At 35.0% G+C, this 72,089-nt stretch overlaps 1 protein-coding gene and 2 pseudogenes across 1 annotated transcript; all 3 read left to right on the top strand.

Annotated features, from left to right (window-relative positions):
• Positions 1-17,565: 17,565 nt before the first annotated feature.
• On the top strand, positions 17,566-51,937 carry LOC131147814 (glyoxylate/succinic semialdehyde reductase 1). The gene is made up of 8 exons (XM_058097406.1): positions 17,566-18,115; positions 23,070-23,180; positions 23,265-23,366; positions 34,577-34,678; positions 46,105-46,220; positions 46,523-46,601; positions 46,681-46,851; positions 51,389-51,937. The coding sequence occupies exons 1-8, from the start codon at positions 18,008-18,010 to the stop codon at positions 51,476-51,478; spliced, it is 879 nt and encodes a 292-aa protein (XP_057953389.1). The 5' UTR covers positions 17,566-18,007; the 3' UTR covers positions 51,479-51,937.
• A 923-nt stretch (positions 51,938-52,860) lies between these two features.
• On the top strand, positions 52,861-56,313 carry LOC131148369 (probable disease resistance protein At4g14610; annotated as a pseudogene).
• A 2,661-nt stretch (positions 56,314-58,974) lies between these two features.
• LOC131147813 (probable disease resistance protein At1g12290) lies at positions 58,975-63,629 on the top strand (annotated as a pseudogene).
• Positions 63,630-72,089: the final 8,460 nt, after the last annotated feature.

Here is a 72,089-nt window from a genome sequence, read left to right as displayed (position 1 = left end):
AGTACTGATTTTCTCTAAACTATCATCCCTGACTACTACTGATTCCTACCAAATAATTGTGGGTACTTCTGTCACATCTCCTCCTCTAGCTCCCACAAAGCCTCATCTACTGCGTGATTTCTTTACAAAACTGTTACTATAATTATCTTAAGGCGCAATACTTGTTCTTTCCTATCTAGGATCTGCATTGGTGTCTTTTCATATATTAGTGAATCTCTGAGCTCTATCTTTGCATAACTGATCACATGGAAAGGGTCTAGAATGTATTTCCTTAACATGGAAACAGGAAATAAGTTGTGTATTCTAGACAATGCTGGTGGTAAAACTAGCCTGTAGGTTACAGGATCCACTCTCTCTAATGTTTTGAATGGGCCAATGAACCTAAGGCTTAGCTTACCCTTCCTCTCGAACCTCATAACTCCTCTCAATGGAGCTATCTTCAAAAATACCCGGTCTCCGATGTCAAACTCCAATTCTCGGCGGCGCGTATCAGAGTAACTTTTCTGCCGACTCTGAGCTCCACTGATTCTATCTTTAATTAGTCAGACTTTATCGTACGTCTGCTGCACGAATTCTAGTCTCAAAACTCACCTCTCACCTATTTCATCCCAGTATAAAGGTGAACAACACCTCCTACCATACAACGCCTTGTAAGATGCTATGTCGATGCGGGCCTAATAGCTGTTATTATAGGCAAACTCAACCAGCAACATATATTAGGTCCAACTACCCCCAAAATCCAGCACGCATGCTCGCAGCATATCCTCAAGTATTTGGATCATTCTCTCTGTCTGCCCATCAGTCTGAGGATGATATGTCGTGCTGGATCATAATTGAGACCCCAAAGCCTCCTACAAGCTCCTCCAAAACCATGATGTAAAACATGGGTCACGGTCTAAAACGATGGATACTGACACTCCATGGGGTCGAACTATCTCCTGAATGTAGATCTTTGCCAATTTGTACATAGGGTCGCTAACTTTAATAGGTAGAAAGTGGGCTATTTTTGTCAATCGGTCAACAATCACCCTGATAGCATTCTGACCATGCAATTCCGGCGGTGACCTAGTGACGAAATCCATGGATATGTGATCCCACTTCCACTCAGGGATGTGGATTGGCTACAACTATCCTACTGGCCTTTGATGCTCAGCCTTTATGTGTTGGCACATCAAACACTGCTGCACGAATTCAGTTATCTCCCTCTTCATTTCGCTCCACCAGAAAGTCTCTCGAAGATCTCGATACATTTTAGTGCTACCAGGATGAACTGTGTACAGGGATCTGTGAGTCTCCTCCAATATAGTCCTTCTGATCTCAGCATCTGTAGGAACGCATAGTCTAGCACGAAACCTTAGGGCTCCATCCTCTAAAATATTGAACTCCTCTTCTTGCCCATCCTGCACTTTCTTTATCAACTTTGCCAACTCTGCGTCATTCTTCTGTGCAACTTTAATTTTCTCTTACAAGGTAGGTTGTACCACCAAGTTGGCAATGAATGCTTGGTGATCACCTTCTATCAGCTCCACACCTAACCTCTCCAAATCAATCTAGATAGGGCATTGAATCTCTACTGCTGACACCGCTGCTCCTGCTATTTTCCTGCTTAGTGCATCATCCACCACGTTTGCTTTTCCTGGATGGTAGCTGATAATACTGTCATAATCCTTGATGAGCTCCATCCGTATTCTTTGTCGCATATTCAATTCTTTTTGGGTGAAGAAATACTTTAAGCTTTTATGATCAATGAAGATCTCACATTTCCCACCATAAAGATAATGCCTCCAGATTTTCAGAGCATACACTACTGCTGCTAACTCTAGATCGTGCACTCAAGAGTTTACAGAACCTAGCAAACCTAGGCTCTGATACCAAACTGTAACGACCTGAAAATCTATACAAATTTTTTTTTTCAATTAAACTATACTATATACTGAAACTTAATTTGCTCTGATACCTTTAGATTATCTGCTATAACATCCCAGGACCCGAATGAGCATTGAGGTAACCCTGTTCATTTTGCATAGCTACGTAGTGGAAAACATAAAATTGTACATTCATATTTACAATACTAGAATTCTAAAATTCCCCAAAATACACATATACAAAAATACATCTCCATGAAAACACTTACCCCACTACCAAGGCAGTGCAACAATCCCTCTATCGGCGAGCCTGATCTGCTCGTCTAGTTGGATCACCTAAAAAATGTTAAATCACTAGCATAAGACAGTGCTCAGTAAGAGGAAATATGCTATTACTAGTGTGTGGCGATTAAGTTCCATAAATACTATATTGCTAAATATTTGAAACTGTAAAAGCTGGTAAAATAATATTCAATACAACTTGCATCTATTATAGTTTAAAGTAGCATATGAATGGCTTCCATCCAAGCAACATGAGCATAGGTTTCATCAAAATAAATTCCCTGATCTTGATTATAGCCCTGGGCAACTAATCTAGCCTTATTCCTAGTTACTACCCCATTCTCATCTTTCTTATTTCTATACACCCATTTGGTTCCAATAATTGTATGATCACTTGACCTAGGACTCAGGGTCTACACTTTGCTTCTTTCAAATTGATTAAGTTCTTCTTGCATAGACATCACCCAAGACTCATCCTCTATGGCTTCTTTAATATTTTTAGGTTCTTCTTGGGATAAGAAGGTGGAATGACTCACTAGGTTTTTCAAGGAAGATCTTATGGCTACACCACGGGAAGGTTCACCTATGATTTGATCTAGAGGATGGTTTCTAATAAATTTCCAATCTCTAGGCAACTCCTGAACTTCATTTTCATTGTCATTATCTTCAGATGATTTATCATTTATTTTTGAATTTTAATTTGCATTGTTTTCAATAGACAACTTCTCTAAGCATTTTCTAATATCAATGTCATCTTCATCATCTTTCTTAGAAAATGGATTAGATTCATCAAATACAACATGGATAGATTCAATGACAGTCAATGTTCTTTTATTGAAAATTCTATATGCTTTACTATTAAGAGCAGAACCTAGGAAAATGCCTTCATCAGATTTAGAATCAAATTTCCCTAGATGCTCATTATCCCTAAGTACAAAGCATTTACAACCAAAAACCTGAAAATAAGAAATATTTGGTTTATGGTTGTTCCACAATTCATAAGGGGTTTTATTAAGTGACGGTCTAATCAACACCCTATTCATGACATAACATGTAGTATTTATGGCCTCAGCCAAAAATATTTAGGTAGTTTATGCTCATTCAACATTGTCCTACCCATTTCTTGTAATGACCTATTTTTTCTTTTTACCACACCAATTTGTTAAGGGGTCCTAGGTGTAGAAAAGTTGTGTAATATACCCTTAAAGTCATAATAATCTTCTATGCCTTCATTTTTAAATTCAGTGCCTTTATCACTTCTTATGTGAGTTATCTTATAGCCTTTTTCATTTTGAATTCTCCTGCAAAGCTTAGTAAACTGTTCACATGATTCATTTTTATGTGAGAGAAATAACACCCATATGAACCATGAAAAGTCATCAACAATGACAAAAACATATGATTTACCACCAAGACTTTGCACAGAACTAGGACCAAACAAATCAAAGTGAAGCATTTCAAGTGATCTAGTGGTAGATATAAATTTCTTTTTCTTAAAACTAGATTTTGTTTACTTGCCCATTTGACATGCATCACAGATTTTATCTTTCATAAATGGTGTTTTAGGCGAGCCTTTTACTAAATCTTTTCTTACTAGTTTTGACAATAAATCTATGCTAGCACGTTCTAATCGCCTATGCCATAACCAATTAGTTTCATTTATTGTAGAAAAACAAGTTACTTGTTGTGAAGTTAAATTGTCAAAAGTAGTAGTATATACATTTTCGTGCCAATCTGCAGTGAAAAGAATTTTATGATCTGATTTATTTTCAACTATGTATTTGTTATTTTCAAATAAAACCTTATATCCTTTATCACACAATTGACTAATGCTCAACAAATTATACTTTAAGCCATCAACTAATAGAACATTATCAATAATTAGAGAAGGATCCTTACCGACCTTACCTACGCCAATGATGTGTCCCTTTGCATTGTTGCCAAACGTCACGTACCCTCCATCCTTGGGAATGATTAACGCAAATTTTGCCTTGTCGCCGGTCAGGTGCCGTGAGCACCCGCTATCCAGGTGCCACCTGTCCTTGGAGGAGGACGATCTCAAACACACCTACGAGATAGACTAAGTAACTGACGTTGGTCCCCAAATTTTGTTGGGTCCACGAGGGTTAGTGACTAGATCACCCTTAACTACCCACACCTTTCTAATTTTTACACATCTATTTGTAAGTGCGCAATCAAATTGAATGTGACTGATTTGTTTGCATTTAAAACATTTCATTCTACACTTAGGATCTTTAGGTGGGATTTGAGATTTTGATTCACGAGTGAAATGTCCCAAGTAAAGATTAGGTCGTCTAACACTCTCAACGCCATTAAAAGCAAGACCCTCTTTACTAAGAGAATTTCTTTGGACTCCAAGTAGTTTTTCAAAATTGCATTGGCTCTCAGTGAATTTAAGAATAATTTTGGAACTATCCTCCAATTTTCTTTCAAGCTCAGCAATAGTCAAATCTTTTTCTTTCAAAATAGAAGCATGAGAGGTTTTTGCAATTCCAAACAATTTTGACCAATTTTCACAATTTTTTTTTTCAAATCATCATTTTCTTTGGTCATTTTATTTAGCAATTAAGAGACACGAATATATTCAAATTGCAATTCTCTAAAAGTAGGCATGCTATCAGATTCACAATCATCAGAAGAATAATATGAAGATAAAGAACATGAAGATGATACCTCATCGTCTCGTGCCATTAGGCACAAGTTAGCGACCACAGAGTCGCTCTCATCAGTGTCAGAATCGTTGCTATTCTGTTTATCCCATGAAGTGCTAGCCTTCATAGCTTTCTTCTTTTTCCTAACTTCCTTTTTTAGCAGGGGACAGTCTGGTTTGATATGCTTGCTTTTATTACAGTTATAGCACGTAGGAGCGTTTGAATTCTCCTTTATTTTACTTGACTCTCCCTTATCAGATGTAGACTCCCTATATCTTTTGTATGACTTTCTATTCTTCCTGAAGAATCAGCTAAATTTTCTAGTTAACATGGTCATATCATCCTCATAATCAGGTTCGCTGCATTCACTAGATGTATTAGTTGAAGTTTTCAATGCAGTCATCTTCTTCACCCTATTATATTCATTAAGTCTCCCATTTATAGCTAGTTCATAGGTGATCAGTGAACCTATCAATTCATCTAATGTCATGGCCTTAAGGTCTCTACCCCCTGAAATGGTTGTAGTCTTTGCTTCCCAAACAGAAGGCAAACCTCTAAGGATTTTCTTGATCATCTCATATGTAGGATAGGTATTTCCTAATGCATGCAGTGAGTTTATAATGTGCGTGAATCTATTGTACGTGCTCTGAATGGACTCACCTACCTTCATACTAAAAGCCTCATATTCACTAGTTAACATATCTATCCTACTATCTTTAACACCCCTAGTAACTTCATATGTGACTTCTAATTTATTCCAAATTTATTTTGCAGTAGAACATGCCATTACTCTATTAAATTCATTCACATCAAGACCGCATTACAAGTTATTCATAGATGTGGCATTTAAGCTAACAACTTCCATATCATCATCATTATATTCTTCCTCAGTTTTTGGAACTCTAGTCTCACCCTTTGTTTTCATGGGAACATAATTTCCCTTAAAGATAGTCCTCTACACCTTCTAATCTATATTTTGAAGGTATATGTACATCCTTATTTTCCAGAAGGTGTAATTAACACCACTGAAAACCGGAGGTCGTGTGGAAGATGGTCCCTCAGGGAAAGGGGTCATGATGCTATGAGCCATCTAAGATCTTTTGCAAATTAACTATTAAGTCTATGCTACGTGGCTCTGATACCAATTGTTAGCTTTACAGTGAACCCAAGAGGGGGGTGAATTGGTACTTTCAAAAATTAATGTCCTAACTTAATCCCCTAATAGCAGTATTACACAACCTTATGGTCAATGTAATGTAGATAAATTAAATTAATTTAAATATGCAGGAAAAATTAAATTGCACAATAAAATTAACTAAGCATGCACCAGAAAGTGATAAATAAGAGATGATACCCATAAATGTTATCGAGGTTCGGAAAACTACCTATGTCCTCGCCTTGGCTAACAAGCATAATGATTACCACTATAAGGCTCATTTAACGGGTGGAGCGGCACCTAAACAATTAGGTCAATTAGCATAGGGCTGACCTCAACCTTTACAATAAATCCTTATCGGACTACATTACCGCCCCCTCAGGCCACGCCTGGAATACAACAATATTTTCATAATATGACCGGTACAGTGATTATGCTTCTCAATAAAGCAGATATGTACCAAATGTAATCAATCACATACACATCAAAAGTATAGAATATGTAAACTCAGTGATGTGAATATTTGTGCAAACTGTTACTCAACAAGATATGATCACTATAATGTTCAGGAGTGTTCTAAACAAACTATATCTTTTAAACAAGTTATATCAAATCTCAATAACAAATCAGGGTTTCAAAGATGCTAATAAGATAATCATACCATCTCAAGAATATTTTCCTTCAATACAATGAGCATGAGAGTAGTTTGAAAAATATTATAGCTTGTAGGAAATATTTTTGCATAACAAAAACAAAGCTATAGGAATCTTGCAATGACAATGCAAAGATCCTTAAGCTTGCTAGTTTATCCCAATACAAGATTTATATAATTCAAATATGTGAGGTAAAACTTACCCAAACTCCCCAAAATCAATATCAAATAATCAATCAATACTATGGAAGTATTGGCAATATCTAGTAATCACAAGCACAATCAATAAGTTGTCACACTACTAAGATATATTAAGAGAATGAAGATTTGAGAGTATTTGGGTAAGGTAGGATTTTGAAAATAAAGATAATTTTTTGCTAATGATTTTCTTAATTAATTGCTAATTCAAACAAATGAACCCATATATATAGACCAAGGTCAAATTATGATCGTGTAGGATATGTAGGGTATTATTAGGAAAGATTTAAAACACATTAGAACTTTTAACCAGGTTTAACCTTTTTAACCTCGGTAAATAATTAAGTAACTCGAGAGGATTCAGGTGGTTGAACTTTAGTTCGGTCGCCCGAAAGACTCAGCTCAAAAAGGCTTTTTAAATAGTTCGGGTGCCTGAGTTCAAACTCGATTGGTTGAACAAAAGTTAGAAAGATTTAGTGCATGGTTCGGGTGATCGAAAATACGTTCGGTTAACCAAACTCAAGTGTTCGGTCGCCCGAGGCCTATTTTGAACTGAAAAGTTCGACAGCTCGAGTTGATGAAAAGTCACTTTCTAAGGGTTCGGTAGCCTGTGGACGTTAGGTTGAATTCTGGTTCAGTCGTTCGAAGTCAGGTCAAACTGCTGACTTCCCAGCGGTTCGGGCGCCCGAGGTGTTTTGAACACCTGGGGTTTGGTCGCTCGACCTCTTTTATTTTATGCCTATTATGTTCAATCCATTTCAATTTGATCCCCTGATTGAGAAAGTTATTATGGGGAGTGTTATGCATTTGTGTTGGGACCTAAGGTCTCACTAGGGTATTACTAAGTTTGCAGTATATCGTTTTTGCATGACATGCAGGTAATTATTACAGACCTTATATCCTAATTACTATTATAGACCCATATTACATAAAATGAATTACAACATGAAACTAATCTTCAAGGTCTTCATGCTTTGCATTCATGTGCCATTACTTGATCTGTTAAAATGAACATGCACATACACTTGAAAGCCATCAAATATTAGAGTATTTGTCATTATCAAAACCGGGTGTGACTTATAAGGTCAACACAGGGTCTCGTTTTGTTCAATTTAGGCAGGAATTCGAGGAGCAGGTAAGGGGAAATACTTTATATTAGCTTTTTATTATTTTTTAAACTGGCTAAATTTTGGGTATAAAATTCTATATATTTATGTATAATTTTCTAAACAGTACATGCATTGAAAGTATTGTTTATGATTATATAATATATTGAAAAAAATCGTGTGGCATGAAAACAACTTTGATAATTAAATGGTTGCGGGTGCTACTTGATTTTGATTTATGCTCGCTTGTGGATACTGTTTAGTTGTGATACTGTTTGGATGTGAATGGAAATGCGTTGATGTGTTTACCTGTACTAGATGTGTATTATGCTGTGGTTCGTGTAAAATTGCGATATAACGTTGGCAGTGGTATGAGAAGGTCGTTATATCGTACCTGATATAAATTATGATATAACGTTAGCAGTGGTACGAGAAGGTCTTTATATCGTACCTAATATAAATAGCCATATAACATTGGCAGTGGTATGAGAATGTCATTATATGGGGGGTAAAACATTGGCAGTGGTGTGAGGAGTTTGTTTTACCTATTTACCCTGAACAGGGTTGTGTGTGTGTGGGAGTGAATGAAGATTGTGTGAGTAATTCTGTGTGTACTGTGATATTGGCGTGGTATTGACCCTTTTGTGGGTGTGATTGAGAAGCTTGTGTTGTAACTTGTGTGGTTAAGAAGATTATGTGTGTATCCTGTATGGATTGGGTGTGGTGTGTGTACATGTGGAACTGGTGAAATGATTAGCATAATTGCATAAGTATTTATGGTAAAGTAGATTACTCCACCTGAGGGCTTGCGGAGGAAGGCGAGTGCTCTGGTAATTATATGTGGATACCAGAGTAGAGAGAAGTCACTTGTATGGGCGGGTGACCTTTCCTATTCTCGGAGACTTTACCTGGATACATAACCCGAGGGCTTACTGAGAAAGGTGAGTGCCTTGGTGTTAGTACTAGAGTAGAAGGAATCTACTTGTATGGGCGGGTGGACTTCCCTATTTTCGGGAATTATCAGTAAAAATAAATATGTATGTGTGTATGTGATTGAGTGATGAAGAATTCGACAATGTTGAGATTATGAATGCGTTTTCTTCCTTACTGAGAGGTGTCTCGCCCCGGAGAATATTTAATCTTTTCAGGTCTTCCAGGTGATCGAGCTTTGATAGCACCAGGGCGGGGTTAGTTTTTTGTTAGTGGTTACCAGAACGATTATGTGTATAGTTTTATGTTTAATATATTTTATCCTGGTTACGTAATTTGAAGAATGAGATTGCATTTTATGGGTTTGCATATGTAAATATAGAAATTTGCTATTTTGTTTGAGGTTATTTAAAATTTCACTGCGTGAATGGTATTAGAGATGTATGATTGGTCTTATAACACTTTGGGCCCCATGTGGAGGGTCCGAGGCATTACAGTTGGTATCAGAGCATAACAGTTTTGCAGACTTTAAGAGGATTAATACCATAGTATAGGTTTGAGTTGAATAAGGGTATGAATGGGTAGATTAGGGTGTTGACAGGAGTTTGAGTTTGTTTCGTATCCTGAAGGCAGAACTTTGACAGACTTATGTGATTTTCTAAATCAGTCGACGGTTTCAGAAAACCACGGTAAATCTATCGATGGTGATATTTCCAAGCGGAGAAACTAAAATTTGGAATTCGAATTTGAAGGTTAAGATGATTGTGGATAATTGAATATTAGATGTTTAATTGAGGATTTTGATATTAAATTGGTTTCATGTTTTATGATTATGTCAAATATATTAAGATGTGGAGATTCTAAATTGCCTTTGTTGTATATATGGATCCTAGAGGCAAAGGCATGGATGCAGGAGGAGGAAGCGAGTTGGGAGCTTCCAACGGGGATGAGATTGACACCTCTAGATTGTTGCGAGGAATAGCTCGTCAGGTTAAGGAAGAAATGAGGTGAGACTTCGGGGGATCAAGCTACCCACCAGTGCACCAAGGTTGCACGATTGATCAATTCACCCATCTGAAACCCTCATCTTTTGAGGGTGGTACTAACTCGATCAAGGATGTGACGTGGATGTAAGAGATGGAGAAGATAATGACAGTGTTGAACTGCATTGAGGAACAAAAGGTTCTTTTCACCACCTTCAAGCTAGCCGGAGAAGCTGAATGGTGGTGGCATGCAGTGAAGCTGTTGGAAGAACAACAAGTGATACCTATAGCGATGACCTAGGGCTGTTTCAAGAAGTTCTTCTATGACCGATACTTTCCTGCCACCACTAGGAATGCGAAAGTGGAGGAATTTTTCAACCTGACTCAAGGGCGCCTCACTATTCAGCAGTATGCTGCTAGGTTCCTTGAACTATCTCGTTTTGCACCTTCTATGGTTCCATATGAATACCAAAAGGTAAGGTGGTTTGAAAGGGTCCTGAATCAGAGGATTCACGAGCACATGACATGTTTGCATATTCAAGATTTTGCGGAACTGGTGGAGAACGCCACCGTGGCAAAGTCAAGTCTGGAGAGGGGTGTAGAGGCGTCAGAATGAAGGAAAAGGCCTATGTCTCCCCACTCCCAAACAAATGTCAGACAAGGGTCATGGAGGGGAGATAGGGATGTTGCGGGTCAGGGGGTTAGAAAAGAATGATCAAGGACGACATGGCAAATTATCACGCCCCCACTACCCTAGATGTAACCAGCGACATTGGGGAGAATACTAGAGTAAGGGTGTTGTGTGCTATAGATGAGGTAAATATGGTCATATAACCTGGGAATGTCGAGAACCGCCGAACAATGCACCTGCTCTGAATCGGAATCAGAGGAACAACCCGGTGCCTCGTGGTGGCGATGCCCCGACACATGTTTATATCTTGGGTACACCTGAGGAGGACAACGCTAAAGGCACAGGTAATATGTTTACGTTAGCATGGGTATTACTTTTGTTTGACTTTGCATGATTTGATGTTGCATATGTTTGAATTGATTTAAATGTATGAATGTGTTTAGTTAGCTTTTAGTTGTGAGAAATAGGTGATTAATGAATTTTGAAGACGAAATTCTTTTAAGGAGGGGAGAATGTAACGACCCGAAAAATTTTAACTATTTAAAATAATAAGAAAGATAATAAAAAGAAAAAGGGGAAATAGAAGAAAGGGAAAATAAATTTTTAAAAGGTAATAAGTAGGTGCTCGTCGACAAACTTGATTTTCTTGTCAACGAGCAATCTTCTAAGCCTTATCGCCAAGTACGCATGTCTCGTCGACAAGGGTTTAATGAGAGAGGTTCTCATATTTCTGAATTTCATTGATGAAATCCCGGTTTCATCCACGAACTGTGTTCTTGGGTTTATCAACAAGTCCATATTTCTCGTCGATGAGGCCACGTGCCAAGTTGCCTATAAATAGGCAAAAATCAGAATTTCAGCGAAGGATTTCATTTTTCCTTCAGTTTCTCTCTCTAAAAACGGCCCCTCTGCCTTCTCTCTTCGAATCCGGCCCGAATTTAGCTCGATTCGATGATCGGAAGCTACCACGAGACTCTTGGGAAGATTCTCTGCAACATAGGCGGAACAGAATTTTGATTTGAGAGGTTTGGGGAAAATCCCAAAACCAGGGTAAGTAAGATATTTTAAGGTTTGATTATTATTTTGAAATATATGGAACCTAGGAAGTATTAAATGGATATTTTTCTAAGATTTGAGTAAGTTGAGATTTTTTTTTGGAATATAAGGTCTCATTTTATTCAATTTAGGTAGGAATTCAGGGAGCAGGTAAGGGGAAATACTTTATATCAGCTTTTTATTAATTTTTAAACCGGATAAATTTTGGGTATAAAATTCTATATATTTATGTATAATTTTATAAACAGTACAAACATTGAAAATATTGTCTCTGATTATATAATATATTGAGAAAAATTGTGTGACATGAAAACAACTTTGATAATTAAATGGTTATGGGTGTTGATTTTGATTGATGCTCGCTTGTGGATATTGTTTGGATTGTGAATACTGTTTGGTTGTGATGCTGTTTGGATGATTTAATTCTGTGAATGGAAATGCGTTGATGTGTTTACCTGTACTGGATTTGTATTATGCTGTGATTCGTGTAAAATTGCGATATAACGTTGACAGTGGTATGAGGAGGTCGTTATATCGTACCTGATATAAATTGCGATATAACGTTGACAGTGGTATAAAGAGGTCGTTATATCGTATCTGATATAAATAGCCATATAACGCTAGTAGTGGTATGAGGAGGTCATTATATGGGCGTTTATATGGGGGGGGGGGTAAAACTTTGACAGTGGTATGAGGAGTTTGTTTTACCTATTTACCCTGAACAGGGTTGTGTGTGTGTGGGAGTGAATGAAGATTGTGTGAGTAATTCTGTGTGGGCTGTGATACTTGCGTGGTTATGAACCCTTTGTGGGTGTGATTGAGAAGCTTGTGTTGTAACCTGTGTGGTTAAGAAGATTATGTCTGTATCTTGTGTGGATTGGGTGTAGTATGTGTACATGTAGAACTGGTGAAATGATTAGCGTTGTTTATGTTTAACTTTAATTGCATAAGTATTTATGGTAAAATAGATAACTCCACCTGAGAGCTTGCTGAGGAAGGCGAGTGCTCTGGTAATTATATGTAGATACCAGAGCAGAGGGAAGTCACTTGTATGGGTGGGTGACCTTTCCTATTCTCGGAGACTTTACCTAGATGCATAACCCGAGGGCTTACTTAGAAAGGTGAGTGCCCTGATGTTAGCACTATAGCAGAGGGAATCTACTTGTATGGGCGCGTAGACTTCCCTATTCTTGGGAATTATCAGTAAAAATAATTATGTATGTGTGTATGTAATTAGGTGGCAGAGAAGTCGATAATGTTGAAATTATGAATGCGTTTTCTTGGTTGCTATTGATAGTGAAATGCAACTGTATATATATTTTGTAATTATATTAAACACTTCAACCACACACTATTGTAACTTATTTCTTCCTTATTGAGAGGTGTCTCACCTCGGTGAATATTTAATCTTTTTAAGTCTTCCAAGTGATCGAACTTAGATAGCTCCAGGGTCGGGTTAGTTTTTTGTGAGTCGTTACCAAAACGGTTATGTGTATAGTTTTATGTTTCATATATTTTATCCTGGTTATATAATATAAAGAGTGAAATTGTATTTAATGGGTTTGCATATGTAAATATAGAACTCTGGTAATTTGTTTGAGGTTATTTAATTAATTCCGCTGTGTGGATGGTATCAAAGACGTATGACTGGTCTCATAACATTCTAGGCCCCACGTGGTGGGTTGAGGGTGTTACATGTAGAGTTGACGTATTTTGGGGTGAGTTTTGGGCTGGTCTATGGAGCCCACAGTATTTTGGGATTTTTGGGAAGTGTTATCTATATGTGTGTATGTGTACAACTAGGTATATAGTACTCTGGTATTCTAATTTGGAATATGTACTCGTGCTACTTAGGTGTTATATGAAATGCATAGGATACCACGGTCCCACTTCAGGCCGTGATGATGTCAGCTATGCTCACGCAAGGTATTAAGAATTATAATGATATGGAAAAAAAATGGATGGAAATTTCAGGTTGTTACATAAACTTAGTTTCAAGACTCTGCATTTTCAGAGAGTTTATTGGAAAAACAAAGTTTTGAAACAAAAATGGAGATTTTTCAATTAAAACTTCAATTGTTTTCAAGGTTCTCAAGTGTTTCTCGAGAATTTTAAAAACCATCAAAATATTTTCCAAACTTAGAATTAAAAATGTTTTGACGAACTACAGATGACTTGATTCCTCTAAGAGGATATGTAGACAATCTACATGGGTTGACTTATAAAAACCAATAAAAAAAAACTAAACTGTTATATTTGTATATTTCTTTTTTTTTTTCTTCTTCTTCTTTATGTCCTTTCGCATCATGAATCCTACAAAAGTCTTTCAAAAATGGAGTTTCAGGCACAAGTAATTTTCTACAAAAAATAAAAAGTGGTAGAAGACTGCAACAGGTGGTTGATCGGCCTCTACAAGCAGTTGATCGGGCTCTGCAGCCAGTCAATTAGTCAATACTACAACCTCTTTTCCTTGTCTAAAATGACAAATTTTCAAAAAAATATTTTTCAAAAAGGAAGATACACACACGATAAGTACGATAACCATTCATAAGATGAGTATTAGTTATTTGAATTCTCCCACAAAGGAATTGAAGGAATTACCTTTTTTATTCGCAATAATACTCTAGAATCTAAATCTCTTTTTTTAAAAATATTTTTCTTTATTTTGTCTTTTCAAAACTAAATTAAAGTGACAACTCTGTCATCTAAAAATAAAAAATAAAAAAGTTAGATAATCAATGACTTGGTTGTTTCTACTTGCTCGATTTTTAAACAACCACCAAATGTATTCGCAACCAATGGACTACCTGAACTCGATATTGATGGATAATATATACCATGTGCTTTGTTTTTTTTTTTTTAGAAATTAAATAATAATATAATATTAAATGAGTCAAAATGAAGGAAACATAAGAGTAATAAAAATGAAAAATAGTTGAAGTACATAAAACAAAAGAATTTTATTTAGTTCTTTTTCTCATTCAGTTGTGTTGTGCAAACAGTTGGTGCTTTGATACCAATTGTTGTTACCGAGTGTGTGTAGCGGAAGACCTCACACGAACCCTCACAAAACAATGGAACAAGCAATGAAACATTTTTTTTTTTTAAGCAATCAAACACTCGATGATGAACTATACTTAACAAGCAATCACTCAACAATGAGAATCAATGAAAACAAAACCAAAGACATAAGAATTTACGTGGTTTGGCAATTTACCTACGTCCACGGGAGCAACGACTGTTTTTCACTATCACAATGGAGCTTACATGAAGCTTGCATCAAACTTAATCAACTAGGGTTACATAATAATGGTTAAATACTAATTTAATGAGTACAAAAAACTTCTAGTATATCTAAAACACATCTGTAGCAATCCCCTAAAGGAAATTCCTCCAAAAACTCCCAATCTACTGATCTTCGATTCGAAAATGCATGATGTCTGCGAGCGTAACCATCGATGGTTACTGTTGACAGTTTAAAGTTGAGAAGAATACCCTGTAGCACTGCTTGAAACCGTTGACAGTTACACCCAAAGTATCAATTTTTTGCCCTTAAAGTTGCCATTCTGCAAACCTCTTTTTGTCCCTCACTTCACAATGCTTTCCTTGGTGTATGCATTCCACTCAGAATATGAGCCACATCCTCAACAGGTTGGGAGTGAATTGAATTTCCAATAATAATTTTTATTTGTTTGGAGGTTACTTTCTTTGAGTAAGTCTTTCTTTTGTTCTTAGAAGTAAGATATGTTCCCTACCAAATATATTTTTCCTTTTTTATGCATAGTACCAAGCAATGGAAATCTTTTGTTTTAAAAAAAAATATTACCAAAATTAAAAGAATTTTTACCCTCCAAACAAATAGGCCCTTTACTTGACTCTAGAATCTCCCTTGTTGAAAGTTAGCTAAGCTAGAGAGAGAGAGAGATTTAGTGTTTGCAAACCAAACATGATGTATGAACATAAAAAAGTCAAGAATCAAACGTATAATTAGAACCTTACTACACTTAACAAGAAATGGTGTAACATAGTCTTTAATGTTTTCCAAGTTTTTTTGAATCTTAGGTCAAGTTAGACGTATATGCTTTCTCATTCATCTCTAACTCTTTATACGTAGCTTGCACATTAAGTTGCATGTAATGCATAACTTGTGAGTGTAGGTTTCTCTATTTTTTATTTTTTTAATTAGTGTAAGCTTTCTCTATCGTCGATTGTAATTTCCTTATTCCATATTCATGCCATTTCAAAAATATATATATATATATATATATATATAATTTTTTTATTTCTTCATATTCTTCCAAATGCACCAACAAAATAATGATATATCGGTTCCTGTGAAGCAGATACACATATAGGTGCAGGTATCTAACATTAAGTATGTGTAGGCATTTAAAATTTACGATGCTTATAATGAAATAAATTAGAAAAACTAAAAGGATTTCTTTTGACTAATTATTCTTGTGGGATTAAATAATAAATTCAATAATTAAAAATCCGTTGTAGTATGTAATTCATATCGAGTGGAATATATGTACAAAGAAAGCATGCTGAAAGAAAAAGAAGGATGCTGGTATGAAGAAAATTGTCGACGATTTGATATAGATACATCGACGGTTTCTTCCAGTGAAGAAAAGTCATCGACGGTTTTGTTTGACATTGATTTTGAAATTTGAACTGAGACAACTAATAGGTTGGGTGTGCGAGGGCAATGCCCCCACGGTATGGTGCAAGGATATTTGAAGAATTTTTCAAATACCTCTACATGACTAGGGTTATTATAAATACAATGATGTAACCTTATTTTTGACGTTAGTGAATTTCAGCTGCCGCTTGCTTCCATGGACGTGGGCATTTTGCTGAACCACGTTAAATCTGTGTGTGTGTGTTTCTAGCTTTCCCTGTCTTTGTGTGTTTTTGTATTTTTTATCGTAATTGCTACACTGCATTGCATTCATCACAACAAAACCTAATGAGAATAATTTGTCATTGGATGACACTTTTAATCAACTAAATGTGATTAGCCATCCTACGGTTCATGTTCCATATGCATGGACACATGTCAAGAGATAAAGAAAACATATAAAAGGCCTCACATTGGCTTCTCAGACAAAAAAAAAAAAAAAAATTAAATAAATAAAGAAAGAAAAAAGAAGGAAATAGAGGAGAAGAAATGAAAAGGAGAAGAAGAGGGAGAGAACTTGGCTTGGAGAAAGGAAGAGACACAAAATCAATGATCAACATTCATTTTTCTGCAACCTTATCAATTGAATAATACTCAAATTAAGTTAAATTTCGACGATTGATTTTTCTTCGAGCCATCTATTGCTCGTGATTAGGTTCACATTCACGGCGACTAAATACGGATTCACCTTCTAATGAATTGTCAATTTCATCAAATCAATCCATATTGTTAAATTATTCAAATATCAAGTAAACTCAATTTCACTAGATCTTGAAATTGATCATCCTAAATATCCAACATCAACTCATTCGATAGTAACCTCGAGCTTTAAAATTAGAACATTTCATCAAATAAATCAAAGGTTAAACAAATTTACCTTTTGTAGATTGCCAAATTTATCCTTCGGAAGATCTACCACCAGACTCTCAAATCAACAAATTCTGTTAAAAACTAAAGAAATAAAATAAACTCACATTCCATAGATCGTGAAATTGATCATCCGAAAAATCTAACATCAACTTATTTAAGAACAACTTGTAACTCTTTAATTGATAGATTTTTTCAAATAGATAAAAAATTAAACAAATTTACTCTTCATAAGTTGTCAGTTTGATCATTTGAGAGATCCGTCACCATTCTGTCAAATCAATAAATCTACACAAATTAAAATTGATCATTTGATAGATCCACCATCATCTATTGGGAAGACACTTTTAAGACTTCGAAATAAGTAGATTAGATACGTTCTTTTATTTCATTGTAAATTACTTAATTTATATTATTCAACAATTTAATTTTAAGGAAGAGATATGTATTTTACAAGAAAAAGAAATTGATTTTTGTGCATTACCTTTTTAATCTAAATTACTTAAGCTTATAAATAAATTTTTGGGGGGCAGGCTTCAGTTCCACGACAAGAGGCGGCTGCCTTACGCTCGGGAATCAAACGTGGCTAACAACCATTGGCCAGCAACCATCCGACGTGTCTTCCTCTACGAGAACACCGCCGCATTATATCCAATCCGCCTACGTGGCAGGACGCTAGCCTGGCACACCCAGATGTCAGAAATCGTAAAACATTAAAATCCCATCCCACAAAAATGAAATATTAGTTAATTAAATAATTATTAATATTAATATGGAGGATTATTCTGAGGCTGACATGGCTGGGGGCTTCTTGCAATGCGTTGCAGTGGATGTCTCAGTGAGGGAGAAAAGAGCACTTTGTAGTTTGTACTGTTCTTAGGGTTACGAATATCGCTGGAAGGGAAGAAGAAAGGAGGGCAGGGCAGCAATGGTGGAGGTTGGGTTTCTAGGTCTCGGTATAATGGGCAAAGCCATGGCCACTAATCTCCTCCGCAATGGCTTCAAGCTCACCGTCTGGAACAGGACCCCTTCTAAGGTATTCCCCCTTTTTTCCCCTTGTAATCATAATCAGATTTGTTTATCTCACTGATTTGGATGCATCGATGTCGATGAATAAATTAAATTCGTCGTACTCTGTTCTGTTCTTATTCGGCTGCGCTCTCTCATTTGAGCTTTCCTGCTCGTTTGTCCTCTTGTGTTGCTCTTGACTCGTTCTTTGGAAGATAGGGTATGATGCTGCTTGTGTTGTGGTAGTAATGTCGAGTGAGATCTATGTTCATTTCACTAGTCCACTCTTTGGTTTACTTTGAGGGGAAAATAATTTTAAAAATCTTCATTTTCAGTTAAAATTATGTTTTTGGTGCAAGGATATTGATTGAAGTACACAACACAAAATTACGTCATGGTTGGTTTGTGGAATGCAATAGGGGAGGAATAGAATAGTAACAAGGTTCCTCATCTGATTTAGGAGATAAAACTGCACTAAGTTTGAAGTGAGGAGCAAGAGGAGTGTTGACTGGTTTTGACTATTCAAACATGCCAAAACTTTGAACTACCTTCCTCAAATATTGTTTTTGAGTTAAACTGACTCTTCCTCTCATTTGGTCTCTGCATATCTCCATGCTAAGTATTTTTTTTGCTTCACCAAGATCTTTCATCTCAAACTCTTGATTTAACTGACTTTTCAGCTTGTCGATTTCTTTCTTGTTCTTTGAAGCTATCAATATATCATCAACATTCAAGAGTAAATATATAAAAGATCCATTTTGTAGTATGCGAAAATAAACATAATGATCATGTTTATTTCTGATGTACTTGTGACCCATCATAAACTAATGAAATTGTTTGTACCATTGTCTTGGAGACTGTTTTAAACCATACAACGATTTACCTAGTTTACATACCCAATTTTATTTTCCAGCAACTTGAAATCCTTCTGGCTGAGTCATATAGATTTCCTCTTCTAATTCATCATGTAAAAATGCAGTTTTTACATAGAGCTGAACTAGTTCAAGATCAAATTGTGCTACCAAAGCCATCAAATTTCGAATGGAAGAATGTTTAACAACTGGAGAAAATACCTCATTATAATCAATGTCTTCCTTCTGTGCGTAACCCTTAGCTACCAATCTAACTTTGAAGCGAACATTATTTGCATTTGGAAATCCTTCTTTCTTTACATAAACCCATTTGCAATCAATTTCTTTCTTACCCTTGGGTAGCTGGACTAGCTCCCAAGTTTGATTCTGATGAAGAGATTGCATTTTTTCATTCATCGCTTTTTTCCACTTATCTGATTCAGAGTTCCTCATTACTTCTTTGAAAGTGTAAGGAACATCATCATCTACAACTAGAAGTGCATAAGCCACCATATCAGTATATCGAGCAGGTTTTCGAATTTCTCGTCTTGGCTTCTGAGAAACAATTGATTCTTGTTATTGTGAAGATTCTTGGATTGAAATCTTCTCTTCTTGTACACTATTCCCCACCGTAACTGGAGAGTTACATCTTGTAGTCTCATTTCTCACTGGGTTTCCCAAAATTGTCTCAACCTCCACTTGTTATTGAGTACCAATGGTCTTTTCTTCAATTGGTGACTCCTTGCGTATTGTTTTCTTCATGAGCGCAAGTTCATCAAAAGACACATCCCTGCTTAAAATCATTTTTTTCGTCTCTAGACACCAATGACGGTATTCTTTGTCTCCTGCACTAATCCCCAAGAATATTACTTTCTTGGCTCTTGGATCCAACTTAGATTCTTTAACATGATAATAAGTCAAAGTACCAAATATATGTAAAGAATCATAATCCCTAGTAGGCTTTCCAGACCATACCTCATAGGGTGTTTTTCTCCCTATTACTGATGATGGTAGACGGTTGATGAGATGACACGCATATCTAACAGTCTCAGCCGAAAACCTTTTGTCCAACCCAATATCAGACAACATACATCGAACTTTCTCCAGCAAAGTCCGATTCATGTGCTCTGCCACTCTATTCTGCTGTGGTGTATCTCTAATTGTGAAGTGTCAAGTAATACCTTCATCTTGACATACCTTCATAAATGGATCCTTCATCCTGACATACCTTCATAAATGGGTCAATCGTGTATTCACCACCATTATCTGATCTAAGCCTTTTAATCTTTCTGTCAATTTGAGTTTCAACTAATTTTTTCTACTTAAGGAAAATATCACACTTCATTTTCATGCTTCATAGAATACACCCAAACTCTTCTGGAAAAATCATCAACAAAAGTGATAAAATAATGCATACCACCCAATGAAGCAGTTTTAGTAGGTCCCCATACATCTGTATGGATGTAGTCTATCAGTCTGGTGGATTGTAGTGTCAAATTTCACTCTAGTTTGTTTTTTCAGAATACAATGCTCACAAAATTCAAGTTTGCACACCTTTGCATCCTTCAACGAACCTCGCTTAGCCAATTGTTGTAAAGATTTTTCTCCTGCATGTGCCAATCGCATATGCCATAACCTGGTTGTATCTGAACCTGCATTTTTCTCAGAAACAATAGCTGCTGAGCGAATAACTGTACTACCTTATAAATAATATAAGTTATTTTTCCTTATTCATTTCATCCCCACTAGCGCACCTGATTTAATCTTTAAGGTTCCATCTTTTAAAGTGATATTGAACCCTTTAGATTCTAAGACATCCAATGAAATCAAATTTTTCTTTAGGCTTGGAACATACCTAATATCAGTCAAGGTTTTAATAGTTCCATCTTGACATTTCAACTGTATTGATCCTATTCTAGTTGTTTTATAGATATTATCATTTCCCATAAAAACAATCTCACCATCTAATTCTTCAAAATTAGAAAACCATTCCCTATTGAGACACATATGATAGAAATAACCAGAATTCAAAATCCACTCACCAAAATAATGTGACGAAGATGTTCCAATAATCATTGGCTATATTAGCATTAGAATGTGCTTTGCCCTTATTCTTTTGCTGCAATTTAAGACAATCTTTCTTCCAATGCCCTTTCTCATGACAAAAGACACATTCATGTTTAGCAGGTCTCCCACGAGATTTACTCTTCCTTCTAGGTTTACGACTTCGAGAACGTCCTTTTATTGTTAGTGCTTCTGCTGTTCCCTTATGGACCCTCTGATCCTTCTTTCTACATTCAGTACTAATCAAAGCGGTACAAACGATTTCAAAAGTAACTTTATCTTTCCCATACAATAAAGTGGTGGTCAAATGTTCATACTCATCAAGGAGAGAATTCAATAACAATAAGGCTTTATCCTCATCTTTCACCATTTCATCCAAATTTAACAAATCAGCCAAAATTTTATTGAAAATATTTATGTGGTCATTAATCGAAATACCTGGTTGATACTTGAAGCGAAACAATTTCTTTTTCAAATAGAGTTGATTTTCCAGACTCTTGGTCATAAATGTATCTTCCAAAGTTTTCCACAATTTCTTTGCAGATGTCTCTCTCATAAAATAATATTTCTGATTTTTAGCGAGACATAGACGAATTATACCACATGCCTGACGATTGATCTTTTCCCAATCTTTGTAACCCATATCCACTGGTTTATCATCCAAAGTAATATCTAATTCTTGCTGATATAGGATGTCCATCACCTCACATTGTCACATACCAAAATTATTGGTACCATCAAATTTCTCCACCTCAAACCGAGCATTAGCTATTGTCTTTGACGATGATGTCGAAGCCGTTGGGGTTGGAGTTCGTGCGGACAAAGTTTCTCTTACTCTTGCACTAGTTTCTGCCATCTTCTATATATTCAATAGCAACCAACAAAGCAAAAGGCCTAGGATGAATAGTACGCACCAAATGTGTCTACTCTGTTTATCTTATGAAATTCCACTTCGACTAGGCCGACCTCTAGGGAGCGACTGAGCCGCAATGGTCTTTGAGCACTCGCTAAGGTAAGGTCTTTCTTAGGCATCAAATTTGGAATCAAGGATCCTAACAGAGGAACACCTTCGTATTGACATTATTCAACCTAGCTCTGATACCAATTGTTGTGCCAGGCACCCCACTTGTGCCAAACACCAATACTATAACTAATGCTACTAAATATATAAAAACTAAAGCAATGCAGAAACTAATAATAAAAGACAGTAAAAGAACAAGACAAGAATTTAACGAGATTCGGTACAGAATTACCTACGTCCTCGGGCGCTGACGATCAATCCACTACTTCTTCACAGAGTACAACTTTGAGGTGTGTTTTACAAGTGGAGAGGTGAGCTTTTTATATAGCTTCAACCTCAAGTCCAAAAAACACTTCCCACCAATGTGGGACAAACAAAAAAAGTTCAACACAACTTTTCTACTGATGTGGGATAAACAAAATACCAACAACTTTGAATGGTAGTACCTTTTTTTTCGGTCAACTATTATATCCCTGCACAATAACTATTTTGTTTCACTCTATTCCATTTTGCAAACCAATTATAATCGTGCGGATTTTGCTTTGAGAATTGCCTGGCTGATATGTGTGTGTGTCAAAGCATTACATTCAAAAAGCAATTTATAATCTATCACATGCGTTAGATGTTTTGTTATGTTTGTCCAAGCACATGTAAAATTTTTTTGCTCAACAAGAGTTGTGGGACATATAGTGCATGCACAAATGCAACATGCACATGTCATGTATGCAAATCACTAGAAATTATTTTTTGAAAGGGGAGCCTGGGTTTGAGGCGTGGAAATAATCTCTTACAAAAATGTGAGGTAATGCTGCATGGTATAGACCATTGTGGTCTGCACCTTCCCCGCACCTCGCATATGTGGGAGCTTTGAGCACTGAGCTGTCTTTTTTTTTTTTTTTTTATATATATTCTTAATAGCATAGATGAAACAGCTCTGTCAACTCTACTGAAAGGAACTTCATTCCAACCATTTGGCTCTCTTTACATATGTCATATGTTTTTTCTATCAGTTTGTGATATCTAAGTTTTATATGTTGAATTTTTAGTGTGATGAGCTAGTGGAGCATGGTGCTTCCATTGGAGAAACCCCTGCAGCAGTAGTCAAGAAATGCAAGTATACTATTGCAATGTTGTCTGATCCTTCTGCTGCTCTCTCGGTTAGTAAGTCTAAATCTTTTGTGTTTTTATCACAGAAACTGTTAATCACCCTTATCGAATGTCATTTTCTGTTTACTGCTTAGGTGGCTTTTGACAAAGATGGTGTTCTTGAGCAAATTTGCAATGGAAAAGGTTACATTGATATGTCAACAGTTGATGCTAATACTTCTTCAACAATTTGTGAGGTTTGATTTGCATGCTGGTGCTACTTTTTTGCCATTCTTTTTCATTTTGTCTTTGTCATTTTATCATGTTGCATTATATTTGATCGATAGATAGTTATTTTGATGCTTGCTGCTACTACTAATTCAAAAATTGAGAAGCTTGATGTGCATTTTGGTGCTGCATTTTTTTTTTAAAACTGTTTTCTTCATTTTATCATGTTAATATATGCTTGCTTTTTCAACACCTATCTTGATGTTTACACCCCTCGGAGGGTTGGGCCATCCCTGAGCAATGCATGTTACTGATTAGGGGTTTGAATCTTGTCTCAATTACCCGGTTGCTAGAAGGAAATCAAGGGGGACCAAAGCCTGGGCCGTATTGAGAGCAGGTCAATTTATGTCCTTTCTCCTTTGTTATAAAAGAAGGTTATCAAGATGTTCAAATCTTGAAACATATCAAGTTTAAATTGCTTCAACACGTTCATTAGGATTGAAGCAGGACTAAATGCTTTGATAATTGGGGTGATGTGAAGGACTTCTTTTCATTATAAACTGAAGAAGCTGTGAGTCAGGGTCTTAGAGATTAGCAACCCTGAAACATGGTTTTGGTGTATGTTTCTAACTTGGAGGAAAGGTCAGTTAACTTGGATGCAACCATGGAGATGTCGTGGGGATGGTTCCAGTATAAAGAAGGTTATCTAGATGTTCAAATCTTGAAACTTGTCAAGTTTAAATTGCTTCAACACATTCAGTAGGATTCAAGCAAGACTAAATGCTTTGATAATTGGGGTGATATGAAGGAATACTTTTCATTATAAACTGAAGAAGCTGTGAGTCAGGTTTTTAGAGTTTAGCAACTCTGAAACATGGTTTTGGTATATGTTTCTAACTTGGAGGAAACGTTGGTTAACTTGGATGACTATGGAGATGTCGTGGGAATGGTTCTAGTATATCATGTGACATTGTGGTTGATCCGGATAGTATTGATGATGGTGTTCTCTAACCTAAGATGTATGATCAATAGATTCTTGGTGGTTACTTGTACATGACTGAGAATACTTTAGAGACTTGACTTTTGGGGGAACACCAAGTAAGCGGCCTACCTTCCCCGGTATCTTATTGGGTACTAAGTGAGCATACTGAGGAGCACTCAGGAATGGACTTTTGATATCCTCAAGTGTATTGGATTTCTGTGTGGGATTGGGAGCCCCATGGACAATTCATTTGAGAATGAGATTGTGTGGTACTCTCAGCCCCAGAGGTTTGGGTGCTTGTCCTTCTTGGTCGTCGGCTATACAGTTGGGTAGTGTCATCCTAGACCTTGATTGTACTGTAGGGATGAGACTTATGCTTAGTATTGGTGGAATGTGAGTTTATCTCCCTTATTGTTTGAGTTTAGGTTTCTCTGTGAAGACCTCAGTTGGATTAAGGGCGTTTACTCTTTGAGACTTGACCTGGGATTAGACAATTGAGTGTTTCCTTGGATGAGTATGATTGGGCTGGACTTGGTGTAGTCTTGCTGCCGCACGAGCGTGACTCCTTAATGCTTTGGCAGATCTAGGCAAGGGTGATCCTTTTGGCCATTGATACCTCCACGTACTTGACACAATGTTAATAATTCTTTTCTTTGTTCTTAGAGTAGGATCTTTATCCAAAGCATGTATTCTGAGTTGGCACTAAATTATAGCATAGAGTTAATGCTATCTAAGAGGGCAGCCTGATGCACAAGGCTCCTGTTTATGCAGGGTCTGAGGAAGGGGCAGATCATGATGGGTCTATAGTAGGTAGTCTTACCTTGCATTTTCGCAAGAGTCTGTTTCCAAGTCTTGATTCCGTGACTTCTTGGTCATGTGGAGACAATTTTACTGTTGCGCCTATGCTCGCTATCTATAGATGTATTTTAGCAGCATAATTATCTCAAAAGTCATATCTTAAATTTGTTGAACTCTTTTGGAGAGAAGAATTGGATAATACTGTGGAGTATGCACTTCTTAGTTAATTCTGAGTTGGTATAAGCTTGCTACTTATCAAGATTTCATCCCCTTCTCATGTGGATATTGTCTTGCAAAGTTGTGTTTGGATTTCTAGAAGGGGAAAGAACTAGAGATGACTTAATAATCAAAGAGAACCTGATGTTTTCATGTTCCGGCAGTAAATTTGGTTTTGTTGTCTAGAGTAGCACTTTTTTCATGCGTGACCTTGCTAAATTTATCCATTGCACAGCGCTGTGTAATGACCCTATTAATTTTTTATGATTTTTATGTTCTTCCTCATTGATTTGATCTAATTTTTAGGAACAGTATATGATTTCATGTTAAAATTTACATTTTTTAGGGATTGTTTAGAACCACTTATGCAAAAGTTCTTTTAAAAAAAAAAGTGCTGAATTTAATAAATGCTGATAATAAGTGCTGAATTGGAAAAGTATTGAAAGTTATAAGTGGTGTTTGGTTGTGTTTAAAAAGAGTGGTATTTGGATACATACTTTTATTATAGGGTATTATATAATTCTTTTTAAACATATTTTAAATTAAAAATATTAATATTTTTTAATTAACAATTCATTAATAATTATTTTAATTATTTATAATTAAAATTTAAATATTTTCTATTAGAAAAATAATATAAGATTTTTATTTTTAATTAATAATAATCTTATTATTAATGTATATTATAACATATTACTATCATATTAAATTATGATAAAAATAATAGTATTAATTAAATTTAAAATTTTAATTTATTTAATGTTAATTTAAATTAATAATAGTTCTTGTTCAATCCAGATTGAATTATAATAACTAATATGTATTCCTAAATATATGTAAAAATATTAACATTTTTTATAATTAAAAATTTAAATGATAATTATATTAATTTTCTAATTAAAATTTATATATTTTCTATTAACTAAAATAATATAATATTATTTATTAATTGACAATAATCTTGTTATTAATGTATGTTTATAACATATGATTATCACATTAATTTATGTTAAAAATAGTATTAATTATGAAATTAATTTTTTTAGTTTATTTGATGTTAATTTAAATTTATAGATGGTTTGTTTTATTCATTCTAGAATATAGTTATATTTTATTAATAATTAATAATTTATAGTATATAATAAAATAATATATGATTAATTTTTAATTAAAAATTTAATTAGTAGTTATGTTAACTATTATTTGTAATTAACATTTAGATATTTAATTAACTAAAAATAATATAATATTAATTTTTGATTGACAATAATCTTGTTCTTAATTTATATTTATAACATATGATTATCATATTAATATATGTTAAAATAATATTAATTAAATTAGTATTTTTACTTTTAATATTAATTTAAAGTTTAAATTAATAGATGGTTCTTCTTCATTTTGGAATTTATTTATGTTTTATTAATAATTAATATATTATGATAAACAATAAAATAATATATGATTATCATCTAATGTATTTTTAAATTATAAAGTAGCCACAAAATTTTATTGTATTTAAAAAATTGACCCCGCCTTTGAACAATGCCATTTATTAGTGGCCAAAAAGCTATCATATATTGTTTCCCAAAATTCACTTAAATAGTTCTCAAAAAAGTGATTTCGGAAAAACACCTTTTGCAATAAATGTTTGCTGTTGTACAAGCCAAACGCCATTTTTTGTTGTTGTTGTAAAAGTGCTTATTTTAAGTGATAAGTGTTTTAAGGACTTATTTTTTAAGTGCTCCCAAACAGGGGCTTGTTATATCTAGTTGAATTAGAAACATAACAGCCGTTTGTGTTTTTATTTTTCACTGCAGTGGCATTTAATGTTTTGAGTTTCAGAGTTCTCTTGGTTTAGGTTCGATTGGTAATTGCTGCTAAGCTCCTTTTCAAATTTGATAACAATTTTTTTTATAAGAAAAAGAAAGATTATATAAAGACAAGATAGAGAATACACAAGATAGAGGAGGGGACATCCTCACAAATACTAAAAATCCAAATAAAATACAGACAGCAAAAGTATCTTAGAACATTGAAGCTCTCCTATCACTCTAAATACAAGTTCTAGGAAATGCTGCAAAAGCACCAGGCGCTGAAAATGAAAGCCACCCAATTCCAAATCATATGAGGGGGAAAGGAAGTACTCATAAAAATCCTCAAATTCCTCTTCAATCAAATACAACATAACATACCAAACAAATTGCAACCCCGTAGAACTCTGTAATCCTTCATTTGCCCTAAACCACAAATACTCCAAAGAAAAAACTCCTCTACAGAATTTGAGCATGCCCAATACTCAATTCTAAAAAATGATTCCCCAACCTCTAGGCAAAACGTTGGTGTAAGAAAGGTGAGCAACAATCTCACTACTTCATATACTCACAACACATATGAGATGATAATGCCATAATATATCTCCTTGTCTGCAAACAATCATTGGTTTTTATCTTATAGAGGATCAGGCACAATACCAACATCTTAAATTTAAAAGGAACCTTGGCCTTCCAATAAAAAATTTCCAAATAGAAAGGACGTTGAGTTGGGGTCTGGACAACATAAGAATAAAAAGGTTGCAAATTACCGAAGTTATCCGAATGCCATATATTTTTCCATTGAAAAGAGAACTTGAGAATCAAGAATGGAATGCAAAAAAACTAAACTCAATCACCTCCCTATCATTAAGGTTTCAAAGGAAATAAAGATTCCAAGAAATAAAAGAGTTATCTTTTGTATAATTAGTTGTAGGAGAATTGTTGAAAGATGATATAAACATGGAAAAACAACACAAAAAGGAGCATCCCTTTTGTCCTCCCAACATTGAATTTTAGAACCATTCCCCAACCAATATGAAGTTAGAGAAATAAAAGGGGGATAAATTAGGGATATAAATTTATGAGGGAGTATTTCTTATGCTTCTTTTTGTAATAATTGTTTTTTCCTTGAATGGAATTAGTTGCTATGGAGCCTATTCTCGAACAACCATTGAAATACTTCTTGAGTATAGAAGTATCCTGAACTCAAAACACCCATGTTTTGATTTTGCAAAGCTCTCACACGATCATTGAAATACTTCTTGGATATAGAAGTATCCAGATCTTGTGTGGGAACCGTTTTGTCATGAAGGAAGTATGTTCTTTACCTCTTGGATGAGACTGGGCTGTTGGGATGCAATCAAAACACTGGTGGATCCTAATAGCAAGTTAGTGCGAGATATGGGTAATTTCTTGGTGACCCTGGACGGTAATGGAGTCTTGTTGGAAATATCTCGTAGTTACTCGACCTCGGCACAACAAATGTTGTAAGCTAGTTTCTCGATTCTCTGAGAACAAGTCATTGGAATGCTGTAATTCTCATCTTAGATACCTGAAAGGTGCACGTGGGAAGGTCTTTTATATCATGATTGGAGTCACATTCATATTTAGGATACACAAATGCAGATTGGGCTAGGTCACCTTCTAGCAGATGATCCACAACCAAGTATTGTACTTTTGTTGGTGGCAATTTGGTACATGGAAGATTATGAAACAAATTGTGGTGGCCAGCTTAAGTGCTAGGTTCAAGTACTGCACTATGGTTATGATACTTGTTGGTTAAAGAACATAATGGAAGGACTTGTTTTTCCACATTCTCGCTCTATGGAGTTGATGTGTGATAATTAAATTGCTATTCATGTTACCTCCAACCTAGTCGTCCATGAGTGTACAAAACTCATTGAAGTTGATTGTCACTTTGTTCTGGAGAAACTTGCGTAGGCTCATTATGATCTCTTTAAGCTTGAATTGCAACTTGCGAATTTATTCACGAAATATTTGGGGGATCTTATGTTAATTTCATTTATAATAAGCTAGGAGCATATGATATCTATGCTCCGACAAGGGAGTGTTACTAGTTATTTTGGTCATTTAGCATGTGTTATTGCTATATTAGTAGGTATGAGTTAATAAGTGTATTGAGGTCATTGTTATTGATATATATTATAAATAAAGAGGAGGCCAATTATTGTCGTTAGATCTTCCAATTCACCAAATACTTCACCACAGACAAACTCCCGACTAACCAAATGATCCTTCTTAATCTCCCCATCACAGAATAAAGAAAATCTTCCAATTAACTTCTTCAAACATCTCAGACACACAGACATGGATTCCAAGAAGAGACAAAGAATAAATAGGAATATTTCACAAACAAGCTGGAATGAGAGTAATGCAACCACCTAAAGAGAAATGCCTACACTTCTTCTTGTCTAATTATTTAGCAACTATACAATAGGAGCCTTGGATCAATGGTAAGATTGCTCCTTTGTTGACCGGGTGGCCATGGGTTTGAGCTCAAAGAAAGAGCCTCTCTACAAAAAAAGCTTAGGTGCAACGGTAAGGTTGTCGCCGTGTGACCTGGTCACGGGTTTGAGGCGTGGAAACATCCTCTTGCAAAAATGCAAGGTAAGGCTGTGTACTATGGACCCATTGTGGTCCGCCCCTTCCCTGGACCCCGCATACGCGAGAGCTTTGTGCACCGGGTTGCCCTTTTTTTAAGGCTGCGCTCACTTTGACGACCTTGCCCCTACCCTTGCGAAGCGGGGAGCCTGTGGCCCAGGGACACCCTTTTATAATAGGAGCCTAAGAAAATTAGCACAGGAATTACTTCGAGGGAGAGGCCTAAATAAGGGGGTGTTTATAAAATTAAGCATTAAATGCTTAATATTGAATGTAGTTTTGAATAGAAAAACTGAGTTCAAAACGAATTTAAATCCCTAAACCCTGTATGATTTGGGTTTGTAATATGTGTGTTTTTACCATTTAAACCTTTATGTACAGGTTTTGAGCTTCCTTAATTATTACTTAAATAAATATTAAAATATATAGAGAGAGAAATTTATGGTAATAGACAAAAAAAAAATTCTAAATCATGAGAAAAATTGCAACTTTAAATTTTAGGACAAAAGAAATTAATTATTGGGTTACCAAAAATCCGCATCTTATATATTGCAGAATTATTTTGGAAAAAAAAATCTAAAACCTAAAAAAAAGGCATCTTTAAAATTATAGAAAAAAATTGTTTTTTCTTTGATCAAAGGGCAGCCCGGTACACAAAGCTCCTGTGTATGCGGGGGCTGGGGAAGGGGCAGACCACAATGGGTCTATAGCACGCAGGACGCAGCCTTACCTTGCATTTTTGCAAGAGGCTATTTCCACGCCTTGAACCTTTGACTTCCACGTCACATGGCGACAACTTTACCATTGCGCCTAAGCTCCCTTTCTCTTAGATCAAATTTTTTCAAAAAAGTGTCCTTGTTGTGAACTCAAATATTGTTTTCCCAGGTCTGCATCTACGTTGTTTCATCCTTGTTCTTCTTCTACTTTGGTAGGTAGTTATACTAGAATTGGTGATCTGGTAAGTAGGAATACTAGAATTGGTACTTTCATAGGTAGGGATGGGCGGTCATCACGGTTTGGTCTTTGGGGGTTGTCATCAATTACAGATCTGGTATTATAGCTGATCGGATCTGGTATTGTAGCTGATCTTATCTCCACTTATTAGAGAGAGAGAGAGAGAGGATATCTGGCCTATCATCAGTTCTTTGTCATCGAGCAGAGGCCGCCATGAGGTGGTGGTTGTTGAGAGACAGAGAGAGAGAGATGATCTAGCTAGTGATCTTTGGTTTTTCGTCATTGAGCAGGGGCTGCCATGAGGTGGGTTGTTGTTGACAGAGAGAAAGGGAGGCGTCATCATTGAGGAGAGGCTGCCAGGAGGTGGGTGGTTGCTGAGAGATGAATGTGAAAGAGAGGGTATCTAGCATCAAGCAGAGGCTGCCATTAGGTGGGTGGTTGTTGAGAGAGAGAGAGAGGATCTGGCCAGTGATCTTTGATTCTTTGTTATTGAGAGGTGAGGCTGACATGAGGTGGGTGGTTGTTGAGAGATGAATGAGATCTATGTTCATCGTCTTCCTCTTCTGGAGCGATGTGGCTGTTGAGATGGATGAGATCTGTGTTTTGCATGGTCTGGTCTGCATCATTTCTTTTGTTGACCAAATCAGAGGCAATGGGAGGTATTCAAATGTCCAACCAAATGCCACTGATCTTTTGAATTCAAAGACCACTGACTGAACTGGTCCCAAGACGAGCCTATTTAGTGCATAACATCCCCCAAGTCATAGGCCACTCCTGCCCACTATGCAGTGCTAAGGAAGAGAGAGAGAGAGAGAGAGAGAGAGAGAGAGATAGAGAGAGAGATCTGCGTTCATCGCTATCGTCATTGAGTGTTTGGCTGTTGAGACGAATGAGATCTATGTTTTGCATGGTCTCTGAAAATTGTTCAGCATCATTTTATATGCTGACCAAATAAGAGGCAATGGGAGGTATCCAAATGTCCAACCAAATGGCAATGGTCTTTGAATTCAAAAACCACTGAGTGAAATGGTCCCAGTAAGAAATCCCAAGACACAAAACAATCTCAAAGATCTGTGAACAGTTAAAACTATAATATCATCCACAACTGTAGATGAGACGGAGCCTCCTCACTGCTCACACATGGCCCCTCTGTGAAACCTAAAGCCTTAAACTTAGACAACATGCTACTCAAGACATCAACAACCAAGTAAATAAAAAAGGGGACAAAGGATCACCTTGACTCAAACTTCTCGTTGCTGAGAACCAAGCTTTAGGTCGACCATTAACAAGCACCGATAAGAGGGAAGAGGAAAAACAACAACCCCTATCCAAACAGCCTCTGCTAACTCTATCATAAGCCTTTTAGGAATCTAAAAACAGCCCCGCTCTGTTTGGGACATTGCGGCCTTGACCTCTTCAAAAAAAGATCGTTTTAGCCAACAACAACTCTGCTCCTTAGAAATAAGATTCCACTCTAACCTGTCACATTGGCCTAAAAACATTCTCTTAGGAGAACAAACCCTTATAAAATGCATAATCTCTTCAGCTATAACCTCTGAATCATGAACAGAACAAGCAGTCTTCACTTCTAATTTCCTAATCATATTTCAACTACTACTCCCACTAGCAACCGTATGAACAAAAAAAGAAGTGTTACAGTTTGCCTGGTTTACCCACTTGTTCTTAACCTTCTATCTCTATCTAATCTCCATTTTTTTTTCTTATAATTTTTACACTCTGTACGACTTGTTCATATTATACTTTACTAAGAATTTATCTTTTTTCTTAGACAAATATTATTCTGTGAAACTATAATTTATTATATACTAATATGATCCATGTCATACAAATTCACCTTTTTTGTAATAACTGGATGGAATTTTCAACATATTGGTTTGGACCAAATCCAACTTTGGGTAGTCTGGTATGATATTCCATGATCTTTCACCATAACAGGTTTTCACATTGGAATCTCTTGCCACATCTGTCTAAGCAGATCATATTTAGATTGTGATATAATTCGTTGACGAGCCTAGATGCAGCTGCCAATTAACATCAATAATAGTTATCTATCACAATATCACCTAGTTTTTGCATTTTGAAAATATAAATTAGGTGAATGAAGCTTGTTAACAAGACATGTAAATAGTACTTAAATAAATAGAACATGTGGATGGGCATGTTGAGAGCTGTAATACGTAACAGAATATATTCACTATAAATGTGAAAATTTATTTGCTTTACTTGTTTACTCAAAAACACTGACTACCTTATCTAACTAAAAGTCTCATTGCTCAAGTACATGGCTCATTTGAGTTACCCATGGTTATATAACTTATATTATCAAGTATTTGTTAGATTGGAATTCTGCAACAATATTGCAAATCTTGTGGCTAACCTTGCTCTGCACCCAGCAGATATAGAGGTGGATTTTCTGGCCACACGGTACAATTATGCAGGAATTCTATGGTGGCAGCGATATACAAGATTATTATTATTTTTTTTTTGGGGGGGATCAACTGTTTGCTTAAAAAAGATCACTTCCTCTTCTGCTTTATATAAAATCTTCTGACTGTTAGAAGCAAATAAGCTTGCCTGAGGAAGTTTTTTTTTTTTTTTTTGAATAACCCTAGTCCTTTTTGTTCTCTCTTTTCTTTTTATTTTACTTTTTCTCAACAAGTTCTCATCCTTCTTTAGTTTGTATTTCTTTCTCTTAATAATTGAATATTTTTTTTTTCAAAAAACACTTCTATCTCTTACTAGTATTTATTTTGCTATAAAAATAAATTAAATCTTATATTAAAAAATCTGTTGAACTAGTTTATTGAGTTGGACGATTCCTCTGATATAACTTACCCCTACAATATTGTGTTATCTGTAAAAAAAGATACTTTTGGATTTTCATGAAGCACAAGAATCAAGCATAAGGTACTTAAGATGCTCCTACCCGCTGGGGCCACTTTTGGCAAGTGGATGGGGTTTTAATCTCTGCTAATTTCCCAATGCTTGGAGGAATTGGGGGACGGGGGGGACCAAGAATCTGAAGTCTATTTATCCAGCTTATCGGTTGGGTTCTTAATCATCAAAAGAAGAAAAAAAATGAAAGGATTAGAGATGCTCCAATACCTGACTGGCTCAGATTTGAGTTAAAATATGGATTAGTATACTGAATTTACATAGTGCTTGGCGCACACAATGATTGTGGACATGATGAGGCAGTCAAGCTAACGTTGGATTGGGTTCCAGAAAGAAATGATCAATGATGCTATAAGTTCTTAGTGGGTCTAAGCATTTATAGGAAATCATGAGTTCAAAATTCAAAACACAGAGATTTGAGAGCACTGGAGCAGTTCAGTCAAGCATGCAGAGAGAATGGGGAAAAGCAGAAGGAATATGGGGAAAGATAGGCGATCCAAACTTGGGCTGTAGCAAGGAAGATGCAGTCTTGCTGGTTATATAGCTAAGAGAGCCTGTAAATAATATTGGTACACCAAAGGCTGAGAAAAACTGCAGAAGAGCAGAGCTGAGTGAAGTGGTCAAGGTGCTGCCCAATTTTTTTGATGTCAACAACATCCCCACACTGATATAGGATCATCATCAAGAGTGATGAAACAATGAAGAAATGATTTAGTCATCAATTCATCAGTATATAGATTTGATATAATTAATATTAGAAGATGCCTGTTGATATATTTCCATTTGATATATCTTAGAATTTTTTTTACGATGATCCTCAGATAATGATTTTATTGTTTGATACAATGACATTAAATATTTTTATTATGGGGAGAATGAATATGAATGCTTTACTTGCTAGATTGCTAAAATTTCTGCATTTTTTAAATTTATGTAGGCAATTTCATCAAAAGGTGGCTGTTTTCTCGAAGCTCCAGTTTCTGGTAGCAAGAAGCCTGCTGAAGATGGTCAGCTAGTAATCCTTGCTGCTGGGGAGAAGGTAAACTTGTACATACTAATGTTATTGCATGGATATTACAACTTGTAGCAATAATATATTTTAGGGGTTTGTATGACATTGTTTCATTTTTTTTCTTTTTTTCATTTTTTTCCCTGTTGTGAAAGATCTTGAAAATTTGGAGGGAAAGCAGTTATTTGAGTGCAGTTGAGTCTGGTCTGTGGCCTATATAATGGCTGCCTAGGCAAATGCCTGTACTGCATCATGTATAACTGGATGTGAACTTTATTTATAATGAATGTATTGCAAAAAATATCTTATTATAAGATAACTTGTAAAAGTTCTCATACAAATAAATGCAAAAACGTAAAAAAAAAGAAGAGAAAATCCCTACTTTTAAGGCAGCATGAAACATAAAATTCAGGAATGTCTTAGCTAAGCTAAGAAGTGGTTAACACATGATGATAATATAGTGACAACCCCGTGTTGTCAATTGAAAATTCATACCAGATGGCAACAGTATTGTTAAATAATTGGGTATGGAAGACCTAATCACTGCGGTAGGTCTTTCTCTCCATTTATAATGTCAAATACATACAAATGACCATAATGCCCCTACTAATTTATGCTTACCGACATAGCACTAGCAGATGCTAATAATGCTATATGACCAAAATAATCATTAACCCCCCCTTTCTAGTTGGAGCATATATATCATATCCTCCTAGCTTGTTACAAATGAATTTAATATGAGGACCCCACAAGGCTGTATTGAATAAATCAGCAAGTTCCAAATTAGACTTCACATGAGTGGTTGTATTTAGATTTTGCACAAGTTTCTTCTGAACAAAGTGGCAATCAACTTCAATGTGTTTTGTCCGCTCATTGAAAACTGGGTTGGAGGCAATATGAATGGCAAAATTGTTATCACACACCAATTCCATAGACTGAAAATTTGGAAAATTCAATTCTTTCAATATTTTCTTCAACCAAACAAATTTACATGTAATGTGAGCCATGACCCTATACTCTGACTCAACACTTGAAACCACAATTTATTTTTTACTCTTCCAAGATACCAAATTATCACTGACAAAGATACACTGTCAGGTTGTGGATCTTCTCTCGGAAGATGACTGGCTCAATTTGTATCTGTATATACCTGAATATAAGTGTGACTTAGATCTTGTAATAAAAGATCTCTCCTAGGGGCACCTTTGAGATATCTCAAGATGTGAATTACTGCATCCCGGTGACTTGTTCTCGGGGAGTCAAGAAACTAAGTCACAACACTTATTGCTATATATTTGGTAGAGTGACTGTGAGATTAACTCAACTTTCCAACTAGTTTTAGGTACTGTCCTAGTTTGAGCAACAAATCATCCATTTCTAGCACTAATTTATTGTTAGGATTGATGGGTGTATTCACAAATTTGGATCCCATTAGTCCAGTCTTATCTAAAAGATGAAGAACATACTTTCTCTATGACAGGATGGTTGCCATACAAGATCTCAATATTTCTATACCCAAGAAGTACTTCAATGGTCCCAACTCCTTGGTCCCCAATGCTTTAAGGCCCTAGATACCTTAATCATTATCACCTGTAATTACAATATCATCCACATACACAATAAGTAGAATCTTGCCACATGGAGTATGGCAATAAACTATAAAATGATCTATTGCACACCTTCAGAGGCCAACTAAGAAATATAGCACCAAACCGACCAAACCCTGCTTTGGGAGACTAGTTTAAACCATATCATAATTTCTTGAGCTAGCCTACTAAGCTTGACTCCCCCGAGCAACAAACCTAGGTGGTTGCTCTATATAGGTTAGATCTCCATATAGGAAAGTATTCTTCACATCTAACTGATGTAGAGGCCAATGATAGGTGGTGGTTAAGGAGATGAAGAAACATACTAAGTCAAGTTTGGCGATGGGGGAAAATGTGTTTGAAGAATCCAAACCGTACACTTGATTATATTCTTTAACAACAAAGTGGACCTTCAACCAATCCACGAAACCATCTGAATAGAGCTTCACAATGTACATCCAATGACTACCAACTGTGGACTTATTAGGAGGAAGAGGACCAACTCACAAGTACCTATTAACTTGTAGCTCATGCATCTCTTCAATCCTTGCAGGCCTCCACCCACAATGGGACAGGTCTTTAGAAATAAATTTTGGATGTGTAACAAAAGACAAAGTACTAATAGACAGGAATATGAGGGTGACAAGAAATCATAACGAATAAAATTAGAGATTGGATGTTAGGTACAAGGGCTTTACTTTTTCGAACAACAATAAGAGGATCAACATCTTGGGAGATAGGATCATCTAACAAGGGAACAAGAGGTGTAGAAGTGGAAACTTGAGGAGGCTCTCCTCCCCTTGAGTCGCCGTGTGTACACTTGGAAATTGGCAAGATCCAAGTAATGAGAAGGACTCCAAATGGATGAGATGTGGGAGGGCTAGGCATAGGTAATAGGTGGGGATTTGGAAAGCTAGGCAAGGAAAGGGACTCATGAAAGTCGAAAGAACTTAATGAATTATAATAGTATGTAGACTAAAAAAATGTGGCATTAGTAAAGTAGGGCTATGACATTGATATCCCTTTTGAGTATAGGAATAGGTAGAAAAATATATTTGATAGCATGAGGATTCAACTTATCCATTCTTGAACTTAACTGATGGACACAGGACATAGTTGAATACACGAGGAGGAATTGAGAACAAAGGAGCCTAAGGGAAGATAACTGAATATGGGTACCAAGGATAGAGGGTGGCATTTTATTGACGAGAGAGCAAGCAGTGAGCATGATATCTCTCCAAAAAACTTTGGGGACATTCATTTGATACAATAAAGTTTGAGATCATAACAAATAAAATTAGAGATTGGATGTTAGGTGCAAGTGCTTTACTTTTTCGAACAACAATAAGAGGATCAACATCTTGGGAGATAGGATCATCTGACAAGGGAACAAGAGGTGTAAAAGTGGAAACTTGAGGAGGCTCTCCTCCCTTGAGTCGCCGTGTGTACACTTGGAAATTGGCAAGATCCAAGTAATGAGAAGGATTCCAATTGGATGAGATGTGGAAGGGCTAGGCGTAGGTAATAGGTGGGGATATGGAAGGCTAAGCAAAGAAAGGGACTCATGAAAGTCGACAGAACTTAATGAATTATAATAGTATGTAGACTAAAAAAATGTGGCATTAGTAAAGTAGGGCTATGACATTGATATCCCTTTTGAGTATAGGAATAGGTAGAAAAATATATTTGATAGCATGAGGATTCAACTTATCCATTCTTGAACTTAACTGATGGACCAAGGACATAGTTGACTACACGAGGAGGAATTGAGAACAAAGGAGCCTAAGGGAAGATAACTGAATATGGGATTTCTACCAAGGATAGAGAGTGACATTTTATTGACGAGAGAGCAAGCAGTGAGCATGATATCTCTCCAAAAAACTTTGGGGACATTCATTTGATACAATAAAGTTTGAGTGGCTTCTCCCCATTCATTTGATACAATAAAATTTGAGTGGCTTCGAGAATATGCCTGTTTTTCCACTCTGCAACTCCATTTTGTCGTGGAGTGTGGGCACAAATACCATAGTCATATAGGTAGAGAAGAGTACAGAAGTACTCGTTAGCATTATCACTATGATTTCATATGCTGACTGGCATATCAAACTAAGTTGTTACTTGAGAACAAAAGGCACAAAAGATATTAAACAATACAGAATGATCTTTCATTAATACAACCAAGTTGTCATTTTGTAGTAGTCATTGACAAATGTAACAAAGTATCAGAACCCCAACTTTGTCATGACATGATTAGGACCCCAAACATCATAATGGACTAATGTGAAAGGGTTAACTGCCGGTTTATTGACTCAGGTAGCAACGGGAACATGATGATGCTTTCCTATTGACAAGACTCATGCTTAGGATTAGACACAGAACTCCAAGTAGGATAAGCAATTTTTTTTTTCAGTGATGGATTACCAAGGGAACAATGGACTTGATGTGGTGTAGCAGCTGGAGGCAATAGGAGGAGAGAACGACTCATGGTAGTAAAGTCCACCAGCCTCACATCTAGTGCCAATCGCCTTCCATTCAACAACATGATCAAAAAAGAAGGTTACAGAACAATTTAGTCAATATCAGTAGAGTCGATAACCCAAAGACTAGTGCGAGAGATATCAAATGTCATACAAACTATAGGAATATAGGATTACCTTTTTGACCAAAAGATGCAGTGTGAAAAGATGCTTGTTGGGATGCCTGATACTGCAGGACCTTCTCCTCCACTGACATAGTTCTTGTATGTTGTTCACCTGAAGAAGTGACTGACAAGGGAACACCCTTCTGGGATTTGGGGACTCCATCCCAACACACCCACAACCTTGATATAGAAACAAATCAGAAATACACAACAAACTACATGCTTTTGGAATTCATGGATTCCATCCCAACACATAGTCTTCGACAACTGGAGCAGACCACAAACACAGCAAATGCCACTGTTTCAGGCCCCAATGAACACAATAAACATTGACAAACAGCTTTGGGAAGTATCAAACAATCATTCTCCTGGCTCTGTGCAGGAGCAACTAAAAAGGTGAGATCTTTGGAAAAAAAAAAAAACATCACCAAAAACTTCAATAACATGTTTATAGAGGGATCTGAAAACTGCAGGAGGAAATCAAGCCAGAAACATGCCTGAAATGACCTTCACATATGCTGGCAGATGGGGTCGGCCCTGCCTGCCTTCAACCTGTGCGTGAGGGTGCACAGGAGGAGCTCTGGTGATGGGATTTGTGTGTTTGTGTGTGTGTGTGTGTGTGTGTGTGTGGGGTGGGGGGGGGGGGGAGTTTGGCAAAGTCTGGCACTATGGTGTTGGTTTTGCAAAATGTATAGAGGTTTTACATTTTTGTGTTCCTAAACTGGCAGTGTCATCCAGGAAATTTCTGGCGACTGCTGTGGCTTCTAGCAGCTGCTGGCTGTTTTCAGGCCTATGGTGGTTCTGAAAATTCTCCTACAATGGTAGCCATGCAGCAGATTTAGGGTTTTAGGCTTCAGTTTTGACAGTGGCGGTCGGAGTTAGGGTTTAGATCCCAAATCATGCTCCGGTACCATGTTGAATAATTGGGAGAGATGGAAGACCTAATCACAGTGGTACATCTCTCCTTCTATATATAGTATATGTCAAGTACATATCAATGGTCAATGCCCTTGCTAACTGACACTTACCAACATAACACTTGCACATACTAACAAATCTAAATGACCAAAATAACCATTGACATTACTAACTCTCCATGATTGTAACGATGCAATAACCATTTTCAACTAGCAAAAAGCTATGTTGTTTTATGAGAAATTTGTTGAAAAGCTCATGGAAAGTACTTTTCTTTCCTGAAAAGCGTATGGCCTGACCATTTCTGTAGTACCAGGACAAATAAATTATTCTGAAGATGGTTTTGATAACTTGTTGCATTTCCTTTTTTTCTTATTTATTGTCTCCTTTCCTTTTTGGTTAGGGGTATATTTGGAAAGTTTTCCCCCCTTTTATGGTAAGTTCTCAACACATTAATTTTGAATTATCAAAATATATGTATAGGGATAATTTATGTTTATATCACTTGCCTAGTAACTCAAGAAAGACAACTTAATGTTAGGGTAGAAAAGTGAGCCAAGGATTTATTTTTAGTGATGAGTTGTTTTAAATTTTAAATTTTTTGTTTTTTGTTTTTTGTTTTCCTTTTTAGTTAGAACTAACTGGAATCAGTCAGGGTTGAATTTCTGTCTACTTAAAAGCAGTATAAAATTCTAGGGTCTTAGCATGTGTAGAAATTGATTAAAATGTGTAAAAAATAATTTAGAACATTAATTGATGTGATTCTAGGGGGCTAAAACTGCTTATATAACTTTTTTGAAATAAAAAAAAATTGTTAATCACCGTGGGAAAAAAATCACGGCTCAGGTTTCCTCAGCTTTTTATGTGATGTCCTTGGCAGATGTGGCTGTTTCTCCACGACCATTTCTGTACTATTACCATGGTCACAGCTTCATCCTTGCTCCCTATGTGTGACTATGCTTGCTTTGGTTTGGTTATCAACAAGAAACTGGATTTGAAATGAACCAGTGTTCACTTTGATGACCTGGTTGGCCTTGCCCAGGGTCATTGTCTCATTGAGAGATCAACCCGTCCCCTCGCACAAAAGATTTAAGGGGCTATGGTACAATTTGGCTGCTGTAGAATTTGAACTTAGGACCTGTATACAGGTATGGAGATGAGTTCCTACTCAAACAAGTATGATTATTTGTTAATGTTATGATTATTTATTAATTTTTTGAGTAAATAATAAATATCTGTAAGAAGTAATTCACTTGGACACCAACTTCAATAAAATTTTAATTGAATAAATATAATAAGTTTCGATAATAAATTTAGAAAAATAGAAAAGGACAATTTTTTTCTAAGATTGATACTAATAATATTAGTTTTTGGTGTAATTAGCTAGTAGGTGATTATGAATATTGCAGTATAGCTTATTTGTAATATTATCTCTGATGAAGGTAATATTATCATTGTAATATCATTGTAATATTATCTAGGTCGTCGCCCTGAAGCGACATGCCGTGTCAGCGCTCGTGTACGGTGTCAAATATGCGAGAGTTCCTACATCATTCTGGATGTGGGCAGGTAAAGACGTTAGTTCAGGAAACTAGGATTAGGTTAGCAACTTGGAATATAGGGACACTTACAGGTAGAAGCATGAAAATTGTGGACATAATGATCAGAAGAAGAATTGATATAATTTGCCTTCAAGAAACTAAGTAGGTGGGGTAGAAAGCTAGAGAAATTGATAAATCAGGATTTAAACTTTAGTACACTGGAAAAGAAAAATATAAGAATGGAGTAGGAATTATTATAGACAAAAACTTAAAAGATAGGGTTGTTGATGTAAATAGAGTAGGGGATAGAATTATAAATATCAAGATTGTATTAGGACAAGAGATAATAAATATCATTAGTGCTTATGCTCCTCAAGTCGGCTTAGCAGAAAATTTTAAGAGACAATTTTGGGAAGATATGGATGGTATCATACAAGGCATACCAAGTACTGAGCAAATATTTATAGGAGGAGATCTAAATGGACACATTGGAAGGGATAATAAAAATTATGAGAGGATACATAGAAGATATGGATATGGAGACAAAAATGAGTCTCCAGAGATGATCTTAGACTTCGCTATGTCATATGATTTTAATATGATGAATACTTGCTTTAAGAAGAGAGAAGAACACTTAATAACCTTTAAAAGTGGACAAAATAGAAGTCAAATAGATTTTTTTTAACTAGGAGGATATATCGTTTATCATACAAGGATTGTAAAGTTATTTCAGGTGAAAGCCTAACCACACAACATAGAGTCTTAGTGTTAGATATATGTATTAAAAAATGGAAGAAAAAAGATAAAATAAACCAATATGAGAGAACTAGGTGGTGGAACTTAAAAGGAGAAAATATAATAAAATTTGAAGATAAAATGATCAAAGATGTGGATTGGACTATAAAGGATGAGATAAATACAAATACTCTTTGGAGTAGATTAACTAGCTCTAAACAATGATAGCAAAAGAAATTTTAGGAGAATCAAGAAGAAGATTCTTGAATAGAAAAAAAAGTTGGTGGTGGGATAAAGATGTACAAAAAGCTATAAAGGCAAAAATTTGGTATAAAATGTGGAAAAAATGTAGAAACATGGATAACTTTGAAAAGTATAAGAATGCAAGAAAAGATGCAAAAAAGGCCGTTAATGAAGCTAAATACAGATCATTTAATAGTTTGTATGATAGATTAGATACAAAAGAAAGGGAAAGAGATATATTTAAACTTGCTAAAACTAGAGAAAGGAAGAGTAAGGGCTTAGGAAATGTAAAATGTATAAAAAGTGAGGATGATATTGTCTTGGTCAAGGACGAAGACATTAAAGAAAGATGACAAAGTTACTTTAGTAAGTTGTTTAATGAAAACCAAATAGAAGGCTTAAATTTAGAATTGTCAAATGAGGAAAAGACTAAAAATATGAAATTTATTTGCAAAATTAGAGTTAACGAAGTTAAGTTTGCACTAAAAAAAGATGAAAAATGGGAAAGCTATGGGACCAGATAACATCCCAATTGAAGTTTGGAAATACTTAGGTGATAATTGAATTATATGGTTAACTAATTTATTTAATACAATTATAAAAACTAAGAAAATACCAGATAAATGGAGGAAAAGTACTTTAATGCCTATTCAAAAATAAAGGAGATATTCAAAATTGTAATAACTATCGTGGAATTAAACTTATGAGTCATACGATGAAATTATGGAAAATGGTAGTTGAACAAAGATTAAGGTTAGAAACGAAGGTCTCAGAAAATCAATTTGGTTTTATGTTTGGGAGATCTACCACAAAAGCTATATATATTTTAAGAAGATTAATGGAAAAGTTTAGGGAAAAGAAGAGGGACTTGCATATGATATTTATTGACCTTGAGAAAACATATGATAAGATACCTAGGGAAGTTCTATGGTGGGTTTTAGAGAAAAAAGGTGTATGTAGTAGGTATATTGATGTAATTAAGGATATGTACGATGGAGCCATGACTAGTGTAAAGACTATAGATGGAGAAATTAGGGAATTTCCAATCACCATAGGTGTACATCAAGGATCTGTTTTAAGTCCTTATCTTTTTGCTTTAGTGATGGACCAATTAACTAAAAGTATTCAAAAGGAGGTTTCATGGTGTATGTTGTTTGCAGATGATATTGTATTAATTGATGAAACTAAGGACGGAGTAGAGGCTGAATTAGAATTATGGAGAGAAGTTTCGGAATCTAGAGGCTTTAGGATAAGTAGAAATAAGACAAAATATATGAAATGTAATTTTAGTAATGATAGGAGAAATATTGGAGACAGTTAAACTTGTTGATGAAGAAATAAATATCACTTGTAGATTTCGATACCTTGGATCTATTATGCAAGTTGAAGGAGAAATTGAAGATGATGTAATGCATAGAGTTAAAGCAGGTTGGGTAAATTGGGGAAGTGCTTTGTGATCGTAGAATACCCTTAAAATTGAAAGGGAAGCTTTATAGGACAGCTATAAGACTAGCTATGTTATATGGATCGGAATGTTGGGCGACGAAGAAACATAATATCCAAAAAGTAAAAGTTACCGAGATGAGAATGTTTAGATGGATGAGTGGTATAACATTGAAAGATAATTAAGGAATGAACATATTCACGGTAAGTTAGGTGTAGCTCCTATAGAAGATAAGATAAAGGAGGGACGACTCAGATGGTATGGACATTTACAATGTAGGCCACATATAGTGCACCAGTGAGGAAGAGTGAGTTAGTTACTATGGGGGCCAGTAGAAGGGGTAGAGTTGGACCTAAAATAACTTGGGAGGAGATAGTGAATAAGGATTTAATATCCCTGAATTTATAAAAAGAAATGGTTCCTGATCGTATAAATTGGCGGAAAAGGATTCATATAGCCGACCCCACCTAGTGGGACTTAAGGCTTGGATTTTTTGTTGTTGTTTGTTGTTTAATATTTATATATCTATATAATGTCATGTGTCATGCTGACATCATTGATTAGACCATTGGTTTGGCCCATTGATGCGACTGGTCTGATAGATATGATGATCACTGATCTGGATTTTTAAACTATGCTTGGAACTAAAGAAAATTTTGATGCGTAAGAAGATTAAATGATAATGGGAAAGTTGAGGTCAGTCTATGTCCTATATTGGTAGCCACCAGTTCTCTCAAAAAAATAAAAGCGAAAAAGAGTTGGTATAAGGTAGATCTTGTTTAAATTGAATTATATTTGTTATTTATGTGTTGAATATGGATCAAATGAAATTTAATAGTTAATTTTGATATGAGTAAGAAGAAATTTTGATCTTTTTGTATGAATTTATTTTTAAGGACAACTAACTGATTAAACTTTTTTGTATCAGCATGTCTCTGGGTGGTGCTGCTGAATTAATTTTTTAGAGTTGTGTCTGTATTTGTATCTTTTGCCTCGACATTATTTTATCAAAATTTGAATTTGCAGCACTGAAATTTTTGTACAAGCATCATTTAGTGTTTCACATTATCTAATAAAAAATTTTGGTTGAAAAGGAAGCTTGTTAATCTTTTAGTTGGGGTAGGTTATGTAAGTGTTTTTTAGATATTTTTTAATTATCATTTTTTTTCCCCGGATAGAAGAAGACAATATTATTAAAACCGAGAACCAGAGTTCATGATTTAGAGGGAAAGGAGTCCTCCTCAGGAAACTAGAAAAGCAGAAAATCTATAATACAGCAACGTAAAACAGAAAAACAATACAATTAAAAAAGTGCTGCCCTCTAGTCTCTTATGAGATCAGACAGCGATAATCCCCAAGAGAAACCTAAGGAGTGCACCCAAAAGGAAATGAGGAAATTCACTCTTTCCCATAAAATCTGTGTGCTGGTTGGTCGACCTTTAAGATCCTAGCATTACTCTCAATCCACAATCCACAAGGTCCAAAGGATGGCCAGAACAGCCGCACTCCAACAAGCTCCACCATTTCCATACTTTCCAAAACCCCTTAGCCAAAAGCAACTCTCTTGACCTTTCCCGGAGCCATCCACTCTTCCCCTGCCAATGAAAAAAGGGTGTTCCAAAGCTATGATACCACCTGCAATGCATGAAGAGATGGGCATTCATTTCATTGCTTTTGCAACACGTAATGCACATGTTAGGATTGAGAGCCTTATAGGACCTTCTCCTCTGAAGATAATCTTGTAAGTTAATATATTTTTTATGTTTTTTTTTTTATTTTTTTATTTTGTAAATGTATTTTTGTGTAAACAAACTAATAAAGTATGGATATTTTCTCAAAATATAATATTGTAGTTGGAGTAAGACCTTGTAAGTTTTGTATGAGCAAACTTGAAAAATGAAGGATATATATATTTTTTAATTATCATATATAGTGTTGTACTTAGAGTAGGTGCATATAGGACAAACTTGTATAAACATCCTAAAAAATATTGTCAAATGCAAAGATTTGACCATGTAAGTTTGGTATAAGTAAACTTCAAAATGGTTTTTTTTTTTAACACATAATATTGTAATTAGAGTAGGCCCACATAGGGGTAATCTTGTATAGACTATCCAAAAAAATAGTGATGTTTTTTTCATATGCAATGATTTACACCCATAATACATTTTTATTCTTATACATAGTATAGATGAAGTATAAAAAATAAATTAATAAATGTAAGAATGAGGAGGAAAAAGGGGGGGGGGGTATCTAAATTCAATCTTTGATGTAATTTGTTTTTTTTTCATTTTTCACTGTGCACTATTAAAGATATCAATTACTTTATTTTTCCTGATTTTTAAATTTAGGTACTGTATGAAGAAGCAATTCCTGCTTTCAATGCTATGGGGAAGAAGTCTTTCTTCTTGGGTCAAGTTGGAAATGGAGCAAAAATGAAACTGGTTGTCAATATGATAATGGGCAGGTATGATGGCATTTTTGAACAGCTGAACAACACTGTTTTAATTCAGTGTTTTCTTTAGTAGTTTGTGGAAGTGTGAGATTATATTAATCTTAGAAATCCTATGTAATGTTATGGACTGACTTGCACTAGCGGCACAAGGCTTCTAAGTTTGTTCATATCCATATGAGAGCATAATTCACATAACAATTTTCTCATCTTTTTCCATGATATCTGAGTCTATATCCTTGAGCAATGTTGGTTATATATTATAATGTTTGTTTGTTATGTTTTGTTTTTCTTCTTCTTATTCTCTGTTTTTGCAGTATGATGAATGCATTTTCAGAGGGACTTGTACTTGCTGATCAAAGTGGACTGAACCCACTAACTCTTCTTGATGTATTGGTGAGATAAAGTAACCACGAATATTTGCTTGGACTCATGTTGGATTTGGGACTCACTGTTAATGATTTGCTTTCTGCAGGACCTGGGAGCAATTGCTAATCCTATGTTCAAGTTGAAAGGACCCACTATGATCAAGAACAGTTACTCCCCAGCATTTCCTTTAAAACATCAGCAGAAGGATATGAGGCTGGCTCTTGCCCTTGGGGATGAGAATGCAGTATCGATGCCGGTAGCAGCTGCTGCCAATGAGGTATTGATATACCTTCACCTTTGTTATCTGTTTTTGATAGTTTTTCCTTATAATGCAGGTGTTGAAATGGTGTGGCAATCCCTGTGTCTGACATCTGTACTAGAACCATATAAAATCTGAAGTATATGAAATAATTGAATAAAAATATCTATCCAAGCTTCCAATGTAAAATATATTGGGTACTGTTAACTTATCTAATTATGTGTAAAAAGCATAGTCTGCTCTTTAACTAAGTTTACATGTGTGAGCTTGCCGACATCAAGGAAAGACCGTGTAGCTGTTTCATCCCATTGATATCTGAAAAGGAAAAATTTGCAAACTTTATTTTGAATTTGTGAGGTATTTGGGATCTGTTACTTACATGACATTAGCCAGTATACCATGATGAGGCTTTTGCCTATCATTGCTTCACTTGAGTTTGGGTTGCTCAACTTGAAGTGCCTGCTGTTATCTTTGTTATAAATAGTTCAACATAGAGCTTAACTGGCGACTAGCACTTAATATGTCCAAACTGAAGGCCAATACTTTTACCAAGCTAATGTACATGCTCTTCTCACTTGTGTTCAAATTCTGCAAGTAATTTTATTTCAAATTACTTGGTTGCCACCTCAGCTGGAGCAAGTTGAAAGTCCGTCCATGCCACAATCTATGTTGAGCTTAGATCAACTTGAACCAGGCATCACTTACATGTGCTCACATCTGGTCAGGTCAAGCTTGGGCAGCCCCTCCCAGTTTTTCCACAAGTGTGGAAGGACCATAATTGGCCAACTCTTGACAAAAAGATGTAGCCATTTAGGTGAACAGTGACAGAGTACCATGTTTGCTACTCTTTGGGTTTTGTGGAAGGAAAGGAATTGCAAAACTTTTGGATATGAAGTTATGCCTTCCTCCTTGTGGGATAGGATGTCATCTCTTGCTTCTGTTTGGGCTTAGCTTCAGGGATTTTATTTTATGCTGGAGAGAGAGAGAGGGGGACAGAGAGAGGAACTGATGGAGTTTTACCTTTTTCCCTTTTAAGTGGGAAAATATTTTATGGACTTTGGTTATCTTCAACATCACCCTTATTTTAAACACGTCAGGAGTGTTGGGTTTTATGGTTGGATCAAATCAACACCTTAAATAAAATTAGATTATTTTAAATATGCTTTATCACTAATTTCACACCAGTTGGATTTATGATTTTTAAGGGTCAGTGGCTCTTCTATATATATATGTACACACACTCACATATTTGGTTATAGTGCTGTTTGATAATGTTCTTTCAATAGATACATGATATTTAAAAATTTGTTGGCATCTTTATTCATTAACTTCTAAGTAGCATTTCATATCTGTTATTTAATTTATTTTTGGCCTTTTACTTCTATTTCTGTTTCTCACAACATTGAGCATTATGCGAGGAATTTCCAGCTAGTATTAGGCTGAGACACCTTCTAAGTATGCATCAATGCTATTGGACAGTATTGGTCTTTTTTTTGGTACAGTAGGTTCATATTGTGCAGGATTTCAACCAACCATAAATTTTCAACCCCATATGTGCGAATTTCCCAGCAGCAAATAGAAACTTGTAAGGCCCTGTCTATTCCATATCTCAAGCCTTGAAGAAAATTATCCTTGCCTTAGTTAAATGACATTTTAATAATAACTGCACATCCTTATGAGACATTAGAAATTAAATTCAATAGTATATATTTTAAATTGTTATAAAGGGGGAAAATACAATTTAGAAACAGTGACTGGTCTTTCCAAATGATATTATAGTGGGACTTTCTCTCCTTGCATTAATCTGATGACCTTTTTTTGTGATACGTGTTGGATATGCTGCTCCTTATGGGTAATATCACTTGTAAAAGAATTTCCTTATGGGTAATATCACTTGTAAAAGAATTTTAGTTAGCACTGTTCTCATTAAAGTTTCCTGCAAGAATAATTATATCCGTTTGGAACCGCTTATGCAGAAGTGTTATTCATAAAAAAGTGTTGAATTTAATAAGTGTTAAATTGGAAAAGTACTGAAAAATATAAGTGATGTTTGGTTGTATTTAAGATAAATAGTATTTGGATACTTTCTTTTATTATAGGGTATTATATGATTTTTTTAAACATATTTTAAATTACACATATTAATTATTTTTTAATTAACGAATTTATTAATAATTATTTTAATTAATTTTATAAAATTAAATAATTTTTATTAAAAAATAATATAAGATTATTATTTTTGATTAAAAATAATTTTGTTATTAATGTATATTTATAACATATTACTATCATATTAAATTATGATAAAAATAATATTATTAATTAAATTCAAAATTTTAATTTATTTAATGTTAATTTTAATTAAGAAATGATTCTTGTTCAATCCATAATTGATTTATAGTAACTAATATGTCATAATACATACTAAAATATTATATATAATTATTTTTAAATATATTTTGAATAAAAAATTAAGATTTTTATAATTAGAAATTTAAATGATAATTATTTTAATTTTCTAGTTAAAATTTAAATATTTTCTATTAACTAAATTAATATAATATTATTTATTAATTAAAAATAATCGTGTTACTAATGTATATTTATAACATATGATTATCACATTATTTATGTTAAAAATAGTATTAATAACTAAATTAAAGATTTTAGTTTATTTCGTGTTAATTTAAATTTATAGATGATTATTTTTATTCATTTCGGAATTTAATTATATGTCATTCATAATTAATAGGTTATAATGCATAATAAAATTATATAAAATAATATATGGTTAATTTTTAATTATCAATTTAATTAATAATTATGTTAACTGTTATTTTTAATTAATATTTAAATATTTTTTAAAAATAAAATAATTATAATAATATTTTTTTATTGACCATAATCTTTTTCTTAATTTATAATTATAACATATGATTATCATATTAATTTATGTTAAGATAATATTATGAATTAAATTAGTATTTTTAATTTTTAGTATTAATTTAAACCAATAGATAGTTCTTCTTCATTTCAAAATCGAATTGTATTTGATTAATAATTTATATATTATAATACATAATAAAATAGTATATAATTATCTTCTAATGTATTTTTTTAAATTATAAAATAGCCACTAAATTTTCTTATGTTTACAAAATTGACCCCACCTATGAATTGTGTCACTTATAAGTGGCCAAAAAGTTGTCTTAGATTGCTTCTCAAATTTACTAGTAGTTTTCAAAAAAGTGATTTGGGAAAAGTACTTTTTGCAATGAATGTTGTACAAGCAAACGTCACTTTGTTTAAAAGTACTTATTTTAAGTGATGAGTGCTATAAACACTTATTTTTTAAGTGCTCCCGTTGATGACTTAGAACACACTGCAAGTATGCTATGCATCATTTTGCATGATGTTTGAGGTGTTTAAGGCCATGGTCTTAAATTTCCACGAAATTGTCGAAATTTCCATCAAAATTTCCAGTTTCTGTGACCCTCAAAATCGAAATTCTAGTCAATTTCCTTCTTGCATAATTTCCATCAAAATTTTAATGAATCATCTGAAATTTATCGAAATCTCGAAATTTTAGCGAATCTTGTCAAAATTTGAACTCTGCAATGAAATTTCCTCGGAATTCAAATGAGAGATTTAGGAGTGAAGTGAAATTTCTCTCTTAAATTATTTTATTTATTTTTATCGAAACAAAAAATTATTACAAGTGCTTTTGAAATTATATGTAAAAATAAACCTATAACAACATAATATTTAACCATTCATGTCCAAATTATCATTATTTGTATAATAAATAAAATTTAAATGATTTATGATTTTCATTTGTATTAATTGATTCACTAAATATGTTTAATGTACATTATCTTATAAATATTTTTGATGCACATATTATATTACAACTTTTCCACCTCATACACAACATAGATGTATTTACTTGTAATATATTAGTCCTAAAACTTACATTGTTATGTCTATTAATCATTTCTAAAGATTCATAAAAGAATTCCATGCTTTATAATATTGATTTCCATTATTTTTCCAAATCGAAATTGAAATTGACATTGAAATTTTCGTACTTTTGGAGCTTCAAAAATTGAGTCAAAATCGAAATTTAAGACCTTGCTTACGCCCTTATATGGGCTTGTCTGGGTGTTCTGGATTGCTCTTTGGTAACAAGCTGCACCATTATCTTCTGAATTCAAGCTATTATAAGGATTTTCTTTTTTCTGTCTTGCCAAAAGACAAAAATGACATTTCTTTGATGTCATTTTTGTCCCTTGATGGATATAACGATCTCCTATGATTTATTGGCTAGACAAGTGGCTTCTGTTTGACATGATCTTCACCACTGTAAAGTTTTCAGCTCATCCTTTTTTGGTTAAAGCTTGAATTTGTGTATAGATTTGATTGCTTATTTTTTATGCGTCTTATTTACATTTTGTATGCAATTCAAATAATGAGAGTATTATGCCTTTTTGAGGTTGCATTGTCTGAAAGCTCTAGATGATTGAAGTTGATGAATGATATTTTTTTTGAATGTAAGGCTTTCAAGAAGGCCAGAGGCATGGGTTTGGGTGACCTTGACTTTTCTGCTGTCTACGAGACTGTGAAGGCGATCGAACATTCGTCCTGATGGCAGTACATGAACTGCCTTGAAGCATGACAGCCAGGACATCCTCCATGGTGATTATGGATGTTAAGAGCTCTGTGGTCACAAGTATTCTCTAGTTAATTTGCTGTTTTCTGAGGTGATGCTGCGGACTGTTTATGAAATCTCCGCTTGCTAACCCTGGAAGATACACTATGGACAGTTAAACAACAGTGAAGATATTATAGAAGGCAGAAGGGTTGCCCAGCCGAAAAAAAAAGGGGGGTGGGGGTGAAGTAAATCAAACAAGCTTTACTTTAGGTTGACGTGTATTGGTTTCACTGAGCCCTAAGTTGATCTTGTGCATGAGCTACCCAGTCTTTAGCAGCCAACCTGACTGGCTTGAACCAATGTTAAGAGTTTTAGCTATTGCATAAAAATTCTATCCTGCTACAGAATGTGGAATAAATATAATTTATGTGGAAATTATAGCAGTCTTGTTTATTCTTCTCTCTCTGAGAGGTGGTTCCATTACACCTACCACCTATCATTTGAATATAGGCTGGGGAAAAGCTCTTTTATTATGCCTAAATGATCAATCACAGTATTTTGTGCTTTGCACCACTTACCTCATCCTAATGGCTGTATTTTTTTCTTTTACTTTTTCATTTGGTTTTCTCCCACTTACCTCATCCTATGTGGAAATTTGCTTTGCACCACTTACCTCATCCTAAATGATCAAATCCATATGCTATGACCATTTTGTTCCTAACAATATTTTGCAGATTATTTCCATTAGGGTAATCTATACTTTCATGAGATAAGTTCATACTTTTTACTACATAATTCGTTAACTTGTTGTGAACAATATTACAAGTATTTAGCTTAATTTATTTAGATTGTTATACTACTATACTAGCATATAAATCTATTTATTTTGAGTACAATCATGCTTATAAAATCTATGTATTTATATCATTAAAATATTATAAATGTTGAAATACTTGAAAATTTTGACAATTTTATTTTGTTTTTTTGTAGAAAATTATAGCATGAACAAAATTGAAGACGTTATAAAAATTATTTTTTGTAATTTTTAAAATTTTTTTGATTAAATTTTTAATTATGATTTGTATTTAAATTTTTTGAATAATTCATTCTAAATATTATATTTTATTTTATTATAATGCATACATATTTATTTTTGTGTTGCATCTCCCACAATTATGAATCAAATTTGGACGCTTGATGTTTAGGTCGTCAAATTACTTAATTTGAACTCCGCTATTGTAATTCTATAACATGTATATATGACAAAATTTTCAAAATTTACATGGTGTTAACTTATTAATAGTTCTTCATGGATTTTTTTTTAGTTTATTTGATTAAATATGATAGTCCCTCACTCTTTTGTTGTCAGGTAGTACTGAATTTCTTATGGAGTTGTGCAGAAGGATTAGGCAACTACATGAGCCTTGGCAAGAGAATGCATACTCTCAAACGAAAGATTGAATTGTTGGAAGCTTGTGAGGCTGACAGAAAAACAGAACTTCGAAATTTGGAGTTTCAAATGGGAAGGAAGCGAAGGAAGGAAGTTGAAAATTGGTTGAGAAATGTAAATAGCAAAAAAGATGAATTTCAAAGAACAGAACAAGAAGTCCAAGGGAGTGCAATTCTTTCACGCATACATCTTGGCATTGGGAATCAAATTGAGAAAATCAGTCAGGAGGTGGAAGAACTTATTGAGCAAGGTAAGTTTCCTGAAGGTCTCACACTTGACGGGGATGAACCAAAAGAACTGCTGACAATGAAATTAGTGGGTCGAAAAGCAGAAGAGAGCATGAAAAAACTCTGGGTATGCAAAATGGATGATAGGGTATTCAGCCTTGGCATCTATGGAATGGGGGGTGTTGGGAAAACCACACTGGCAATGCATATTCACAATCAACTCTTAAAAAACCCTGGAACATATAATCATGTTTACTGGGTCACTGTATCCCAACAATTCAGCATTTACAAATTGCAAGGTGACATTGCAAAAGTAGTTGGCATAACAAATCTTCTTTTAGAAGAGAACGACGAGAGGAAAAGAGCAACCATGTTGTTCAGAGCATTGGCGAATAGGAAGCGAGCTGTGCTAATTTTAGATGATATGTGGGAGCATTTTACCTTGGAAAAGGTTGGGATACCTATTGGGCCGGATGAATGTAAGTTGATTCTAACCACTCGATCATTATCAGTATGTCTTAGGATGGGTTGCCAAAGAAAAATCAAAGTGGAGCCTTTAAGTGAGGATGAAGCTTGGGACTAATTAATGGAAAAGCTCAAGCCTTATGATGAGATTTCTCCTGATGTGGAAGTGGCTGCAAGGTATATAGTTGGGGAGTGTGGGGGTTTGCCACTTGGGATAATTAAAATGGCCAGAAGCATGCGAGGAGTGGATGATATTCGTGAATGGAGTACTGTTTTGAAAGAACTTAGAGAGTCGAAGGCAGGGCGAACAGATATGGACGAGGAGGTCTTCTCTATACTGAGAATCAGCTATGGTCGCCTGAAGAATCTGATAATGCAGCAATGTTTCTTATATTGTGCATTGTATCCCGAAGATCATGTAATTAGAAGGGAGGAAATAATTAGGCTTTTATTGCCGAAGGACTAATAAAGAATGGAAAGGACAGCAGGAAGGCAAAGTTTGACAAGGGTCACAACATATTAAATGAACTGGAAAATGTCTCATTACTAGAAAATCCGACAACAAATAGGGATAAACTTTGGGTGAAAATGCATGATTTGGTAAGAGATATGGCGCTATGGATAAGTGGAGAGAGTAGTGGTACTGATGGAGCTGCAGGCCCTCGATTCATGGTAAAAGCTGGGCTTGGATTGAGAGAAATACCGGAGGAGCAGGAGTGGACAGAAGATCTTGAGAGAGTTTCCTTAATGAGGAATAGTATAACAGAGATTAAGGAAGGGAGATCGCCAAGATGTCCTAGACTTCTAACCTTGATGCTGGGGGAAAATCGTGGTTTGAAGAAAATTCCAAACTCTTTCTTCATGCAGATGCGTGCCCTTAAAGTTTTGGATTTATCTTGTAATGTGTACATGGAGAAACTAGCAAATTCCATTTCGGACTTGGAGAATCTGACTGCATTATTGCTGGAAGGCTGTAGGAGATTAAAACATGTTCCTTCATTAGCAAAGCTTCAGCCATTAAAGGAGTTGGACCTTGGAGGAACTGCTATAGAGAAAGCACCTGAAGGTATGGGGAAGTTGGTCAACCTTAGAAGGTTGTCAATGGCTGTTGACAATGAAAATGTTGTTGTAGAAGGAGAGACACTACATCAAATGAGGCATCTTGAAGAATTTTTTGGCCGATTCTACGATTCGAGCTGTTTTACAGGATATCCTGAAGAGATGGATGTCTACTATATTGAAGTTGGATGCGTAAATTTTGGTAAATGGCAGCGACCTCCTCCATTTAGATTTAGAATTTTTTCTAAATAAGTAAAATTAGATGGGTGTAGTGTGAATATGAGTGGGGATGGGGTAGAAGTCCTTGTTCGTTCAATACTCCCCAATGTCGAGTGCCTAACGCTTAGCAAGTGGAGCAATTTATGTGCACTTTGGAGCAGCGTATGTGCACTTTGTCCACCATTGCTGCAAGTTGCTGGAAGCGTTGCGTTTCGACGTGGTACATTTTCCAGTCTCAAAGAGTTGTATATAATTGACTGCCCGACAATAAAGAACCTATTCCCGCATTGGTTGTTTCAGCAGTCTCTCTATGGTACACTAACAGTTAGAGTCCGGGGCTGGAAGCAACTGGAGGAGATAATAGCGGGTGATGAAGGAGGAGGAGGAGGAACCGGTACTATCCCAACTTTACACACACTGTTTCTGCAAGACCTACCAGAATTGAAGAGCATCTGCAGGAGAGCAAAGTCTTGCCATTTTCTTGAAGTAGTCGGATGTCCAAAGCCAAAGAGGCTTCCTCATCTACCATGTATTAAGAACTTGCAACTTTATTCATTATTGAATTTATCTGTCCTTTATGGGGAAGAAAAAGGAGGAGAAGTCGATGGCTTCACAACCACACATGTTTACTTTTCTGCTCTCAAGGTATTAAGAATCGATAATTGTTCGCAACTGAAAAACCTGTTCACCACCGGGTTAGTTCACCATCTCCAAAACCTGGAAGATCTTGTGATCTGCCGTTCTATTCAAATGGAGGAGATAATAGTAGAAGCACAGGACGACGACAGAGGGACAACTGCTCATACATCCAACTCTAGTTCAACTTCAAACAATATCCATAATGATTCTAAAACAATCAGCCTCCAAAAATTAAAGACCTTAGAGTTGGTGCACCTACCAGAATTAAATCATCTATGAGGGAAAGATGATTTGTGATTCTCTTCAAATTGTTAAAATAAAGCAGTGTCCGAAGCTGAAGATGCTTCCTCTCCATCTTCCTCTGCAGCTGGATGGGCAACCATCTCCTCCCCCAACTCTCAAAGAAATCATTGCTGGAGAAAACGAATGGTGGGAATCATTGGAGTGGGATCATCCCAATGCTAAAACTGTCCTTCAGCCCTTCCTTGCAACAGTCTCCGACTGCTAGGCTGTTCGTAGAAATGCCTGAGCCATAGTCTCACTCTGTTTTCTATATTCGTCCTTTACTCGTTTCTCTGAATCCAACTTTATGTATATTCTGGTTTCATGCGGCAAAATGGCCATTAACCAGGCAATGGAGGGCAACTGCAGTGGCAGTGTGACTATCAAACATAACTGCAGCACCACTTGTGAATACTGTGAGAACTAAATTAAACGTAGGGAAACACCTTTATCAATTTGATAGATAAATGTTGTGTTTGTAGACATGCCTTTCCCTTTTCTGTTTTCCTCTTTGAACTTAATTATGTATTCCACTGCATTCCGGTTATCAGCTGCCAAACAATGTTGCATCAATAGATTATATATCATTTTCATAATCTTATGTGGAATTTGTTTCATGCTATTCTTCCATCTTTTCATAATTAAAACATGGACACCTTGTAATCATATTTTTGTCGAAGTCTAGTAGATATATAGAGCAAAATCAGTTGCATTTCGGATTAAACATTTAGAAGAGAACGTCTGCATGAAGCATAATAATATACCCCACTTTAATTTGTTTTCCTGTGGGAAAATCAATTTCCTCTGGCTATCTTTTAAAGCCAATCTTGCTCCTACCGTCAAGTGAAAATTTGTCTTTTTGGTTAATAATGCGAAGATTGATTTCTGCGACTATTTATTTCTAAGTTGGTCTTGAGGTTAATAATTAAGACATTTCTATTATGAAATTCAAGAATAGTCATTTGTTGCGCATTCCTTGTTATTAATTCATAAAAAGAAAATTGTATTATTATCTGATTTTTGAGAGTAATATATTTTACTATGCAAATTATTAATTTCTTTTATAATGGTTACTCTATTTTCAGGAATAGAGATTTGACAGATCATACCATAAGAACCGAATTGCATTGCTTTGCTGCACTGACTACCATCGATAATCATGAACTTGATAATATGTGTAATTTAGTCTTTTGTGTTCGTCTTGAATTGCATTGGTCGGTTGATGCAAATAAATAAATAGTTAACTGTTGAAATCTTCACCTCAATAAACTGAATCACCTGCAAGAAAGATGAATGATTTTTGGACGCCCTAAGCTGGTTTTGATTAACTTATTTTTAAAGTATTGCAGCTTTATTATATTGTAAACTTCACAATAAGGGAGAATAATATAAACTTTTGCAGAACTTATTTCTAGATTATATCTTATAATACTTTTAATTACATTTTCATTGTATTCCGATTTATTTTTAGTAATAGATATTTTGTGAAGTAATGTACATGAATCTTTATGTAGCTAAGGTACATGCTCATTTTCCTATTTTTCTTGTATCTCAACACCATTTCTTTTACACACGCATGCTATGCATAGATATTTTGCTAGGTAATGTCACGATATTGTGGATGTCTATCGAGGTAAGTATTTTCTTTTGCTTTTGACGAGAAGTGAAATCAAATGCATTTGATGCATGAGATGGTCAAACTCATCTAGAATTTTTAAAAATATTAGTATCTTTTATCCAAATATGTATGGATTCAAGAATGTGGAAGAGATCGTGAATACAAATAGAGAAATGCTGCATTTCAGAGTATGAATATTTGAATTTGAAAATATTTAAATAAATTTTAATATAATTTTACATTATATCTTATTTAAATTTAAGGAAAAAGCATAAACAAATTTGTAGAGTCTTAATTATTCTCTGCCCGAACAGAAGTAAGGAAGAGAGTAAATTGTTTTCTGCTCTTCATCTTCTTGGAAAGTGGAAAGCGGTCCCAGGATAAATGAATCCTCACCATCGAAGACTTTTGCGTTGACTATAAAGAAAAAGTGCACAAATGGTTTCTCCTCATTTTTAAATATTATTTGTGTATCACTTTTCTTGCAAGTATTGTGTGACTATATATATATATATATAATACAATAATTAAATTATTTTAACATTTTTAATTTAACATTTAAACATCTTTTTAATTACTGAATTATGTTAACAATTTTAATGCTGTTTTCTAATTAATATTTGCAATTAAAATTTTTAATGTTTTCTAATTAACTAATTAAATAATATTTATATTAGCTAAAATTTCAAATAGAATTTTAATATTATATAATTTAAAAAATTAACTAAAAATGTCAATAAACGTTTTAAATATTTTTCTAATCATAATTAATCAATTTTAATTAAAGATTTCTAATGAACAATTTTTAATTAAAATTTTTAGTATTTTTAAAACGGATTAATTAATATTTATGCTACGGAAAATCTTTTACTGAATTTTTTAATATTTTCTATTAATAAATTATTTGAATTTCTAAATGTCGTCTAACTAACAAATTATTTAATTTTTTGTTAAAATTTTATAAATGATATATTTAATTAAATATTTTCTAATTAAAAATAAAATAACAACTATTTTAAATTTTTTAATTGACATTTTAAATATATGTGATGATTATTTTCTAGTTAACAATGATATTATTATTATTATTATTATTATTATTATTATTATTATGTGTATAATGCTATTAGCTTTTTTTTTTAGATTCGTCATTAATTCTTAATTAATAAAAAAAGCATCATGTCCATGAGTTGTTTAATTTTCCTTAAAATTTAATGAAAGAACATAATCTCTTACAAGATTTTAAAATTTTTACAGATTCTCTTCTTATTAGATTCGACAAAAACACAAGCATGTGAAAGAGGTCGTGTATACATAATCTCTTACAAATTTTCAAAATTTTTACAGATTCTCTTTTGCATGTGAAAGAGGTCACTAATACAAATAGAGAAATGCTACATTTAGAGTATGAATTTGATTTGAATTTAAGTAAATTTAAATAATAAATCTTAATATATTTTTATGTTATATCTTATTTAAATTTAATGAAGTATATTATTTTCTGCTCTTCATCTTCCTCGAAAATGGAAAGCAGTGGCATGATAAATGAATCCTCACCATGGAAGACTTTTGCGTTGACTGTAAAAAGGAGGTGCACAAATGGGTTTCTCCTCAGCTTCCTGGAAGCTTCCTTCTCTGGTATTGCTCCACTCCATTAAACCTCTCTCTCTCTCTCTCTCTCTCTCTCTCTCTCTTCAAATTAACTGAAGCAATTTTGTTTCCCATTTGACCTGATCAGATCTCAGCCTCATCCAGGCCATCCTCAGTCCCTGCGTACGTCCATCTCACCGAGTGCCTGCATAGATCCCTCTGTCTCACTGCAGCTTGATTCGCGGGTAATTCATTCATTCCTCCCCTCTCCAGTTTTCATAAATTCCACCCTGCCTACTTGCTTTAACTTACTTCATTTCAAGTATTTACTGTATTTCTGCATTTAGGAGTATATAGACATATAATTCCTTTAGTTTGCATATATAAGATTCTTTTGGGGTTTTTTCTTATAATTCTTTATTTTCTTGTTTGACTCTTGCCCCTAATGCTTCTCCTTTCGCCCCTTACTCCCTCATTGGAAAGTTGAAGTTCCCTCCAAGGTTAAGGCCTTTTTGTGGACAACGATCTTGGAAAAAATAAATACCAATAATGCTCCTAAAGTGTAGACCTTACAATTTTTTTGGAATTTTTGGAGAGAACTGGATTTGCCCTTGCTCTTGCTCTTGCTCCTGCTCTTTGACTTTTAAGGTTTTGGGAACGGTATGGAGAGAGGCTTTTTGGCAGTTCTTAGATATGATTTGCTTTTGACATATTTGGCTAGAGAGGAATGCCAGAATTTTTAAGAACTTGGACACCCCTCTTAACTTGCTTTGGATTAGAGTGGTGTTTTTAGTGTTGCTGTGGGTTTCAGCGAATGGCTTCTTTCATTATCTTCCTCTGGCAGATTTAGAGCGGGACTGTGTGGCTTTTTTTATTAAAAAAAAGAATATTATTTTTTCGTTTATTTGGTGAAACATGACAATCTCTCACCCTTTTGGTTTCAGGTAGCAATGAGTATCTTATGGAGTTGCATAGAAGGGTTACACAAGTACGTTAACCCCAATGAAAAAATGCAGAAATTGAAACAGAAGATGGATATATTGGAAAGTCGTGAGGCTGACAAAAGCATAGAAGTTCAAATTTTGGAATTTCGAACGGGAAGGAAACGAAAGAGGGAAGTTGTAAATTGGTCGAGAAATGTACAAAGCAAAAAAGATGAGGTACGAAGAATAGAACTAGAATTCTACGGGAGCATATTATACATATTTCTTCCACGCATAAGTCTTTGGAATCAAATTGAGAAAATGACCAAGGAGGTGGAAGAACTTTTAGAACAAAATAACTTTGCTGGAGGGCTCACAGTAGATGTGCACAAACCCTTGGAACTATTGACAGTGAAATTAGTGGGCCAAAAAGCAGAAGAGAGCATGAAAAAACTCTTGGCATGCGTAATGGATGATAGGGTGTTCAGCATTGGCATCTATGGAATGGGGGGTGCTGGGAAAACCGCACTTGCAATGCATATCCACAATGAACTCTTAAAGAATCCTCGAAGTTATGGTCATGTTTATTGGATCACCGTGTCGCAACAATCCAGTATTTATGAATTGCAGGATGACATTGCCAAAGTACTACACCTAGAAAATCTTCCTTCGGGGGTGAAGGAGAGGCAAAAAAGGGCCGCCACTTTGTCCAGAGCATTGGTAAGCAGGAAGGAAACGGTGCTAATTTTAGATGATATGTGGGAGCATTTTACCCTGAAAAATGTCGGGATACCTATTGGGCCAGATGGGCCTAAGTTGATTCTAACCACTCGATCATTATCAGTGTGCCGCCAAATGGGTTCCCAAGAAATAATCAAAGTGGAGCCTCTTTCAAATGGCGAAGCTTGGGAGCTATTTATGGAAAAACTCGAGCCTCATGGCGAACTTTCTCCGGATGTGAAAGTTGTTGCTATGTCCATGGCTGAGGAATGTAGGGGTTTGCCACTTGGGATTATCACAATGGCAAGAAGCATGCGAGGAGTCGATGACATTCGTGAATGGAGGACTGCTGTGAAGGAATTGAGAGAATCAAAGTCAGGGAGACATGATGTGGAAGAGGAGGTCTTCTCTATATTGAGAATCAGCTATGGTCGCCTGAAGGATCCAATAGTGCAGAAGTGTTTCTTATATTGCGCATTGTATCCTGAAGACAGTGAAATGGAAAGAGAGGAATTGATAAAGTACTTTATTGCAGAGGGACTGATAGACGGAATGGACAGTAGGCAGGCCGAGTTTGACAAGGGTCACACCATATTAAATGAACTGGAAAACTCTTGCTTGCTAGAAAATGCAGCGAGGTATCCGGGTGATTCAATGAAGGTGAAGATGCATGATTTGGTAAGAGACATGGCGCTACAAATAAGTGGAAAGAGCAGTAGTACATCTGGTCCTCGTTTCTTGGTAAAAGCTGGACTTGAGTTGAGAGAAATACCGGAGGACTGGGCTCAGGATCTGGAGAGAGTTTCCTTAATGCGTAATGATATAACAGAAATTAAGGCAGGGATATCACCAAGATGTCCTAAACTCTTAACCTTGATGCTACAGAAAAATAGTTTGAAGAAAATTTCAGACTCTTTCTTTTTGCAGATGTGTGCCCTTAAAGTTCTTGATTTATCTTGGAATAAGGACATAGAGAGGCTACCAAATGCCATATCAGACTTGGAGAATCTTACTGCATTATTGCTCAGATATTGTGGGAGGCTAAAATATGTGCCTTCACTAGCAAAGCTTCAGGCATTAAAGGAGTTGGACCTTGGAAAGACTGGTATAGAAAAAGCACCTGAAGGTATGGAGAATTTGGTCAACCTAAAAGTCTTGTATATGAATTGTATACATAAGAATGTAGTTGTAGGAGAAGAGATACTGCATCAAATGAGAGATCTCGAAAAATTTGTTGGCCGAATCGGGGATGTGAGAAGATTTCCCCCACGGCTGAATGCCTACTTTGTAATGGTTGGATCCGGATTTTTTTATGATTTTCCATCAATGCAGCCGTGTTCTAAAGCAGTGACGCTTGAGGGGTGTAGTGTGAATACAGAGATCCTTGTTCATTTATTTCCTAACATTGACTACATAAGGTTTAATAGGTGTCATGATTTAAGGGCACTTCCATGTGACACATTTTCAAGTCTCAAAGAGTTGGAAATAGTTGGGTGCCCAAAAATCAAGAAGTTGTTCACACGTGGGTTGTCGCAGCAATATCTTCCTAGCCTGGAAACAATCAAAGTCAGGTACTGCGAGCAAATGGAGGAGATAGTAGCTGGTGAAGAAGAAAGAGAAGTCAATGGCACATTTTCAAGTGTCAAAGTGTTGGAAATAGTTGGGTGCCCAAAAATGAAGAAGTTGTTCACACGTGGGTTGTCGCAGCAATATCTTCCTAGCCTGGAAACAATCATAGTCAGGTACTGCGACCAAATGGAGGAGATAGTAGCTGGTGAAGAAGAAAGAGAAGTCAATGGCACATTTTCAAGTCTCAAAGAGTTGGAAATATATGGGTGCCCAAAAATGAAGAAGTTGTTCACACGTGGGTTGTCGCAGCAATATCTTCCTAGCCTGGAAACAATCAGAGTCTGGTACTGCGAGCAAATGGGGGAGATAGTAGCTGGTGACGAAGAAAGAGAAGTCAATGGCACATTTTCAAGTCTCAAAGTGTTGGTAATAGTTGGGTGCCCAAAAATCAAGAAGTTGTTCACAAGTGGGTTGCTGCAGCAATATCTTCCTAGCCTGGAAACAATCAGAGTCTGGGATTGCAAGCAAATGGAGGAGATAGTAGCTGGTGAAGAAGAAAGAGAAGTCAATGGCACAATTTCAAGTCTCAAGTGTTGGAAATAGGTAGGTGCCCAAAAATCAAGAAGCTGTTTCCTGATAGGTTGGTTCGGCATCTCCAAAACCTGGAAGATCTTCGTGTTCTCAGGTGTGACAACATTGAGGAGATAATAGGAGAAGCAGAAGAAAATGACGACCGGGCAACTGCTGATCTAAGTATTACCTGTTCAGCAATCGGCATAAAAACAATCCACTTTCCAAAATTGAGGTATTTAAAGTTGTGGGAGCTACCAGAATTGAAAAGCATCTATAGGAGAAAGATGGTCTGTGATACTCTTCGTAGTGTTGATATAAGTAAGTGTCCGAAGCTAAGGAGGCTGCCTCTCTTATCTCCCCCTGCGTCTCATAGATGGACAACCATCTCCTCCCCTTGCTCTCCAGAAAATCATTGCTGATGATGATGAATGGTGGGAATCATTGGTCTGGGACCATCCCGCTGCTAAACCTGCCCTGCAACCCTTCCTCAATATACGTAGAAAAATGCCTGAGAATGTGCTGGTTACCATGTGAACATTTTTGTTTTGCTTTTTTGACGAGGCATTTCATTTCATCAGATGTTAGTATTTTATTTTTGGCTTGGTTACAGTAGATTTTTCTGTGGCATGATGGATGGCCATGTTATGTGACTAAAGGTTGTGCTTGTTTTAGGTTTACTGTTTTCTGTCTGCTTTAGCCATTCAAATGTTGTTCTTGACGGTATGCCGCAGCTGGAATCGTTGTATTGATGTTCTGTGGGAAACTACCTGATATTTTGATTTCTCTTGAATAATGTATTTGACTTTGAAAATTTTCATTTCCCACTTTTAGAAAAAAAAAAAAAGAAAAGAAGAAGACAATAGTCTCACATTATTTACTGTATTTGTGGGCCATTGGAATGAAGTTAAATTATGTTTTTTTTTTTAAACTGTGCATCGCATGTGGTCTACTTTTATTTGCAACGTACCATTTCAGTGTCAATGTTGACAATTTTTATACAAATGGAATTTACTTGCAGGGAAATACGAGTCCTATTTGGCACAAGTGAATCCTCCTTGCATGAAAAATGCTAGTGCAATGTAAGAGAATTGATTCATTGTAAATCATACATTGTGCTCTTGTTCTATGCAAGTTCTTTAATTTTTTTGAAAAATCATATTGCGAAAATCATCCCTCTCTATTTCTCTTGGTCATTGTAAGTTTGCATATTCATAATTCTTTATAGCAAAGAAAATTTACTAGAACAGAAGAAAGAGGCACAGCTAACAGGAAAAGGCTGTCTTTGAACAGAAAAAGGGAAGCAAACATATAAAATACAATCATCTCAATAGAGCCTTCTGGTAGTGTTTTGCATCCCTAGGCCAAACCTCCTTAAATTAATCAACCAACATTGGGAACACCCAAACCTCCTTAAATAATCCAAAAACTCTTCGCATGTCTGAGGCAAATGAACAATGCAAAAACATGTCGAGGGTTACCGGTCAAACATCGGCTTTAATTTACAGAGGAACTTTAGAACCCGTTTAATTGTGGAAAGTGTTTTCTATTTTTTAATTTTTGAAAAATTATAAAAATCTTAGTTTGATTTTTAATTTTTCATGATTCATATTAAAAATGTAGAAAGAGTTTGTTTAAATGTGTAAATTTTTTTTTTTTAAATTTCTAGATTTCACAATAATTACAAAAAATGCATCTCATTTTTTAATTTTTAAAAAATTATATAAGGTAATATTTGGAATTGTGGATTTTAGAGTTTGAATTCAGATTGGTGTGGATTTGAAGGAAGCTCATACCTAAACTCCATGCTCCCACATGTAGAACAAGAATTTGAAATATAAAAAAAATAATAAAAAAAATATTTTCTAATATTTCTATACGAATTTGAATATTTGGACAACAATGTGACATTTTTGGAATTATTTGAAAAATTTGAAATTGAAAATACAATATTTTCACAAGCAAAAAGCGTCAAATCATTTTATTATTCATTTATTTCATACAAATATTGTAAAAATAAAAAATAACTTAATTTTTTTAAAATAATTAAAATGATAAATGAAAATTGTTTTCTACAAGGAAAAGAGCCGTTAGCCTAACAAATACAATGATGAAGAGGAAAAGACGAGCTAGACCTAAGGAAACCTCCTCAAAGACTCCAAATCCTACACCTTGACATCCCCGTTTGTTAGATACATAACAATCCCCCATGACAAGAAGCAAATTGAAAAGCTCCTCCATCTCCCTATTATTCAAATACTTTCTAAAGTTAAAATCCCAACAAAATGAATCACCCTCTTGAACCAAAAAAAGAAAAAATAGCAGCACGATTCAGATGAAAAAAAAAATGGCAAACCAAAATCCCCCATCCACACATATGTGATTTTTTGTGTGATCCCAAGAGGGGGGGTGAATTGAATATTTTTAAAAAATTATTAGATCAAATTATAATAGCAATCAGTATTTCACGACTTAGAGTCTGTCTAATCCAATGTTAATCTAGCAGATATAAGAAAAATTTATACAAGTATCACAATTCCAGTATTTCTCAGTCAAACACAAATTATTATTTAAAAAAACACACAAGCAATAATATTAATGGATAAATATAAGCAGGCAAATACCGAAAAATAAAGAGTATAGGGAAAGAGTGACACTTGGTTTTTATCAAGGTTCGCCAACTGTGTCTACGTCCCCGCCTCAAGCCAACCCACTTGAGGATTCACTAAACGCTTACTTAACTGGGCGGAGTGATGCCGTTTACAATACTCATTATGAGGCGGAGTCTCCTTGGCTCACCTATGGGCGAAGCCAAACCTACCCTTACAGGACGATGCTTCCTAACTCAATTACCCAGTCTGAGCCAGCCTAGTACACCTTATAGGATGGTGACCTCCTCTTCCAACGATACCACACGCTGGGAATACAACAATATGAAAGTTTTGTGTACAAGTAAAGTGCTTCTACAATAAGCAAATGTGTACAAAATGAAGCTCAATGCACTCTTGTATGATGAGAGATTAAGCTCAATAGAGTTTATATGATATCTCTCTAAAATGTATATACGTATGGAATAATGTGAGGGATGATGCTTAAAATGATCTTTGATTCAAATATAGTATTTTCACTAAGTGTATTTTCAAAGATCTTAAGAATCCAAATAATATCTCCAAAGGGTATTTTTCAAATATGAAGTATAGGAGTTGTTGGAGATTAGATTATAAAATATTTTTGCAACAAACACCAAATAAGCTTCTAAATCTTGCAACGAAGATGCAAAGATTCACAAGTTATAAAGAGTTCTCCCAACAAAAATTTATGGATCAAATAATATGGGAAGAACTCAAGCTTACTCTCTAAATTAATATTCAAATATGAGTGAACAAATGAGAGTGTAAGCTTTTGAAATGAATGTATAATGGTCTCAAGAATGAGTACTCAATTTCTCTTCAAGTTGCAATCAATATCCAAGTGAAGAAGATGAGTTTAATGCTCTCTTTCAAAAAATATTTTGCAAACAAATATAAGAAAGAGAGTGAAATGAATGCTTGTATGTGAAAGTATAATGAGAATAACACAAAATATTTTTGAGAGGATTTCTTAGTTAATAAAAAATACTAATCAAGCTTTGTAATGGGCTATATATAGAATTCCCAAAAATTATGACCGGTAGGGATACAGTGGGAATTTTAGAAAAGTTTAATTTCGAAAATAATTGTGTTTAGCGCTGAAAATATCAGGCAACCCGAAAGGGTCAGTCGACTGGCAAAGGTGTCGTTCAGCTGACCTTAAGAAAAAAATTGGCTTCCCGAGAGGGTCGGTTAACCAAGCAAGCCACCAGTTGGCTTACCTGTGTGTATTTTTCAAATTTTCTACGAGGCTAGGTTGGCTAGGCAAGAGGCCAGTCGGCTGAGCTAAAGGCGATTTTCAAACCTTCCTAGGTTTGGTCGGTTGAGCAAAAAGGTGATTTCCGAGCCTTACTAGGTTCAGTCAATTGAGGAATATTAGGAGAAAAATTGGCTGGTCGGCTGAGCTTGAGCAAAAATACAATTTTGCCCTCAAGGCATGATCGATCGTCTGAGCTAGTTTAAGCATAAAGGGTTTGGTCGACTGAGGTTAGTGAGAACCTAAATTTTGCCCTGAAATTGACTTTAAAATTTTTAACCCTATGTGTAAGAGTATGACATTTTAGTTAGAGGGTTTTTGACGAAAAATTTTGGGACCTAGGGTCAGTCTATGGTCTTTGTTGAGCTTTCAATCCCATCATGCATGAAATGCATTCTTATAGACCAATACTTAAATGCATTACAATACAACATTAAATATCTTTGTTCATTTTGCTCTTCTGATTGCCATCATGTAGTGAACTTTGAGATTCTCATGGGTTTTATCATACCTCGACTCTACGTGCCTTCCAAGAGAAATATCTGTTTAAGCACTGGATGTACAAGTGACATACTTTGGATTTTTCATAATAAAAAATGAGATAGGACTCATAAATTCAACAATCTCCCCCTTTTTGGTGATGACAAGTACAAGAGCAAAAATGGATACAACCTTAAAAAGGTTCCCCCTAAGAATATGCATAAAAAAAAATTGAGAACAATTCATCAAGCATATTCATGGCAGAAGATATTTTAAAACAATATGCATTTAAGTTTGTCATTGAAGCTCAGATATCAAGAGTAGTGGGAGAATAAAAAAATTTATGCTTAGTTAAATTTCTCCCAAAGATTTACCCAGTTTTGCAAGAGATATTTCTCCCCATTTTGGCATCAGCAAAAAGGGGTTAAGGTATAAAATGTAAACATTTAAATGAACCTTAGCAAGAAAAGTTGTTTTTGATAACTGTTTTGAAAGATATGTCAATATTGTTTACAAAACAGTATGACAAGATTGTACACAAACCCATATAACTAGCATTAAGATACCTAGGCAACATGTATGTCCAAAATTTGTCTTGCAATACAACATGCAATAACCTAGTCCACTACTAGCATGCATACACAAATTCTGCAACTGCCTTACAGATGACGTTCCATATAAGCATGCAAGTATCTTAACTAATTATTTATCATGCAAATCATAAGGTTCTACAACAACCTTGCAGATGGCATTCCATGCATTCCAGTATTTATAATAAGAATAATCAATAATAGTCCATAATACCAAATATTAAACATCCATTAAATAAAATCAAACAATCAATATATAATGGATAGCAATTTCATTTCTTACAAGTTGTAAAACATATAAGACTTGATAAGATTGTGAGAAAGCTTAATTTTCAGAGCCGTAGTGATTCTAAGTTAAGTTGCTCCCCCTCAGTTTATGCACTTCATCATATCTCTAGGCAACTTCCCGAGTGTGCAACAAGCCTAATTCACGTCTAATCTGTATGAATCTGTCCTCCTGAAGAGGTTTCGTGAATATATCGGCCCATTGCTCATTAGTGCACACAAACTCAAGTATCACATCCCCTTTTTGCACATGGTCACGAATAAAATGATGTCTTATTTCTATATGCTTAGTTCGTGAGAATGATATGAGGTTCTTTGAGATATTAATTGCACTAGTGTTATCACATTTTATAAGAATTGTATCACAGTGCAATCCATAGTCCATGAGTTGTTGCTTCATGTAAAGCATTTGAGCATAACAACTCCCAGTCGCTATGTATTCAGCCTCGGCTATGGACAGTGCAACTGAGTTCTATTTCTTGGAGAATCAAGAAACTAGAGATTGTCCTAAGTAATGACAAGTGCTGCTTGTGCTTTTTCGATCTACTTTACTACTGGAAAAGTCAGCATCAGAATAACTAACAATCTCAAATGAGGTATGCTTAGGATACCATAATCCTAGATCAATAGTTCCAATAAGGTATCTAAGTATCCTCTAGACTATTAATAAATGAGACTCTTTAGGTGCAGCTTGAAATCTAGCTCACATACAAACACTAAACATAATATCAAGTCTGCTCGCAGTTAGGTATAATAGGCTACCAATTATGCCACGGTAGAGCTTAACATCTACCGGTATACCTAGCACATCTTTGTCTAATTTTGTGGAAGAGCTCATAGGTGTTCCTAAAATTTTACCATCTTCCATATTAAATTTCTTGAGCAGGTCTCTAACATATTTTGATTGGCATATAAATGTTCCATGTTTGGCCTATTTTATCTGAAGTCCTAGGAAGAAATTAAGTTCACCCATCATGCTCATTTCAAACTCATTTTGCATGCATTTGGAAAATTCATTACACAACTCATCATTTGTAGCTCCAAATATGATGTCAGCAACATATATCTGTACAAGGAGCATGTGATCATTTTTAGCCTTTATAAAGAGTGTTGTGTCTATCTTCCTTCTAGTAAACCCATTATCTAATAGAAAACCACTAAGCCTCTTATACCAAGCTCTAAGAGTTTGCGTCAATCCATACAAGACTTTTGTTAATCGATAAACATGGTTAGGGAATTTGTGGGTTCCGAATCTTGGAGGTTGTTCTACATATACCTCCTCATTGATGTAGCCATTTAGAAATGCACTTTTAACATCCATTTGCTATAGTTTGAAGCTCTTAAAAGTAGCATATGCTAATAACATACGAATGACTTCCATTCTGACCATAGGAGCATATGTTTCCTCAAAATATATACCTACCTCCTGGTTATACCCTTGGGCTACTAGTCTGGCTTTGTTTCTAATTACTATTCCATTTTCATCCATCTTGTTCCTATAGACCCATTTAGTTCCAATAATAGTATGATCATCAGGTTTAGGAACCAAGGACCAGACTTTGTTTCTCTTAAATTGGTTAAGCTCTTCTTGCATGGACAAGACCCATGACTCATCCTCAATTGCCTCATTCACATTCTTGGGCTCCTCTTGAGACAAGAATGCAAAGTGGCTACATAAGTTTCTAAGGGATGATCGAGTAGCTATACGTTGTGATGGTTCACCTATGATTTGATCTTTGGGGTAACTCTTTACAAATTTTCACTCTCTAGGTAGTTCATATACCTCACTCTACCTGATTATCCTCAACAGGTGATTCTTTAATTTTTGTGCTCTTATCTTCATTATTTTCAATTGATAATTTTTTTAATCCCTTTCTTATTTTAATGTCATCCTAATCAAACTTTTTAGAGAAGGGATTGGACTCATCAAACACTACATGGATGGACTCTATAACAATTAATGTTCTCTTATTATACACCCTATAGGCTTTACTATCTAATGCATAACCTAGAAAGATTCCCTCATCAGATTTCAAATCAAATTTTCCTAAGGTTTTAATTATCTCTTAGCAGAAAACATTTACAGCCAAAAACGTGGAAATAGGAAATATTAGGTCTATGACCATTCCACAATTCGTAAGAGGTTTTGTTGAGAGTGTGCCTGATCAAAACTCTGTTCATTATGTAGCAAGCAGTGTTCACTACTTCGGTCTAGAAGTATTTGGGTAATTTATGTTAATTAAGCATTGTTCTACCCATTTCCTGTAAAGACCTATTCTTTCTTTCAACTCCCCGTTCTATTATGAAGTCCTAGGTGCTGAGAAGTTATGGGAAATACCATGATAATCACAAAATTCTTCCATATCCTTATTTTTAAATTCTCCTCCTCTATCACTCCAGATTTGTGAGATTTTATACCCTTTATCATTTTGGATTTTTCTATATACCCTAGCAAGATTTTCACATGCTTCATTTTTATGTGCTAGGAATAATACCCATGTGAATCTAGAATAGTCATCAACAATTACAAAAACATTTGATTTTCCTCCTACACTCTGAAAGTGGTTAGGACCAAATAAATCTAAGTGCAACATCTAAAGTGGCCTAATGGTGGAAATGACTTTCTTCTTCTTAAAACAGGATTTAGTTTGTTTGCCTAATCGACATGCATCACATATCTTATCTTTCACAAATTGAGTCTTAGGTAAACCTTTAACTAATTCATTTTTAACCAGTTTTAATAATAAATCCATGCTAGCATGCCCTAGTCTTCTATGCCAAAGCCAACTAGCCTCATTTATAGTAGAAAAACATTTCACATGTTGAGAGGCTAAGTTATTAAAGTTGGTTGTATAAACATTTTTATTGCATTCAGCAGAAAAAAAAAATTTTATTTTTAGAATGGTTTTCTACTGTGCATTTATCATGCTCAAAAGATACTATATATCCTTTATCACAAAGCTAACTTATACTCAACAAATTATGCTTCAATCTGACAACAAGTAAAACATTATCAATAACTAGAGAAGGTTCCTTATCAACCTTACCTACCCCGATGATCTTGCCTTTGCATTGTTCCCGAAGGTCATGAATCCTCCATCATTTGGTGTGATTGGCGTGCGTGAACTTGATCTTATTGCTTGCCATGTGCCTTGAGCAACCGCTATCCATGTACCACTTATCTTTAGAGGAGGATGACCTCAAGCACATCTGCAAAAAACATTCAAGTGACTACTATTGGTACCCAAATTCTCTTGGGTCCATAGGGGTTAGTGCTTGATTCTCCTTTGAATCTCCACACTTTCTTAATTTTTACATCTCTGTTTTTAAATGGACAGTCAAATTATATATGACCTTTTCTTTTACATTTGAAACACATTGTATGATTATAGGAGTCTTTAAATGGGATATGCAATTTTGATTCTCGTACAAAATATCCCATATAAAGATTTTTCTACCTCCTATTTTCTTTTCCATTAAATCTAAGGCCTTCTTTGTCTAGAAAATTTCTTTGGGTCCCAAGGAGTCTTTCAAAGTTATTTTGCCCCCTGTGAATTTAAAAATGATTTTAAAGTTATCCTCTAATTTTCTCTCAAGACTAGCAATTTTCAAATCTTTTTCTTTCAATAAAGAGGAACAAGATTTCTTTTCCTTTTCAAATGCATTTGACAAATCTTTGCATTTGATTTTTAAATCATCATTTTTCTTAGTCATTTTATCAAGCAATTTATGAATACGAATATACTCAAGTTGTAGTTCTTTATATGTAGGAATGCTATCAACATCAGAATCATCACGAGAATAATAAGACGATAGAGAGCAAGATGAATATACCTTATGATCACTGTGTGCCAAACACAATTTTGCGACTTCAGTGTCGCTGGATCGGTGTCTGAACTGCTGGTATTATGTCTATCCCAAGACGCGTCGGCTTTCATTGCCCTTTTATTCTTTTTCAAATCCTTTTTCAATAGTGGGCATTCTAGTCTAATATGACCGACTTTGTTACAGTTGAATCAAATGGGAGGATCTGA

The sequence above is a fragment of the Malania oleifera genome, chromosome 2, assembly GCF_029873635.1.
Source record: "Malania oleifera isolate guangnan ecotype guangnan chromosome 2, ASM2987363v1, whole genome shotgun sequence".
NCBI classification, from domain to species: Eukaryota; Viridiplantae; Streptophyta; class Magnoliopsida; order Santalales; family Ximeniaceae; genus Malania; species Malania oleifera.
This window is presented reverse-complemented; position numbering and strand designations above follow the sequence as displayed.

Coding starts and splice junctions, on each gene's coding strand:
- LOC131147814 (XM_058097406.1), top strand. CDS start 18,008: ATGGTGGAGGTTGGGTTTCTAGGTCTCGGTATAATGGGCAAAGCCATG. Junction 23,181..23,264: donor ATCCTTCTGCTGCTCTCTCG/GTTAGTAAGTCT, acceptor TTTACTGCTTAG/GTGGCTTTTGACAAAGATGG. Junction 23,367..34,576: donor CTTCTTCAACAATTTGTGAG/GTTTGATTTGCA, acceptor AAATTTATGTAG/GCAATTTCATCAAAAGGTGG.